The 72,089-nt window shown below is 44.7% G+C and overlaps 1 protein-coding gene across 3 annotated transcripts; it reads right to left on the minus strand.

Annotated features, from left to right (window-relative positions):
• Window positions 1–1,899: 1,899 nt before the first annotated feature.
• On the minus strand, window positions 1,900–29,875 carry ARGLU1 (arginine and glutamate rich 1). 3 transcript variants are annotated; one of them, XM_065902433.1, is made up of 4 exons: window positions 29,299–29,869; window positions 19,039–19,264; window positions 16,675–16,758; window positions 1,900–2,745 (listed from the first exon to the last, which is right to left on the minus strand). In XM_065902433.1, exons 1-4 carry the CDS (start codon window positions 29,643–29,645, stop codon window positions 2,581–2,583), a joined length of 822 nt encoding a protein of 273 aa, XP_065758505.1. In that variant the 5' UTR covers window positions 29,646–29,869; the 3' UTR covers window positions 1,900–2,580. The 3 variants fall into 3 exon arrangements, 1 of the variants encoding a protein (XP_065758505.1); XR_010658563.1 differs by having other exon boundaries at window positions 2,681–2,745; window positions 16,675–17,236; window positions 29,299–29,875; XR_010658562.1 differs by lacking the exon at window positions 1,900–2,745 and having other exon boundaries at window positions 17,179–19,264; window positions 29,299–29,872.
• Window positions 29,876–72,089: the final 42,214 nt, after the last annotated feature.

Raw genomic sequence — 72,089 nt, forward strand, 5'->3', positions numbered from 1 at the left:
AAATTTAAAAAAGTAGTACAAATTTTCTTTTGCAAAAAAAAATTTATTTTTTGTAAACTAAATTATTTGCAAATTCTTAAAAGTACTGGTGGCTACACAGAAAAGCGGTGGACAGTACTAGTATAACTAAGAAACTGACTGAGGACAGGGAGAGCCTAATTTGCTGTCTTCACAAGAGAAAGTGGAGCAGTTTATCTTTAACTACAAACCCCTTCCCCTCTTTGCAAGCATTAAAGAGTCCTCACACACAGCTAATTTAAAGGTTTAGTTTATACAACTGATTTCATTCTGCAAACTCCACAATATAAATGGCAATAACTACATATTTTAAATACTGTAATAAAAATAAACAAAGGCATTAGTTAATTCTGTAATGCAGTAAGAATTTATAACTTTAAAAAACAAATTATGAAGAAAAGCATACTTAATAAATTAAGGAACATCTGAACTGCTAATAGTTTGGGAAAGAATTTGAACTTTTATAATATGTATACAAAAGCAGTGGAAATGAAGAAAACAAATCTACACATTGCTGTCGCACAGAGAAGATTGGGTGTACTTTATTAACAATTCCATCCTCTTTCCTGCAGCCTGGAGCAGGAACAATTTCATTACTGGACGGGAGTCTCCAACAGCAAAGGGATACTGCAATACGTTACTAAGCAACTCACTGTGATTTCACACCATATGAGGCAGGAAGAAGTTTTTTAAAAATAAAAAAGGCACGCATAAGCTGATTTCATATATTCTAAAGTCCAGGCTACTCTCTTAGATACAATGTTTAGAACACTTGTATAGCAAAACAATTTTTAAATAAACATTTCCAAAAACTTGAATACACAACTTAGGAACAATGGATCTGCACCCCCCCCCCAAAAAGTTACATTTAAAAAAGTGTTAAGAATCATAAAATAATTAAAGCTAACCTAATTTAGAGATTTAAAAAAGGATTCATATGCAACCTAAATTCTTTAGGGTAAATAAAGTGAATGTTTTATTAAGAGCAGAAGGTACCATGTTTACTAAAAGTCAGTTCTCACTACAGTTCATGCCTATTTAAAATTCTATCTTTAAAGATATTTAAACCTAGTTTATTGTTCCTTAGCACAATTAGACTCATGAAGAGCTCAAACTAAAGCATGCACATACAAAATAATCTAGCATTTAGTCATATCATTAACTTATGTTTTCAAAGACTGGTCAAACTGTCTCAAAAATATTGGAAGGTTTCTCTACTTTGATGACATACCTATGTATCTCAGGCAGCTTTTTTATATCCATCTCCTTTTCTTGAATAAATGTTGTAATGCCAGTTGACTTAAACATATGTAAAGATAAATGAGGCAGATTCTAGTGTATAAAAGTCATTTATAAGATACCACATGCAAAAACAAAAGAAAAACTTTTAAGTTGAAATGTGTTTTCCCAAAAATAAATGTGCAGGTACCCTCCACTGAGGGCGATCTGACCACCTTAGCCTTTTGTAAAAGAACAGAGCTAAGTTCTTTCTGATGGCCCACTGTGAAAATAATTTAAGATACTGTAAATTTTAGAAGCATTTTTCTAGTCTTTATTAAGTATAATTTGTGGTGATAATACTTATTATCCTAAAATAGAGGTACAGGATTGAGAATTTAAATCTTTTTCTGGGTGCTTAATCTTTCTTAAAGGTAATACTGCTGCCATAATTTCTTGTGTCAGCATAAATTAGGTATTTGTAAAAATAGCCATTAAATACTAATTCTCAAGTATATTTAAAGTACATATAAATCCTATGTTAAAAGTATAAGCTAGAAGAAATATATAGCATAGTCCTAGGATTTCTAGATTGTTGACATCAAAAAGTAAACCACCCTCTTTAAGACTTAACAGAACTTTAAAAAAAATTACTTCAACATATGAATTTAAGACTTTTACTTTATTCAGCAAAATCATTTATTTACACAGTGGGGAATGCTGGTTTGATTCTGTCAATGAAATAAAAACAAGGTGAACAGAGACAATACTGAATTGTATATGTATTTTGTACCAGAGCTGACCAACTGTTTCCTTACCTGTGTCAGGAACACCAAGAGCAACGGTATCACGAGACACTGGTTAACAATACACCACAAAGGTCCAGTGACACCCTGGGGCTTCCAATGCAATCACCAACTTTTTCTTTTTTTATAAATATATAAAAAAACAAAAAGTCAGCAAAACCAGCATTATGATGTAGTAAACAGAGTATAACTCTAAAGTCAGTGGGTCAGTAAAAACCTTATCAGACCATCCATAGTTTACCAGTGATCTGTTCTTCCTCAGACCACTAACACAACAGTCCAACAGGTGAAAAATAGATCGCTTTTTAGAAGGTACCAATGATCTGATAAGGATCTGACTTAATGGGCATTAACGGGGGTTGGGGGGGGTGGGCGGGGGAAAAAAGGAACTGTAGAGCATAGCCCCTATTAAAACAAGCTAACTTTCCAGATTTTCCAAATTAAAAAAACAAAAACAAAACAAAAAAAACCACTTCAACATGAAGCTACCATACAAAGTTTTTCCATATTTCTTTGTAAAAAGTTCAGAGTTTGCAGTCTAATCCTGGGTTTTTAACGAGAAGGACAGTTTCGGCCTGGACTTCCCCTTGCCCAGGATAATTTTTTGTTCTTCTTTTTGTTGACGCTGTCGCTCTTGTTCTAGTTTCATCCTTTCCTCATGAATCTTTCTTTGTTCTTCAACAATTCTCAACTGTTCTTCAGCCTGTAAGTTCAAAGTAAAAAATTAGAATCTTATCTTTTATTTGTAATATTCTGACAAGTTAATCAAAAGGGGTATACAAAAGTATATGTTTAAAAAAATCTTGCCTAAGATGACATAGAAGGTATCAGGGAAAAATACTGACAAAGTAGAAAAGAACTCCTTATAAATTATTCCAACATTTTCCAATATTGTTTTTTATGAAAAATACATGAACAAATCATTAGGAAAGCACGTGAACATTTTGAAGATGAAAAGAAGTTTCTATACTCATGCCTTGAGCTCAGTATACATTTTGTCCTATTACCTATTTTTATTTACCGTTTTAGTAACTGGACTAACAAACTGTCAATTACAAATCCAGGCATGAATTCTAAAGAGTATGCTATCTACCAATTTAATTAAATTTTTAATTAGAAAGGCATAAAAAGATCCTCAATGGTGCTACATTTTACTGTCATATTGACAACCAAAAAATAATAAACTTTTTTCTGGAGAGAAAAATAACAAAACCTTTCTGACTTGGCTGACTATAAAATGTAAATTTCAATCAGTTCAGTTCAGTTCAGTCGCTCAGCTGTGTCTGACTTTGCGACCCCATGGACTGCAGCATGCAAGGCTTCCCTGTCCTTCACCAACTCCTGGAACTTGCTCAAACTCATGTCCATCGAGTCAGTGATGCCGTCCAACCATCTCATCCTCTGTTGTCCCTTTCTCCTGCCTTCAATCTTTACCAGCATCAGGGTCTTTTTCAATGAGTCAGTTCTTTGAATCAGGTGGCCCAAGTATTAGGAGTTTCAGCTTCAGCATCAGTCCTTCCAATGAATATTCAGGACTGATTTCCTTTAGGAAGGACTGGTTTGATCTCCTTGCAGTCCAATTTCAAGAAAATTAACCAGAAGGTTTATCTTTAACCTGAAGGTATATCTCCTGGGTCGGGAAGATTCCCTAGAGAAGGGATAGGCTACCCACGCCAGTATTCTTGGGATTCCTTGGCTATTTTCAATAGACACCAATAAAATTAATTTCTGCAATGCCTTCAATGCCTTCAGTCTCAAGCAACCCACTTCCTGTGTTCTCTACAGATTTCCTCTCTGCACCAAGAAAATGCAGGCCATTCTCACCAGCTCCTTCCTCCTCAAGCCGCTCTTCTCTCCAGAGATATCACATCCACTTCCTTAAACTCTCAACTAGGTGCAATTCCACTCCACTCTCCCCCAGGGGACATCAGGTAGTGTGTGGTGGTGACTTGAGTCATCCCGACTGAGGGACTGCTGCTGGCATCTCGTGGGTAGGAAACAGACTGTCAAACAGCCTACAAGGCACGGGGCAGCCCCCACAACAAGCGTCTAACTTCTAAGCTTAAGAGCGCCAAAGTCTGGAAAACCTGCTCTAACCCTTGACTTCTGAATCTCAGTTATCACTGAGTCGTCCTTTTTTCCCTATCTGACCTTGATCGTAAAATATTCACTACGTTATCTGAATGCCTTTATATTTCCAAAGTCAAAACTTCATTGCTTTCATCTCCATTCTTCTCCTGAAACTGCTTTCTAGATGGCCAGGGCATGGCACATGCAGCTGAATCAAGGTGTAGCCAAGACTCGCAGGGTGCATGCCTGTGCTTCGGAAACTTTCACCAATACAAACATCCCTAAGGTTCTAACTCAGCCTCGAGGAAAGCATATTAGAAAGAACCCTGGGGATTGAAGGATTTTATATCACAACCTCAACAACCCACTTGAGAAATTTATGAAAAGCACTTTGACACTATCTACCCCAAACTACATTTTCACAGCACTTTTATATCCAGCAATTTCATTTTCTACTAGTTTTATTCTATAAATATACTTGCATACATGCAAAATTGAACAAATTTATTGCAACATGGTTTGTAAAAGACTGGAAAAACCCTATAAAAGAAAATACTGTGTAGCTGTTAAATTCAGAATCATGTGATATTACCTAATCAAAGAAATTAAACAAGATTTAAAAAGCAACTTCCTTCACAGACAGAAAAAAGTATTCCAACTATACTGAAATTAACTTCAGATTTGAGTGAAGAAAAAGAAAAGGTTCGTTTTCACTAAGTCTACAGATACGGGCGAGGGCAGAGTCGGTGCAGCAGGGAGCATGACCGAGCTGGGGCGGCGCTCGGCACTGAGGCTCGGCGCCCTCACCAGCACCAGACAGGGCACGCTTCTCTCAGCCGTGAAGCACATCTTTCCTGTCCTCATGCACACACACTCCTAGTTTGTCATTACGGCTTTAAACCAAGCATATTTTTTGGCAAAAAAAGAAAAAAGATAGAATTTTCAATAAACGTTATTATGGTAATCATTTCATAAGCCAAATGTTTAGGCTATACACTAACCTATACAGTGCTGTATGTCAATTATATGTCAACAGAACTGCAAGAAGAAAATAAAGAGTAACAAAACAGACATTTTCAAATAAAACGGTGCGGAAATAAGTGTCTTTGTGTAAAGAACACGTATCCCAAAATGTGGCCTGTTAAGGCTTTTGTAAAACACGGAAGAATTTGACATGCATAAAAGTTGGTTTTTAAGATTCAGTACTTCAATAATCTTGGGGAAATTTTAATTTTTTTTGGCCCTTATATATAAATAATGATTCCAATAGCAATGACAATAACAATGAAATGATCACAGAGTAATTATAGCATAGGGTAATTACAAGATGAAATAAGATAACTATGAGAGCACACTATAAAGTACAATACTTTATAAATACTAGAAATTATCCTCTAAGCCAAACAAAAAATATCTGAGGCCTAAGTACAGTGACCAAAGAAGAAAAACCATTATTTTAGCTCTAAAATAAGAAAATTATGTTGAACTGATAAAATTACAAAGTCCTTTTCAACTGCAAGTTAACAAGTATGTTGGTAAATTGATAAACCCTGACAACAGAGTACATTTCACATTTAAAAAGGCCAGCTGAGAAACACCAGTGTTCGCTCATGCTAACGCAGTGGCGGGCAGGAGATGAAGCCTGCCTGTCCTGTGGGTGGCGGGCTCCGCGGCCGCCTGGCCAGGGCTCCCTCGGAGCCGTGCAGCCCTCTCAGGTAGCTGGCCTGCTGCTCCGTCTCTCATGGCCCCGTCTGCAGCCAAGTGCACACGACTCCTCTCCCTCTTCATTTCCAACGTGCACAGAAGAAACCACTATTCCAGAGGAGGGGGAGGGCACGCACAGGCGTGTTCACACCGGGGGACAGCACCAAGTCCTCTCACACCACGGCGCCTGGAGAGAAGGGTCCACACCGACGATGCCAGTCGTCACAGCGGGGCCAGCCTTCCGGGCCACGGCACCCAGGGCCCCGCTTGGTCTCAGAAAGGTTTTCAACCCTCACCCCATTCAAAAGAATTGAGATGAAATACACAAAAGCAGAGTATACTGCCATAATAGAAGGGTCTACCTAGCCCCTCTCCCAGGATGTTTTGTCTCCCTGTCCCTCTTTAACGAGAGGTTCTATTACCTTTTTAAAAATTAACTCCTTTCTAAGCATTCTCCTTACACTGTCTACAATTTGGATCAAGGTTCTTAGTTACAATTTGTTTACCAAGTGTGATACTGAAAACCATCACGTATGAATTTTTATGAAATATGTATCAGGAGTGATAACAGGAATAATGGGAAAAAATTTTTAAAAATTACAATTAGGAATCATGCCCCTAACTTGGAAATGTGAATTTCTGCATTTTAACCTTCCAAAGCATATGTTTCACTCTGCCAATTTGCAATTTTAACACACCCTCCCCTGTATTAACAAGTATAACATAAGTTCCATTTTAGATTAAAAAATGAGTAAAAAATATTAAAAAGAAAATCTGAAGTAATTAGTTTTGACCCTTAGCAAACTATTTTATGTTATTCATGCACAAGGCCAAAAAAAAAAAAAAGGTAAAAGTAATACCCTTTTTCCCCCCAGGGGCCCATGTTAATTTAGTTATTCTGACAGACACCTTCTGAGGATATATACCATCACTGTATCATTAGCTACTCATCTAAAGAGAAATAGTAACCACCCTCCTCCTAGTCCCTTCTGCTCAGTTTAATTCCCCTTTGCTACCTTTGTAACAAACATACTTTCCAAACTTCAATGTTAGATAACATCTCCTCTCTCATTTTACCTAAAGTACAAACAATTGCTTCAAGAACTGCCTGGTAATTGAGCATGGTATGAAACACTGGGTACAGAAATCATTGCCTTCCAGATCTCTGGAGAGGCTGCTTGTCGTTACTGCCAAAAGAGATAGCTGACGCTTTCAGGATTCCACCATTCGTGTCTTAAAATTTCACAAAAAAGAAACTGTACTCTTCTAGATGCACTTCTTTTAATTTTGTGCCCTAAATTCTCTGTTATTTTACTCAGTTCTTTTGCTTGTCTTGTTCAATACCCATCCCTTTTGTGAAAATTTCCCTTCAATGCCTGGTGACCCCTGGTCCTTAGCATGATCACACCCGGCCTTCCAGGTTCCTACTGCAGACTTCCTTCTCTTCCTTTTTCCTCTTCTTCCTCTCTCTGCACACCCTCACCACTCACCAAGTTCAGCTATTCTCTTTACTATTTCTATTTCCACCTTATCAAGTGCCCACCTTTTCACTGACCTCAGTGGCTTTCTTGTTTCTATAGCCTCTGTCCTTCACACCACATCGCACAGTGTCAATAGATTTAATGTTCACAGTTTTTAAAAAAACTGTTGCCGAAAATACAACATATTAAATCAGTTTTCTACTTTATCATCTGGGGACAAGCCTCTCAATGCCTGAAAACCCTAACTTGCCCACCGTTCCATCTCAAATTAAGATATTTAAATTGACCTTTAAATGTGATGCCATATCATGTTTTCCCATCTCTTAAAATGTATAAACATGTCGTTACTAGTCAACTGACATACACTCAGCTCTATTACAAATGTTCCGTTCTCTTTACAACCGTTAGTTTCAGGCAGGCACTATAACATACTACCACAAACTGGACAGCTTAAAATGACAGAAGTGAATCCAGCAGGCAGTTATCACTGCAGCAGAATCAAGGTGCTGACATTCCGGGGCCACATTCCTTCCGCCAGGATCCTTCCATCTCTGTTCTGACTTCACACCACCTTTGCATCTGCTATGGAGTCTGAAAGTCTTTTGCCACGGTGTCTTCTCTATCAGTCCGTGTTGGCAGTGCTTCTGCTGATCTCCTAGGCACATCTGGCCATGAGCCAACAGGCTCTTCCACGGGTCCTTCTTGCATAATCTCACCTACTCCTGGCTTCTGCTAAAATGGCTGAGGTAGCCTGTGAGTTACATGTATAACCTTTACAGCATTAGGAAGATGTCCAGTCACACCCTTGGCCTTCTTTCTAGAACAAACATCAAGTTCTCATCTATTTTACTTCCTGGTTCTTTGCTCAATTTCTCTCTTCTTTTACATAAATTATGAGCAGAAACAAGACTGCACTTTACTTACAAGTATCTTCAGTCATACATGAAGATCATCATTACGTAAGTTCTGCCTCTCACACAACTGTAGGATACAATCCAGCTGGGTTTTCTCCCACTATATAATAAGGAATTCCTTGCCTCTAGTTTCCATCAACATGTTATTTATTTTCTTCCCACCCCTAACCAGAAGTGCCCAGAGGCACTTTATAAAGTCCATATTCCTACCTAGAGTCTCTCAAAAGCAGTCCAGGCATTTTCTATCATAGGCCTCAAAATTCTTCCAGCCTCTATCCACTGTCCAATTCCAAAAATAAGCCCACATTTTAAGGTAACAAGTTAGCACAAACTAGGTAGGCTGAAATAAAAACAACACAAAGTTCACCTGAGGGTTGGAAATAGAAAATCAGCATCGCTAGGCCACACCAAGGTGTTAGCAGCTGTGCTCCCTCACGAAGGTCTAGGGGAGTCCACTGCAAGCTTCTTCCTGCTCCTGGGGGCTGCGAGGAGGACTTCTTGCATTCTGACCACATCACTCTTTGTCTTCAAGGCTAGTATCTTTCCATCTCCTGTGTGTTCTGTGGTAAAACCTCTTCTAGCTCCCTCTTGAAAGGATACATGTGAAGGCATTCAGTTCAGCTCAGTCGCTCAGTTGTGTCTGACTCTGCGTCCCCATGGACTGCAGCATGCCAGGCCTCCCTGTCCATCACCAACTCCCAGAGTTTACTCAAACTCAAGTCCATGGAGTCAGTGATGAGTCGGTGAATGCCTGAAGGCATTCAGGGCACAGTAATAAACCAGGATAGACTTTCCACCTCAAGACCCTGAACTTATATCTGTAAAACTCTTCCTCTGTCACATAAGATAACATTCCCAAGTTTTGGGGATTAGAACATGGATATCTTTTTTTAGGGGGTTGGAGGTATTTTTCAGTCTACTATACAAACATTAAAAAGTGCTTTTGGTTCAAGATGGCAGAGTAAAAGGACGTGCACTCATCTGCGAGAGCAACAAAACTTTAACTAGCTGTACAACAACCATCAACAGGACACCGGAGCCCACCAAAAAAAGACGCCCACGTCCAAAGACAGAGACGCCGCAGTGAGAGGGTGGGAGGGGCGCAATCACCACAAGATCAAACCCCATCCTTGCCAGGTGGGTGATCCACAGACTGGAGGGCAATAATACCCAAGACGATCTCCCACTGTTGTGAAGGTTCTGAACCCCACGTCAGGGTTCCCAGTTGGGATCCAACAAAGGGACTGGGAATCCCCAGGGAATCTGGCCTTGAGCGTCAACAGGATTTGATCATAGGCCTCCCAGGAGACTGTGGGAAACAGAGACTCCAGTCTTGGAGAGCACAAACAAAACTTTGCACATACCAAGACCTAGAGAAGAGGAACAGTGACCCTACACGAGACGGAACCAAAGCTGCCTGCCCCTGTTGGAGGGCCTCCCGTGGAGGCGCAGGTCGCCAGGGGCTCACCACAGGGACAGGGGCACTGGAGGGTCCCCTGCAGTGTAAGCCCCCTGGGAGTCTGCCATTAACCCTACCACAGAGCCCTGGAGACCCTAGGGTTGGGTCAGCTCAGGCCAAACAACCACCAGGGACAGAGTGTGACACCCCACCACCCAGCAGCAGATAATCAGATTAAAGCTTTACTGAGCAAGGCCCTGCCCACCAGAGCAAGACCCAGTTTTTCCCACCACCCATTCCTCCCATCAGGAAGCTTACACAAGCCCCTGAGCTTCCTCCATCAGAAGGCAGACAGAAGCAGCAAGAAGCACAGCCTCACAGCGGCTAAAACAAAAACCATATTACAGAAAGTTAATCATGATGACAGAGCAGAAAGTTATGTCCCAGATGAAGGGAAAAGATAAAATCCCAGAAAAACAACTAATGAAGTGGAGATAGGCAACCTTCTAGAAAAAGAATTCAGAATGATGATACTGAAGATGATCCAGGATCTCAGAAAAAGAATGGAGGCAAAGACTGAGAAGATGCAAGAAACGTTTACCAAAGACCTACAAGAACTAAAGAACAAATAGAGATGAATAATACACTAGAAAGAATTAACAGCAGAATAACTGAGGCAGAACGGATAAATGGAGGACAGAATGGTGGAAATCACTGTTGCAGAACAGAATATAGAAAAAAGAATGAAAGAAATGAAGATGGCCTAAGAGACCTCTGGGACAACCTGAGGATAATTAAACGCACCGACATTTGCATTACAAGGGTTCCAAGAAGGAGATGGGAGAGAGAAAGGACTTAAGAAAATATTTGAAGAGATAATGGCTAAAAATTTCCTGAACATGGGAAAGGAAATTCAACCAAGTCCAAGAAGCACAGAGTCCCAGGAAAGATAAACTCAAGGAGGTGTCTCACACTGAGACACACAGTAATCAAACTGACAAAAATTAAAAGACAGAGATAAAATATTAAAAGCAACAAGGGAAAAATGAGAAATAACATACAAGGGAACTCCCATCAGGCTATCAGCTGATTTCTCAACAGAAACTCTATGAGACAGAAGGGATGGCATGATGTATTTAAAGTGATGAAAGGGAAAAACCTACAACCAAGAATACTCAACCCTGCATGACTCTTGTTCAGATTTGATGGAGAAATTGAAAGCTTTCCAGACAAGCAAAAGTTGAGAGAATTCAGCATCACCAAACCAGCTTTACAACGAATGCTAAAGGAACTTCTCGAGGAAGGAAACACAAAGGAAAAGACACAAAGAAAATAAACCCAAAACAATTAAGAAAATGGTAACAGGATCACAAATATCAATAACTATGTTAAATGTAAACATATTAAATGCACCAACCAAAAGACACTGACTGACTGAGGGGATGAAGACATGTGCATGCACGCACTTCCACTTACCACATCACTCTGCCTAACACCTCAAATTGTATGTGATTATATTATATTGTTAAGTTAAACATGTTCCTATTGTGGCTTGTAATTGTAATTATCCTTATTTTGGGGGGGGGGGTCTGGTACTGATTGTGAAAACTGATAAAACATTTTTACTATTGTGATTATGTAACTATTACTCAATACCACTGTATCATGATTGGTCAACAGAAAAGTAACAGAACTCTGTATCATCAAAACTAGAATCTAATAGAAAAACCTGTAAACATTTTTTAAAATCCACATATATATCAGAATTATCTTGAAATTTTTTAGAAAAATACAAATGCTCAGGAATTGCCTTTTCTCCAGAGCTCCAGATATGTTTCTAATGAGCAGTCACGTTTAAACAACTAGATTATATGATGACCTTTTACTTTTATCTAGTTTGCTTCTATTTTTCTATTTCATATTCAGCACTCCCATTTCATTTAGTTTGTTCTCCAATTTCTCCATATCTCTTTTTGGTGTTCTTTTTCAAGCCTTTATCAAGTATAGTTAAAAAGTTTTTGTATACATACATAGTACACATAATATATATTTTAGAAAACTTTTTGACTTTTTGCCTAAAAAATTATGACACTGTGATTCCACTTGTCTTAGTATGAATGGAATGCTAGATTTCTAATTAAAAAATAGATATGCAACAAGCAACACAGGTTTATTACTGTATAGCATAGAGAAAGATAGTCAATATCTTATAACAACCTGTGATGGAAATAATTTCAAAACTAATATATGTGTACAGGTGTACCTGAAGCACCCTGCTGGGCACCTGAAACAATGAGAGTAACTATATTCAATACATACACACACATACTTTAAAAAAGCGCTTTCCTGAACCTTTCTAAAAACTGTTTTAGAGCCTCTCCTAACTGCAAAGTAAGATCCGGTTTACTTTAAGAATATGGATACATTTCATATATAGTAAACTGTGGTACTATTTTTTAAATCTCTCAAACTGGTGAGATACCAACTGTCATGTAGCACAATGAACATGGGAAATCTCCCCTTCTGATAAGGGGAAAAGGAGAAAACTATTTCAAAATTAAAGAGAGGAAATATACGATAGATCTACAATTTTAGGGAACCGTCTGAGGGTCATTTTTCCTACTGACATAACCTCCTAAAACATTTTATTCCATGCCAACACCTATCACCTTCATTTAGTTTGTTTCCCTTTCTGAATAAGTAAGATTCATATACATTTCAGAATAGTATATGGGCTCTTCCCAGACACATCACTAAAACAGTGCAAAGAAGACGATGTTCACACAGTTTTTAAGTATTATTTTAACACTGAAGAAAATTAAAATTCTCCATCTCATAGTGCTAACAGCCTTGCAAATATTTGATGATGGTTGTGCACTGCCAATACTAACCCAAGAACTGAACCCAATCTGCCAAAAAGCCAAGCCAAGTCAATTCACATTCTGGTTAATTTTCATTTGATTTTATAAATCAAGTGTGTATGTTGGTTAATATTTTGTCTCCTTATGAACAGATAAAATAAAGTATCTTGATAATGTGGAATCGAAATAAGCAAAAATTACTCTTGGTCTAGACCACTTAACATGATTATCACATGTGAGAGCCCAGCACTTAGCTAATGTGTTCCTTATTACAGACATTACTGGGATCTATCTCTGTAGTTTTGTCACGAGGACCTACTAAAAAGTTAGTCTAAGTGTGGCTTAAGTTTACTTTCTTTACTAGTTACTCTTACATGACCACAATAGTGACATGTATTTCTTGGACAAAATGTAGACACTGGAGAAAAGTATAAAATCACTTACAAGCCTACCAATTAGATCTTTTCTCAGCACTTTGGCACATTTTTCTATTAAATGTGCCAATGTACATTTCAAATTAGGAAAATCAAAGTATGTATGTAAGTTTTGTATTTAGCTACTTTCCCTGTATTATATAGGTTTGACCCCTGGGTTGGCAAGATCCCTGGGGAAGGCAATGACAACCCGCTCCAGTCCTCTTGCCTGGAGAAGCCCAGGGACAGAGGCGCCCGGTGGGACACAGTCCGTGAGGCTGCAAGGCGTCGGAAAGGACTGAGCAACTGATCTGAACTGAACGTGGTCATGCCCATTTCCATTCCCAGGACAGCGCTCTGCACAAAGGGTCCCTGGGACCACATCCCTGCCAGCAGCACTGGGCACTGCGAGGAGGAAAGGCCTTCAAATGCGGCACGTCGTGTCAGAGCAAGAGCAGAGAGAGGGTCGTTTGTTTCCTACTAAGCAGGGGTTTTATGGAACCCATCACACCCACTCTCCCATCACTTATCACACAGCTGGCTACTCACAAAGTGCTTTTACTACCACAACTACTACTGCTCTTCCCATTATTCCAAGAGATCCCCCAAAGAGATTTCTCCAATTCTACTTCCCTACAGGCCTTTGCTCTACACTCTTTCCTCACACTCTTGTCCTCATTCTTAACTGTCCATCAGGGTCCAGATCCGGGGGTCTCTCTTCCAGGAAGGTTCTCAGGGCAATTATGTCAGTCGTCTCACATAATTCATACTCCTTACCAGGCAGTTCCATATTATTAGTTGACTTTTCTCGGAACTGTCCTTGTCTCCACAATTAATACAATAAAGTTTTTAAGAGACTTGACTCTTTTTTTATCTCCATATTGCTCTTTATATATTATATCTATCATTTTAACAAGATTTTCAATATATTCCATGTAGAATTCCCTAGCAATGCCTGACTCGTGACCCCATGGACTGTAGCCTGCCAGCCTCCTCTAGCCCTGGGATTTCCCAGGCAAGAATACTGAGTGGGTTCCCATTTCCTTCTCCAGGGGATCTTCCTGACCCAAGGACTGAACCTGTGTCTCCTGCGTTAGCAGGCAAGTTCCTTACAACTGAGCCACCAAGTAAGCCTATTTCTTAGTAAATATGTATGAAAATTAAAGAACTGTACTCAAAATTCAGAGGAAGAGGAGAGAAAATAAAAATTAAAGAAACTCAATGTTTTATATATACATTCTGTCTCTTCCTACACAAAGGATACTCTACTTTCCCTGCAAGGAAATGTTCACCAAGAGAATAAACAAAAATTAATCTTTTCCAACATGAACAGTAACTTATACTTGCAACTTTACTGAACCTAAGAAGCAAATGAACTGATTATGTTCAAATTCTTACCAACTTTCCTGAAATTCAAGCTTCTTTCCCTTTCGATACCTTTCTTTTCACCCAAGTTTCACTGGCAATATGCAGTTAACAGTAGTGTCACTGCACAGTCTATTAATGCTGCCCTGGAGCAGCACGGGTCTAAGTATGGTCCAGGGACCCAGGACCGCGCAAACTGTCACTGACCCACAAGAGAGAAGCCAGTAAGCATTTCAGCAACTTCTACAGCACTCTGACCTCATTTTTTTAATAATGCATCTTAACTGTTGTTTTGCAAAAGTAGGGGTCTGAGGCAAACCAGGATTAGAAGATAAAAATAAAATCTGGCCAGTTTTACTACCACTTAAGAAGCGGCTCCAGAGTATGGTATGTTTGCTCATCCTTTCCCAGTAATGACAAACAGAAGACTGAATTTATGGCTCATGTGGGTAAACACTCCTAGAGGAACACCGAACCCTGAGCTGTCCCTAGGCACCCACACAGCTCGGGTCAGGAGGGATCAGGACTTCAGCAGCATATACCTACTTCAAGAGTCACCATCCAGCGTTTCAGGCCATCCACAACCCAAACCCCTTTACTATCCACCCCTTTACTATCCAATCTCTTACACCATGTTCTAAAAGGAATGCCACCTCACCTGCTGGGTAATTTTGCTTCAGTGTTTCAACCTAAACTACACTGCTCCTGTCTTCTGCAAATATTCATGCCTTACAAACCAGACTGCATGTACCATTCAAAGCTCAACTTGCAAAACTAAATTTAAGAGGCACACTTCCAACTTACACTCTCTATTTGTACTGAGATTTCCTTATGTGGAATTATTTAAAAAAAAATTATCACATACTTGTTCATCAGCATACAGTGATACACCTTACTATAACTTCTCATCCACTTCACATTCATGGTGTCTTTTCTACCTAAGCAGATTTTAATGTCTTTTCTTTGGTAAAGCAGAAGTGAGTCTTCCCCTTTCCCTGTGGCTTTCACTTTAACCAGGACAGTGATATTAAGTAAGAGTCCTTATGTCAAGCTCAGTAAGTTGTTCAGAGTATTTCGAGTTTGGCTCTTACGTGGGGTACGTTATCTTGTAAAAGATCATGCTCTAGGACCAACTGCTGGTGGTTTCACTGTCACATTCTTATGCATTATAAACAAGTAGTTGCGGTCTTCCCTCACCCCCCACCTGGCCGTAAGGATCCACCTCTAAGTGCTTGTCCCACTCTTCGACCCCGTGAACTGCAGCATGCCAGGCTTCCTTGTCCTTCACTATCTCTCGGAGTTTGCCCAAACTCAAATTGCTTAGACACTCCCAGATCTTTTTCTGTGCCTTTATAAACACAGTCACAGAATTTGTTTTTTTCTAAACCACTTAAATGGAACCTACATCTTGCTTCCCCCCCCCAGTCTACAGCATAACTTAGTAGCAAATGTTTTCCTGTGGCTATATTATTCACAACCATTTCTAACTAGGCAAATCCTGTCTACAATCAAAAGTCCCTCTTGGGCCATGTTTTCATTCCTGGGCAGGAACCACCACTAATGCTCATTCATCGTTATGTTCATGTCCTTCCATCCTTGATTTATATTCTTACTTTGAAGTAGAGTTCCCATGTGCCATCTGTATAAGAAAGTTTTCCCTTATAGTGTCTGACTATCCTTTTTTGTTTATTTATATCTATATTCCTTTAATTCTAGCTTTCTTTTTCATCATACTGAGTATGCTTCAAAATATATTCACACTTTTAAATGGGAAAATCCTACTACAACAAAAACTTGATCTACTTTTAAATGCTAGTATATGCTACAAACACAAAAAACTGGAGTACTAAAACACAGAATGGGAAAGAAAAACAGAAGTGATGTGTATCAGCTTTTCTATTAAAAAATCTACTTTGGTATTCTTATGTTGACTTGAATGAAATGTAAAAATTGTATGTCCTTTCATATGCCTATTTCATAATGCAATTATTTAAGTCTCTATTCCTTGTTAGATTATAAACTTGAAAAACACAGAACAGTTACTAACCGGGTACACTTTATCAAATACTGTATACTTATTCTGTCTAGTAATTGATAACAGCAACTTATGCCAAGTGAAATATTGCATATTAGTGCGTGTAAATACCTTCAGACTTTTGCTTTTGTGTGGTAGGTAGAGAAGAAATGTGAATGAAGTTAGGATAGAAAAAAATTAGGGACAGTTCAATTTCCCCTAGAGAATCTGTTCTAAACCACTGTGAATTCTGGAATTTTCTGCAGATTAACCAGAATTTCTGGCTTGCCCCAAAGAGATTCCTCTAAAAACAGTAGCTAAAATCTAGTGAACTATTCCTACTCCTGCCTCAAATTCCTTAAAACAGTCCTGAGAACTCTGGACTATGTGTCATGTATGCTTTATACATACCAGTTTGGCTTGTGCTTCTGCAATTTTTCGGTTATTCTCTTCTAGTATTCGCTCTAGCTCTTCACGTTTTGCACGTTCTTCCTCCTAAAGGGGAGGACATGTTAAGATGTTAGAAAGATAAAATGTTTCTTTTTAATTGATAAAATACTTGCTAATCTTCCTCTGAACTTTTGATCTGACTTAACAGGGCAGCTGAGCCGCTACCTGCTGTCTGACAAAGGCACACTGCGCAGCGCTAACCCTGCCTCTAGCGCTAGTTCAATCACCCCCCCCATTCCAAACAGCAACCGCCTACACCCTCCCTAATGACAGGCTCCTGGCAGTTACGACTAATACTTTAACTTCACACAAATCAACAAGGACAACTACAAACTGGATAGCATTTACCAAATTAAAAAACAACATACAAAAGATAAATAAGTGAATATTTGTCTCACCAATTCTGTATACCTACGCATTCTTTACCTATACTCCTTTAATCAGCATTAAAAGGTGCATATTTACTGTCTTGTCCAGTCTCCTGCAGAGTGTGCTCCTCGGCTGCCATACGCGCCAGCTTCCTCTTTAAAATGATTTGTACTGTTAGCGTGGCAAAACCTGCATCCGCAGCTCAACCATTTATAAGGAAACAACATACAAGGAAGGCTGAGCTGGGGAGTGCAGATGTTTATGGTAAGAAGGAACAAAAAATGTAATTCATCATTCCTAAGGCAAACAATTAATAAGAAAAATACATTTACTGTTAGTGAAAAATACAAATGGTAATCCATACTTCATGGAACTAAGGGCTTCTTCCATGGGGAAAATGGACTTAACATTCAGAATTGTTGACACTTTCTAAAGGCAGCTTATCTTGTCATCTACAATCTGAACTGAAAATCAGGAATCCAGGGGGTGCATGGTCAGGAAATAAAATTCTGTAATTTATTTTTTCTTGGAGAATTTAATGAGATTTTATAATGCAAACTATATGAAGACTGCTTGATGGTTTGGGCAGTGTTGAGATCACAGCATACATATTCAAATGATTTTAATATTTGGGAAGACTGTCAAGAGGGTTGTGTCCGTGTTAAAAAAAAAAAAAAAAAGTTTGTTAATATGAAACAAAAAGCAAACGAAGAGAAAAAAATCTTCCTATGATTAATAACTCGCTACAAGACAGCACCATTACTCCAAAAGTATCTTCGTCATGAAAAACACTAATCAAAATTTCATATACTCAATTGCAGAGGCTGTGACATGCACTAAATATAGACATGTATATCTAGTTAAAGACAGCACGAGGGAAAATGCATTTGAAAAACGAAGCTTACTGGAAAACAGAGATTAATGTAAGGTCAACTTGTCCACAATAATGCCAAGATTAAAAATGACAATGAATCACATTATTTTGAGTGAAACATTGAAGTTCAACAAAATAGAACTACGGGTTCTATTTTCTATCATTGGAATTCAGTTATTATGCAACTATGTTAAGGGACACTCAGTGCTGTAAAGTAATTTGCCTCAAGTGTTTCAGTGACTTTTCAGCAAGTTTTAGGATCCTGGAGTAATCAGTGCAAACAAGCCATAAAGCTTCAGTAGCAAATTACTGTCTCACAGAAAGACATTTTCAACTTCTGCTCCAGCTGCTGATAAAACAAATCGTGTGTTTAGCTTGACTCCAGACAAGGACAACCTGTTCCTTCATAACTCTCTAGAGGAAAAAAGGAGTTGTTAGTAGATACTAAAAAAGTGGATGAATAATCTGGACATTTTTCCTAAAAAGATCCTGAAACACATTAGGAAAATGGAGGGCCTTATGATCAGAATGCTAGAATTAGTCCATTGTGTTGAAGCAGGATTTGGGGTAGGGGGCAAGGAATAAAAGGAGGAAAAAAAGAAGAGCAAGAAAACCTATTTATCAAAAGCAGGTGCTGTCACTCAATGTTAGGCCCTGCTCTTTTTAATCTGACTGAAGGCAAAAAGCCTCTCACAGTCTAGGCAGTAAGAGTGATGAACAGAAAAGAACACATAACCACAGGTGGATTATTAACCTTCTCCTTTACCACTCCCTGTCTCCCCCCACCCTCCCAAAGAAGAATGTAAGTCCTGCAGCCATGGCAAAAGTTTCAAACACTTCTCAAATATGTAAGCCAGTTCCATTCAATCAAAAAGTATCCTTGGATAGTTTTATGGAAATAACTTTTAAGTATCAGTCAGCACATCTGAATAGGCTAAAAAATTAACTTCACAGCAATGTTACGTTTAGACGAGAAAGGAATGAGTCTGTATTCCATCTCTTTCTGAACTGAGCAGGAGGCACACCCGACACTGAAAGTTTTGCCATGGACTGTCTCTACTTTCCAAACGACCGAGCGTTACCTCTCTGGCTTTTTGTGCTGCAAGCTCAGCTTGTCTCTGTCGCTCGAGTTCTTCGAGCAACTGCTTTTCCATGATGCGTTTGGCTTCCTCCACCCTTCGGAGAACTTCTCGCTCAATCTCATCCTTCCGTTTCTCCAATTCTTCCTCGACCCGTTTGGCCACCAGCTCTTCCACTCTTCGTGCTGTTTCTTCCTCGATGAGTTTTTCTTCTATTTCCTGCTGCCGACTAGCAAACAAAGTGGGAAAGGTGATTTTGATAATATAGTAAACCAAGAATTGAAAGAAAACTAGTTCTAAGTCTGTAAAACAGAGTCCAATTATATATATCTATGATTTCACAATTCATTCTCACATAACATACATGGAAAAGATAGATATCAAGAGGTTAAGTGATACCAAAATTCAAATAAATATAAGATCATGGTTTTTTCTTCTGTCACTCTCTAAAGTAAATACAAAAAGACTAGTATATACAAAGAGCTTAATGCCTTAGCTTTAGGAACCGCAGAGTAAATCTGAAACAGGGAATCTATTTTCATTATCAGCTTTATAATGAAAGGACAAACTATTAAATATATGATTTGCTCATCTGCCAATCCATTTAATCTAAGCGATGAGTTACAGAGAAGTTAGGAGAAACTTATGTAGCAAGCAATTCAGACCAGCTAAATTGATTCCTTCTCCCCCACTTACAAGCAAGGTCAGAATAAATACAGATTCAAAGAGATTCAGAGTGTGAAAGCAATAGTACTACAGCTTTTAGAGAAAACAGAGACTTATCTAGCTTCGCAACTTCTACCCTTTAATGAACCTGTTCTTTCTTTTATTAATTGACTGTCAATTCAAAGCTCTACCAAATATGGGGAGTGCTAGTCACTCAGTTGTGTCCTACTCTTTGCGACCCCATGGACTGTAGCCCACCAGGCTCCGCTGTCCATGGAATTCTCCAGGCAAGAACACTGGAATGGGTTGCCATTTCCTTCTCCAGATACGGGGAAGTGGATGAAATGCATTTTTATCATCACTTCTTCTAAAAAGAACAATGAAGCATGATATTGCTTAATTATTCTAATCCCATTTAGATATTATATATGAACTTAATTACTCAAGGTGAAATTCGGTGCTGAAGATACTGACATTTATCAAGGCACCATGGTGGAAACGTCGCACATTTTATACCAGTGATCTCCAATATGACAGCCAATAGTCACATGCATCCAATTTGAACTGAAGATTAGTAAAAAGAAAAAAATAAAGATACAGCATATATTAAAATTAATTTCACTGGTTTCTTTTTAATCTGGCTCACATTATATTTCTATTGAACAGCATTATTTGAGACAATCTGTGCTGAAATGAATGCAAAGAACTTTGAAAGTATACCTAAATCCTAAGAGGTCAATCCATTAATGCTTCAGTTTCTCACAACCACAAAATTAAACAAAATCTGTAACCTTTCTATCTTTTGATGACTCCTATGTATGTATGAAGTCATTCAATTTATCTGTTTAGTTAAGACTTCATAGTTTCTAAGTGACCTTTAAATATCCTAATCCACTACAGTCAACTATTTTGGGGGGTGATTCAACTCCCACTAAGGTGCATTCATTCTTAACTCCTGTTATTTATTCAGTGATACCATACTAACACCAGCATATCTAACATTCCGATTCATATATGTTTCTGCATTTATAATCTCTACGTATTTCTACCAGGGAGATAGTAGCTTCTTGAAAAAGCATAATTTCTATTAGGTTCCAGATATCTGCAATAACCATTCTGAAGATTCTGTTGCTTATTTCTTAACTATCTCTTCCCAATATTACATTATTGGTGATTATAATTGGGGGAAAAAACATGAAAGTCTAACATGTACTCTATGCTCCTTTTCCTTTTTTTAGTTTCAACAAAATATAGTATTAAGGCAGTTCCAATAAGCCTTCATCTACAACAGCTCAGTAAAAGAGAACAGACATCTACTCCAGCACTAAAAATGAGTGACCAGAATATCTAAAGGAAATCAGGCAGTGACTTCAATACAAATTAAAACTGTATTTCAAATATAAACATGCTCTTTCTCTACTTCATCCCAAGAGAAAGAAAATATGTAAGAAACAAGCAAGGCTAACAATTGCTGAACCTGTATGATGTATGAGGATTACAGTACTCCATTTTGGTAAACTGGAAAGCTTTCATAACACCAAGTTTAAAAGTATACACATACCCTGCACACCTTTTGTTAGCTGGTTCTTATAAAATTAATAAATGTGTAAGTCTAGAAGAAATTTCATTTTAAAATTTCAAAAATGGTACAACTCAACTCTTAAAAGAAGGACACTATAAACCAAGTTCCAATTAAAACTTTCCATACAAAGTAGTAAAGAGGGAAAAGAATGGGATAAGGTTTTGAGTTAGGTTATCAGTATAAAAGCTGACTAATTAACTAAGGAGTTTGGTAAAGGTGGAAGAGATTTGACATATATTTAGTGTTTCTGACAAGCAAACAGTCCCTAAATGACAGCAATACAGCACAATGGCTGATGGGGCCACATTTCCACAGATTTGGTCAGTAAGCAAAAAATGAGCCTAAATAAATTCAGTGTTATTACTTACAGCAAAAGCCACACCAGCATGGTATGAGCTCCCTGGGTCTCTGCTCCCACTGACGGACACCAAACCAGAGGGGCCAGGTGACAGGCCACACACTGTGACAAGCAGTGTAGGCAGAGATGGCTGCTGCTAAGGAGTCAGCTCTAACTACAGCTCAGCAGTTTCACAGCCTCGAGGGGCGGGCGAGCGGAAACTGCCAAGCTTAACTGGAACCAGGAGATGGGAAACGGCCCAGTGGACTTTCTCACAAGGCTGCTTATCTCTCTCTGCTCCTGGAGGAACAGGCGCCCCCACCCCAGACTGTAAACAGGCCTTGCTGCGTGCCCTGCCAGGAGACAGGCAGGGTCAGGGCACCAGGGCAAAGCTGCCCCCACAAGGGTTATCAGCAATATAACGGCCGCTATTCTTGGTAAGGCTAAAACGGCTACTTCAGCAGTCAGAAAGCGCTAATCAGTTTCTAGATCCAGCTCTGAAAAAGTTAAAGGCCCAATACTGTTTTAATCCCCTCCCTCCACACACGTGAATCCAGAACCCCAGTGACACAAGCACAGGGGAATCAAGCACCTGAGAGCCAGGACGGGCCCCTGGGGAACCACCCGCTGGGCAGCGGGTGCTGCGCTAGAAACCACAGCCTGGGCTCCTGACTGTGACTCTGCAGCCCTTTACTGCGCCCTTCTTCTGTCCGGATCCCTTTCTTTGTCTGTCTTCCCACAAAGGCAAAGATATATGGTATAAAATTGAATAAAAGCTAGTACAACATAGCTTTCCCGTACCACTCGGCTGAAGGAAGGTGGGATGGGTGGATAGCTCTTAAAAAAAAAAATTGAGTTCATTTTTACTGATGACAAACAAATTTATTATCGTAATCGCTGATAAGGCAGCTATTAGGCTGACTTTCCAAAGAAGCACTGAAACTTTCTCAAGAAAAGAAAAGGAAAAAAAACAACAACCCAACTTCATCATTAGTATCTTATGAGACCTATCACTACAATCATTGCATACCCCTTTGTTAAGCTTTGGTCATAGGAGTATCATCCTTGATTCTTTTCTCTAATTTTTTCCCTCAAAGTCCTTTGCTAAATTCATCCCCTTGTTAAGAACCTGTCACACATGAAAGGGGTGAATCAAAGCCAAGTTTTCTCCATTGTCTCAGGTCTTTTAAAAACACTGATCACAATCAACCTTAAAATGCCAACCACTAGAACAAAGGCCCAGCAACACAGCACCATTAATTCAAGTGGGACTTTGCACAGAGTATCAAGAAATATTATTTTTAAGTCTTTAAAATGTACAAACTTAGTGCTAGGAGCTTAACTCTAGGAACTGCTTCATAACATTAGCAAACAGTATTTACTCAGCACTGACTACTCTGCCCAAAGCTCTATACACCACAGCATCATGTACATCTCTGATGGCCTCTGAGGCAAAGCAGGTGACTGAGGAGTGACCCTCAACCTAGCTACTCCACAGGTAATGACCTACTTACTACTCTGCACTGTTTCTACACACAAATGTGGAAGGCACAGGTATGCACAAAAATTTAGCTACAAAATAATTACTTTAAAAATTGATACAATTCTTTTCAACATCAGCCTGACCTTTCTCCCTAAAGTTCATCTCAAAGCCCTACCCGCCCTGATATGCAGTTTCAACACACTGAATTTGCTCTCACAATAAGCTCCTAAGTATTCTCAGAATCACTAGACAGACCCCAGTTCACTTCAGATACTCTCATTTAGAAAGCGCTCAAGATGTCATGCAGTTGAACACTAAAGTTACTATGTCACTATTATCCTGATTTGTTGCAAGTCATTTTCAGTCACTCTTTCTCTTTCCCCAACAGATATTACATCAGGCATAAAGCATCTCAAAATAAAACATGAAAAATGGTAAGGGTGCAGAAGCAGAGAGCGAGCACAACACTGAATGACTGGGACATGAGGAGGAGGAGATCTTTCGAACTGAATTATCAATCTCATAATTTCAAGAATTTTTTAATTTTAAGGTCTGCCTTTTACTGTATTAAGATTATGACTTGTAAGATCACTTCTTAAATTCACCAGGTTCAATCTGGTTGCGCGTATGTAAGTTACAAACAACATTATTGAGTCTCACTGCATACATGACAAATATCACCTAGGTACCCCAAATGCACTATTTCTAACCTTCACAATAAACAAGATAGGTATCTCCATTTTTACAGATAAGAAATCAAGCTCAAAGGTAGGTAGTTTATTCAAGGTCTCAAGAGTGTAAATGGCAAAAAAGCCTAGTTTCCAATCTTACTGAGACTTTCTAATTGCTAAAGCCCAATCAATTTTAACTTTGCTGTCTCTCCACCTCACACTGGATCTCTCACAAGAAGGTACACTCGACAGTATGTCTTCTTCTGCTCCTTCTTCACTCACTGCCCAACCACACACTTTCCTTCTGTCCAATGGTAAACACACACATCCCTGTGACCCCCGCTCTTCCCCACACTCTCCCTGGGTCATTCTATCTACCCTCAAGGGTTCTCAGGTTTCAGGCCCCCACTATCAAGCTTGGATAAACTCACTATATCCAAAATCTAATGCCTACATTGGAAGTGCCAAGTGGAAACTCCCTTTAATTTTCCCCCTCCACCATCCACCAGGCTTCTGACATTTTATCTGAGTCTGACCCATAGTGTCATGACTTAAACATCTGGTAGCTGAGGTGCAACGGCCACAATATAAACTTAAGAGCCAAGAATAATGCTTTCTTCCCTTATGTTTCACATCGAATTTTATTTGCTCTAAATGTTTCCTAAATCTGCCCCTTTTGTCCATTTCAACAACTGCTCCTTCACTACTCCTTACGTGTATTTACTGCAATTTATCCTACACAGCAGTCGATCCGTTTAAAAACAAACAAACTAACAACCCCACACCATTTGTCCGCTTTAAACCCTTCTGGTTTCTATGATATCCAAGGTCCATAATTCAGCCTATAAGACCCTTCCCATGATTCCCAGCCTCTATCTACCTTTCCAGTACTCCATGACTTTAGTGCCTAAGGAATTTCATGTTTAAGTCCATATTCATCTCTTTACTCCACATTAAGATCATCTGCACCTCTCCCTTTATTCTGGCAGGGGTGGGGCACTTCCTCCCTGGGTCCGCATGTATCCTCCTATGGAGAGCCTGACAGTCTCCTATCTTTATCTGCCGCTCATTCGTCAAGAGAACTAAGGTGTTGAGCTGTCCAGGATGCGTCCTTTTCAGTCCCATCACTATCACGGAATTTGCCACACTGTAATACTATCTACCTACCCATCTACCCATCTTCAGGCCAGACTGAGACCCTGGAGGGTCAATCACCTCTCAAAGTAACAGCTCTTGGCATAGTGCTCGGCACTTCTCAAATGCTCCCTCAGCATTAGCTGAATGAGCTAACCAACACAATTTGTAGATAGACAACTACTTCTGCCCATTCCCACGGCTGTGAAACCTAGACCTTTCACTTGTCTCTTCTGCATGATTAGACCATATTAAGCAGTACCTACTGCAAGAGACACAGGTTCGATCCCTGGGTCAGGAAGATCCCCTGGAAAATGGAATGGCTACCCATCCAATGCAAAGAAATAGAGGAAAACAACAGAATGGGAAACACTGGAGATCTCTTCAAGAAAATTACAGATACCAAGGGAACATTTCAGGCAAAGACAGGTTCGATAAAGGACAGAAATGGTATGGACCTAACAAAAGCAGAAGATATTAAGAAGAGGTGGCAAGAATACACAGAAAAACTGTACCAAAAATATCTTCACGACCCAGATAATCACGATGGTGTGAATACTCACCTAGAGTCAGACATCCTGGAATGTGAAGTCAAGTGGGCCTTAGAAAGCCTCACTACTAACAAAGCTAGTGGAGGTGATGGAATTCCAGTTAAGCTATTTCAAATCCTCAAAGATGATGCTGTGAAAGTGCTGCACTCAATAGGCCAGCAAATTTAGAAAACTCAGCAGTGGCCACAGGACTGGAAAACGTCAGTTTTCATTCCAATGCCAAAGAATGCTCAAACTGCCGCACAATTGCGCTCACCTCACACACTAGTAAAGTATTGCTTAAAATTCTCCAAGCCAGGCTTCAGCAATACGTGAACCATGAACTTCCAGATGTTCAAGCAGGTTTTAGAAAAGGCCGAGGATCCAGAGATCAAATTGCCAACATCTGCTGGATCATCGAAAAAGCAAGAGAGTTATAGAAAAACATCTATTTCCGCTTTATTGACTATGCCAAAGCCTTGAACAGTGTGGATCACAATAAACTGTGGAAAATTCTGAAAGAGATAGGAATACCAAACCACCTGACTTGCCTCTTGAGAAACCTATATGCAGGTCAGGAAGCAACAGTTAAGAACTGGACATGGAACAGACTGGTTCCAAACAGGAAAAGGAGTACGTCAAGGCTGTATACTGTCACCCTGCTTATTTAACTTATATGCAGAGTATATCATGAGAAATGCTGGGCTGGAAGAAGCACAAGCTGGAATCAAGATTGCCAGGAGAAATATCAATAACGTCAGATGTGCAGATGACACCACCCTTATGGAAGAAAGTGAAGAGGAACTAAAAAGCCTGTTGATGAAAGTGAAAGAGGAGAGTGAAAAAGTTGGCTTAAAGCTCAACATTCAGAAAACTAAGATCATGGTATCCAGCACCATCACTTCATGGCAAATAGATGGGGAAACAGTGGCTGACTATTGTTTTGGGCTCCCAAATCACTGCAGATGGTGATTGCAGCCATGAAATTAAAAGACGCTTACTCCTTGGAAGGAAAGTTATGACCAACCAGATAGCATATTAAAAAGCAGAGACATTACTTTGCCAACAAAGGTCCATCTGGTCAAGGCTATGGTTTTTCCAGTGGTCATGTACGGATGTGAGAGTTGGACTGTGAAGAAAGCTGAGCACCAAAGAATTGATGCTTTTGAACTGTGGTGTTGGAGAAGGCTCTTGAGAGTCCCTTGGACTGCAAGGAGATCCAACCAGTCCATCCTAAAGGAGATCAGTCCTGGGTGTTCATTCGAAGGACTGATGCTGAAACTGAAACTCCAGTACTTTGGCCACCTCATGTGAAGAGTTGACTCATTGGAAAAGACCCTGATGCTGGGAAAGGTTGAAGGCAGGAGGAGAAGAAGGGGACAACAGAGGATGAGATGGTTGGATAAAACCACCAACTCAATGGACATGCGTTTGGGTAAACTGGGAGTTGGTGATGGACAGGGAGGCCTGGCATGCTGCGATTCATGGGGTTGCAAAGAGTCGGACAGGACTGAGCGACTGAACTGAACTGAAACCCATCTAGTATTATTGCCTGGAGAACTTCATGGACAAAGCAGCGGGTGAGCTACCGTCCATGGGGCCACAAAGAGTCGGAGATGACTGAGTGACTATCGGCAGGACACACAGGAATTCAGTGTAAGGTGGATGCTAGTTCTACCCCCTCCTCCCTTCATGCATGCTAATGGAAGTGTGCCTCCTCTATCAACTTGGAACTATATAACTGCTCTAAATTCTCATTTCATCTCTGGATTTCTTCTCTGCTATTCGTGTGAAGTTTGCTAAATCCTTCTAACTGTTTCTCCCATACATACTGTTCCTATAAGTCTTAAGCTTTCTAGTGAGTGGCCAACCATTACTCTTTGGAGGTATCCTTTGGTTTCTCATGTAAATATTATCTCAGAGATGTTTTAGTTTTTTTAAACGCTCTTTTGTTGATAGTTATTTGAGAACTAAATCTTTACAACTAAGGATCTTGTTCCAGACCAAAAAACTGGATTCTATGTAATTGAAATTTCCTCCAACACAATTATGTGTACTTGGTGTTCATACAATCACTGATACTGCAAAGGAAAAATCAAAGCATTGCGCATGTTTTAAAGGAATGCAGTGAAGGGACTCTTTGGGTAATGCTTCCACGGCAATATTAGTTTTCTATTCCCTGACCTCTTAATGATTTGCTTTTAGAAACAAGCCACACTGCAGAGAAAGTTAAAACCTCTGCACAATCAGTATACAAGATAAACTTGTCTTGGGAAAATTCAACATTCAGTAATTGTCCTGCCTCTTGGGCACTTTCAGAACATGCACTCAAGAGCCAAGGAAGACAGCTGGTTAAACAGGTAGAGTCAGCAAGGCAACTCTGGATGAGAAAGAACACCCAGAGCATCAGAGTACCATAGTCTTGAACTGGAACAAAACCCTACACTTTAAAACCAAAATTTCATGATTAGACCATATTATCCCAAGCCATTTCATTGGCTTGGGACTAAGTGCGCCTAGTCTTAGATCAAAAGATAACTCGAGAGGTGTCTCTTCTACATTGGATCAATGTAAAAGTAAAAGCAATTACTGTCCTCTCAACAGCAAGTACACCACAAGGGGAAACAACAGACTTGCACCAAAGTGTGCTACACAACATTAGTACAGTTCCCTGGTGGCTCTGACAGTAGAGAATTAGCCTGCAATGTGGGAGACCTGGGTTCGATCCCTGGGTCGGGAAGATCCCCTGGAGGAGGGCATGAAAGTCCACTCCAGTATTCCTGCCTGGAGAATTCCCATGGACAGAGGAGCCAAGCGGGCTGCAGCCCACGGGGTCTCGGAGTCGGACACGACTGAGCGACTTGGCACAGCAAAAGGAAGGAGTCGGCTTTGCTCGGGATGGTGGTTACACGAGTGAACGCACGCTTCAAGACCCATCTTACTGTACACTTAAGCTACGTTCGTTTTGCTTTTTACACCTCAAAAAAAAAAAAAAAAAAAAGAGGCTCAAGAAGGGAAAAGCGACCACGACATCACTCAACAGGAGGAACACACGGAAGTTCAGCGCCTAGTTTTTGAGTGTGTTTTTTTATCCCCGAGAATTCGGGTCCTACGTCTCCGACGCGACAGAGGTCCGCATCCCTCGTCAGCCTCGGGGGCCGACGCGGCTCCCCGCCCGCTCGGAACTGCACCCCCAACTTCCGGGACTCCCTGCCGCCGCCTCTCGCGCCAAAACGCGCTCTCCTCCAAGTCCTCCCAGGCCTGGTCCCCGCTGTCTTCCTTCCCAACCAACTAGCGGGTAGGTCCTGACCCCCCGCCTTTCCAGACGCCGAGGCTGCAGGCCCACAGGGCCCGGTTCCAGAGACCCTTCTAACCTCCTTCACCTCCCCCCACCCCGACCCAGCCGTCGCCCGTCTCCTCGCCGCCCCTCACTCTCGCGCCTCACCGGCACCCCCAGTGTCCCCGCCACCCGCCGCTATCTCTCACTGACCCCCCTTCACCCCCACTGACCCGGTCACCCCCTTCTTCCCCTGCCACCCCGACTCCCCCGTCAGCCCCTCTCCCCTCACCACCCCCCATTGACCCCGTCACCCTCTCCCTCACCACCCCCACTCCCCTCACCACTCCCCTCACCAATGCCCCCCCGTCACCGTCTCCCCCACCACCCCCTTCTCCCCTCACCACTCCTCCCGTCACCCCCACTCCCCTCACCAGCCCCCTCACCAATGCCCCCCCCGTCACCGACTCCCCTCATCACTCCCCCCGTCACCCCTCACCGCCCCCCTCACCAGTGCCCCCGTCACCATCTCCCCTCACCACTCCCCCGCCTCACTCCCACCCCTCCCCGCGCGGAAGCTCACATTTTCCGCTGCCGCTCGAACTCTGCCTTCTTCTCCTCCTCCTCTCGCTTCTGCTTCTCGTCCAGGCTGCTGCGCTTGCTCACCGTGCGCCCGAAGATGTCGATGCGGTCGGGCGGGGACGAGGCGCGCTCCCGGTCCCGCTCGCGCCGGGACACGGCCGTGTTGGTGGAGCGCGAGCGGGACCGCGACTCCCGCCGCCGGTTCCGTTTACTTTCCCGGGACTTGGAGCGCTTCCGCACGCGCTCCTTGTCCCGAGAGCGCGAGCGGGACCGGCTCCGCTTCTTGTTGTGCTTGCTGCTCTTGGTGTGCTTGGAGCGGGACGAGCTCCGGCTCCGAGACCGGCCCATCCTTCCGGGCGACGCTGTGACTAACCGCTGGCTTCGGGCCCTGCACGTGCCGGGCTACCCGCGCCTCCGCTTCCGGACGCGGGCCGGCAGGCCTGTCGAGGCCGAGGGAAGGAAAGCTGGTCAGCGAGCTGACTCTCTCGTCTCTCCGTGAGGTCGAGGGCCGCCGCGAAGGCCACCTCCAACAACAAGGCCGCAACGCCAGGACTTGCTAAGATGGCAGCCGTGGCCGCACCGGCCGCCCCTCCCACAATGCCCCGCGCGCAACGCGCCGTCGCGCGAGCCCCGCCCCCTGACGCTCCCTGCGGAAGGCGTGGCCGCATCTTCCGAGGGCGCTCGGCTCTTTCCGCCGGCCCGCCGCGCGGGAGGCCGGCCTCCTGGCCTCTGCTCCGGCGCACTTTTGCTTCCTGGTAAGATGCAACTGTCGTGATCTTGGGCTCGTCAGTTTTTGGCTCAGGTGAAAGGTGCCTCAGTACGAACTGACTGACGGCGTTATTTCTTAAAAGCTAGTTTCGTCAAGCAGGCCAAAATGGTGTCAGTGACCCTGAGTATAGACCACTTTCCTCTGAGCTGAGCTCGCTGATGCTGCGCCTGGAGACACCCCACTTTATGACGCGGTTGTGGATGGAGCTCACTGCCTGGCAAGGAGGCTGGGATACAGGAAAGCCAGGGGTTAATGCAGCGGTTCAGAGGCCAAGTGCAAAAACTCAGATGTCTCCATCAAAACTGAGTTTAGTAAGAGGCTTGAAACTCTCGAGAGATAAGCAGAGGGAAAATTAGCAGTTTTCCTTTTGAACAAGTAATAACCTATTAAAAAGGAAATTATTTTATCTGCAATGACATCAAAAACTGTAAAGTAGTTAGGAATAAAGTTTAAGGAGTTAGAAGATCCTGGTGATGAAATAAATCCATCACTCTTTGTGAAAACAAGACTTGAGTAAATGAAAAAAACGTGCCAGATCTTTGGATGAGAAGTCAGTACCAAAAATAGGCCAATTCTTCCCAAGTCAAATTTGAAAATTAGCACAGTTGACAACAGAATCCCAAATTCTCTCTAGGGTGACTTAAAAGTAACTAATTTTAAATTTTGTGTAGAGGATCACACAGTTGTGAATGATCAAGAAAACCCTTAAAAAAAGGAGTAATAATAAAAAAAATTAAACACCAACCTGTTAGCACAGAAATAGGGAAAACCATCAGCAGACTAATAGTACAAATCCACTTTTTTTCTTTCTTTCTTTTTTTAAATTAATTAATTTACTTATTTTACTTTACAACTTTGTATTGGTTTTGCCATACATTGACTTGAATCCACCATGGGTGTACATGTGTTCCCCATCTTGAACCCCCTGCTCACCTCCCTCCCCTTTCTTTTTTTTTAAGATAGATTTAAGTAAAATAACATTTAATAATATAGAGTGTACAGAATTACCTTGTACTGGAAATATTTCTCTCAGTCTATTACATGTATAATATGTGTATACATATTATGGGCTTGCCTGATGGCTCAGACAGTAAAGAATCTGCCTGCAGTGTAGGAGACCCGGGTTCAATCCCCAGGTTAGGAAGATCCCCTTGAGTAGGAAATGGCAACCCACTCCAGTATTCTTGCCTGGAAAATCCCATGGACAGAGGAGCCTAGCAGGCTACAGTCCATAGGGTCACAAAGAGTTGGACATGACTGAGTGACTAACACTTTCACACTACACTTCATGCTTACATATAATTCTCCAAGCAAGACTTCAACAGTACTTGAACCGAGAACTTCCAGATGTTCAAGCTGGGTTTAGAAAAGGCAGAGGAACCAGAGATCAAATTGCCAATATCTGTTGGATCATAGAAAAAGCAAGAGAGTTCCAAAAAAACATTTACTTCTGCTTTATGGACTATGCCAAAGCCTTTGACTTAGGCAAAGCTTATTACATGTTGTGAATCACAACAAACTGGAAAATTCTTAAACAGATGGGAATACCAAACCACTTTACCTGCCTCCTGAGAAATCTATACAGACATCAAGAAGCAACAATTAGAACTGGACATGGAACAATGGACTGGATCAAAATTGGGAAAGGAGTACGCCAAGGCTGTATATTGTCAGCCTGCTTGTTTAACTTATATGCAGAGTACATCATGCTAAATGCCACATTACTTTGCTGACAAAGGTTCGTCTAGTCAAAGCTATGGTTTTTCCAGTAGTCATCTATGGATGTGATATTTGGACCATAAAGAGAAGCTGATTGCCAGAGAATTGATGCTTTGAACTCTGGTGTTGGAGAAGATTCTTAAGAGGCCCCTGGACTGCAAGGAAATCAAACCAGTCAATCCTAAAGGAAAATCAGCTCTGAATATTCGTTGGAAGAACTGATGTTGAAGCTCCAATACTTTGGCCATCGGATTCGAAGTACTGACTTGGAAAAGACCCTGATGCTGGAATTGATTGAAGGCAGGAGGCGAAGGAGACAACACAGAATGATGGTTGGATGGCATCACCAACTCGATGGACATGAGTTTGAGTAAGCTCCAGGAGTTGGTGAAGGACAGGGAAGCCTGGTGTGCTGCAGCCCATGGGATCACAAAGAGTCATCTGCTACTGAGCAACTGAACTGAACATATCTGGAATGAGGGCCATTTGATGTTAAAGTTAGTTATCTCTTGGTAGTTGATACATTGGTTTCCTAGAGTACCACAGTCAGACTGGTTGCACAAAGCAACAGAAACTTAATCACTGGCAACTCTGGGGTCCAGCTGTCCAAACTCAAGATGTCGGCAAGATTGGTTCTCTGGGAGGCTCAGAGGGAGACCATATTCCATGCCTCTGTCTTAGTTTCTGGTAGTTGCATTCTATCTTTCTTTGGCTTTTCAATCTCAGTCTCTGTCTTCACATGGCATTCACTGTGCATCTGTTCTTTTCTTATTCATGTGTGCTCAGTCATGTCTGACTCTTCACGACTCCATGGCCTGTAGCCCACCAGGCTCCTCTGTCCATGGGATTTCCTAGGCAAGAATACTGGAGTGGGTTGCCATTTCCTTCTCCAGGGGATCTTTCTGACCCAGAAATTGAACCTGTGTCTCTTGTGTCTCCTGCATTGGCAGGCCGATTCTTTACCACTGTACCACCTGGGAAGCCCAGGTTCCCTTCTTATGTAGATACTAATTCTTTTCATTAGGACCCACCCTAATCCTGTATGGTCTGATCTTAATGTAAGTTAATCTGCAAAGATCCCATTTCCAAATAAGTTCACAAATCCAGGTTGACATGAATTTTGGAGGCATAATATTCAATCTAAGACAGCTGGGTTTTTAAAACTTAACCTTATTTTTCTGCATGTCACGAATTCTTTATGATTAGTGCATGATATTTTACAAAAAGAATAAAGGAATGTGTCTTTTTTAAAAACTGAAAAACTCCACCATCTTTCATAAGGGTGATGCTTTAATTTAGTGGGAAAAGATGGGTTATTAATAAATGCTGCTGGCATAATTAAAGTAAAAACCTTAAAACTACAGTTAATTTAATTTAGAGTTTTGCATCATGTGCTGTGCTTAGTCACTCGGTCATTTCTTACTGTTTGTGACCCCATGGACTATAGCCTGCCAGGCTCCTCTGTCAATGGGGATTCTCCAGGCAAGAATACTGGAGTGGGTTGCCATGCCCTCCTCCAGGAGATCTTCCCAACCCAGGATCGAACCTAGGTCTCCCACATGGCAGGTGAATTCTTTACCATCTGAACCACTAAGGAATCCCTTTGCATCATAACAGAAAGAAAATTAAGATGGATTGAAATCTAAATATATACAAAAGCATAAAATATCACTGTTAAATAATTATATGAGACATAAAATACGTAACTATGAAGCAATGGTTTTACCACCTAGAGATTTGTTTTTAATACAAAATCCTGTGTCCTTTCCCCAGAGATTCTCATAGAGTGCTTGGACCCAAGAGTCTGCATTTTTAGTGAGCACCCCATGTGCTTCTCTTGGAGGCACTCCATCAGCAACAGTTTGTAGAAAAGAAAAGTGGATCAAAGCCACTCAAATTACTGGGAACTGTCTTTGAGGATGCACTGAAGCAACGAGGGACACACACACGTCAGTTGTCCACTTATCAAAGTTTCAGCATTGCACACTCCATGAACTTAGACGGAGAGAAACAAAGGTCAGCATCATATCAGACTTCTTACCGGAAACCATGCATAGTAGAAGACAGTGGGGTGACATAGTCAGAGTTTTGAAAGGAAAAAAAAAAACAAAACGGTGACCTAGAATTTTGTATCCAGCGCAATTATCCTTCAGAAGTAAAAGAAATACAGATCTTCTCAGAGAAGCAAAAGTAGACCTGCCTGCAAGAGACAGTTTTAAAAATTCATCAGAGAGAAGGGAAAGGATAAGGGTCATAGACTCAGATCTACATAAAGAAGAGTCAGAGAAGAAATAGTGAAGAATCTTAGATTGTCCTTGGAAGCCCTTAATGTTCATGGTGCTGACTGTTATCTGAATCCCATACTCCTGGAAAACAGTGACAATTAAGAGATTTCTCATACTTTGTGTTTGGAGAAAAAGCTCACTGCAAGGAACCCGTCTCCCCCGTAAGACTAAATGAGACTTATAGGAGTACCTTGATTACTTATGAAAAGGCCAGACCAGACACAGACCCTCCAAATTTCCATGCTTCATCTCTTAAATGAGCTGAACTATTTTGTCCCTGCTGATCAATGGGAGCAAATATGTGTTAGTCAAACCTTGGTTAAACTTCTGTCATGACATATTTTGAAATGGCTACTACCTCACCCACCAGCCAAACAAGGGGATTTTTCTCCCATCTTCACCATGAGAACCTGATGGGGGTGCTGGAGATAAAATCCGTGAAAATGTGGGGGATCCTTGCTTAATCTGTTAGCCCTTCATGAGTGTCTAGCAGTGTGCTATGGGAACCACAAAAGCCTTGCTCCTGGTCCCAGAGCTTCTGCTGTGCAGTCCTGTTTTCTCGGTCCTCACCTGTCTGTAATTTTCAGGGTGTTGGTTTATCCCGGGACCTCAGTTCTCTGATGGAGCTAAGAAAATTCATTGCCTTTCAGTTTGTGCAGGTCTTTGCTGGTAGCTTAGATGATAAAGAATCTGCTTACAGTGCAGGAAACCTGGGTTTGATTCCTGAGTCGGGAAGATCCCCTGGAGAAGGAAACGGCAACCCACTCCAGTCCTCTTGCCTGGACAATCCCATGGACAGAGGAGCCTAGTGGGCTACAGTCTATGGGGTTGCACAGAGTCGAACCTGACTGAGTGACTAACACTTTCACGCTTTCAGTTTATGCAGCTCTTTTCTCATTCTAAGGGATGGAGACATGAGTTCCAAGCTTTTTGTTTTGTTTTTACACTTAATTGTTTTAACTCCCACAAGAATCATATACCAATAACCTAGGAATTCACCTGTTTCTTTCAGATAATACAGCCTTAAAAAATGTGAGTGAGCTGTGACTAATATCTAGATCTCTTTTCCCCATGTAGTGTGAGCAATCTTTTCTTTAAAAAAAAAAAAAAAAAGTTGACATATACCAAAGAGTTCCAGAAATTAGTGTTTCGGTACCAGCCTGTTCCTAGTTAGCCATTTTTTTTTTTTTTTTTTTTTTGAATGAGACATTTTAAGAATGGCCTTCCCTCCTCCTTTCTTTCCTTTTAGTCTTCAGTTATTAAATTAAATGTAAACTCAGCCATTTTATGTAAGTGCCTTTGTGGGGTTTATAGGCAGGGGGAATTAGTGTTTATTGGCAAATCATCATGCCTCAGGAACGGTGCTAAGTGCTCCTCAAGCGTTCAGGCGCCCTGGAAGCAGCTGGGGCTGCAGCTCAAATGCACATTCTGGCTCAGTTGGTCCCGGGTGGGGCCTGAGGGTCAGCATTCCTCACTGGGTGATGCCTGGTTGCTGGTCTGTGACTGCATTTGCTTTGGCTAATCCCTGCTCACGGGTAAGTACTGGGAGACCGGAGAGGTGAAAGGGCTTTTGCACAGCTTCACAGCTGGTCACTATTTAAATCCAGGTTCTTGACTCCAAGGGGAGGAGGCAATGGCAACCCAGTCCAGTATTCTTGCCTGGAAAATCCCATGGACAGAGGAGCCTGGCGGGCTGCAGTCCATGGGGTCGCAAAGAGTTGGACACGACTAAGCAACTGAGCACTTGACTTCTTAAAAAGAAGTGACCCAGGGATCCCTGCAGTTAATCATCCCATCTCCCCCACAATCACAGCCCTTTATTTAGATTTCTGTTTAGGACACTGTTATCAGTTGAATTGCGTCCCCCACAAACATATATTCAAGCTCTAACCCCAACCCGCTGTGGGTGAATGTGATGTTATTTGAAAATAGCATCTTTACAGATATAATCAAGTTAAGATGAGATCAAACTGGAGTAGGGGGCCCTGAATCCAACATGATGGGCGCCCTTATAAGAAGAGGATGGTGACAGACACAGAGAGGACAAGGTCACGTGAGGACTGAGGCAGAGACTGCAGTGATGAAGCCTCAAACTAAGCAACCCTGAGGATCACCACCAGGAGTGGGAAGAAGTGTTGCCAATCAGGGTTCTTGGCCTCTTTAATCAATGGAAACTGATCAGAGGACAGACAAGAAATTCTGACAAGGCTTTATTGGGGCACTTGCTGCAGCAGTGGGAATGAGAACAAGTAACAGGCTCCCCTTCTGGCTCCCTCCCCTCCGGTCGTGTTGTGTGCACAGGGCATGCGTGGTATCCTGCTTCTTCCCCCCACCTCCTGCGTTAGCTTCCTGGTGGCTCACTGGTAAATAATCCACCTGCAATGCAGGAGACCTGGGCTCCATCCCTGGGTGGGGAAGATTCCCCTGGAGAAGGGATAGGTTACCCACTCCTGTATTCTTGCCTGGAGAATTCCATGGACAGAGGAGCCTCCTGGCTCTCAGGGTCACAAAGAGTCAGACACAACTGATAGACTGACACACACCGAGTTTTGCTCCAGGCTCTGCAGAAGTAACAGTTGGGCTTTTTAGACTCTGTATCTTTTTGTCCAGAATTTGGCAGGACTGCTGCATGCCTGTGGTTATTTTTAGTCCCTGACAGCTTCTTTGTACCTTGTAGCTCCAGGAGAGGTGTGTCCAGGTGCCGGCACTGCAGCTCTGAAGCAGAGGGTCCTCATCCCAGCCTGTCTCCAAGGCAGGGAAAGAGTCTCCCCTGGAGGCCTTGGAGAGGATGTGGCTATTCCAACCCCTTAATTTAGGACTTCTAACCTCCATAACAGTGGGTTTCATGGATGGCTCGAAGGTAAAGAATCCGCCTGCCAATGCAGGAGACCTGGGTTCACTCCCTGGGTGGGGAAGATCCCCTGAAGGAGGAAACCAAGCAACCCACTCCAGGATTACCTGAAAATTGCATGCACAGAGGAGTCTGGTGGGCTATGTTGGGGTTCCAAAGAGTTGAACATGACTGAGCACAGCAGTAAAGGTAACAATCTCCATAACTGCAACAATACTATGCTGGGTTTATTTCTGGGTTTTTTTGTATTTTTTTTTTTTTTGGCTGTGCTGAGCCCTAATTGCAGCCTGGGCTCTTCTCTAATTGCAGCGAGTGGGGGCATCTCCCTGCGGGGGTTTCTCTTGTTGCAGAACTCAGGGTCTAGGGCACACAGGCTTCAGGAGTTGTGGCTCCCAGGCTCTAGAGGACAGGCTCCGTAGTTGTGTTGCATAATTGTAGCGACTCCATCGCATGTGGGATCTGCCCACCTCAGGGATCGAACTCGTGTCTCCTGCATTGGCAGGCGGATTCTTTTTCGCTGAGCTGCCAGGGAAGTCCAGTTCTGTTGTTTTCACCTGCAGATTTTGAGGTAATTGGTTACAGCAGCCATAGGGAACTGACAGAAACACTTCATACAGTATCTTGGTTTCGCAGGTCTCTGCCAGGCTGGATCGTCATCAGGCATTTCAGGGGCTGCCGAGAACCCTTGACACCAACACCAGCCCTCATCCTGCTTTGTTTACTTGCTTAATTAGAAAAAAAAAAAAAAAGATGTTTACATTATGAAAGTAAATCAGTCGTATTGTACTTAAGAGCAGAGAAGCCTCTGGTTTGCTTTTGCTTTCAAATACTTTTAAAGTACAGCTCTATTCTTCAACAACAACAAAATTTTCTCCCCAGGGGGGGAAAAAATCTTGTATACATGTGATTAATTGCCAAGGTGTTTGCTTGAGTCCTGTGCTGCTAAGCAAGTGTTTATCATCTGAAAATCTTGTGACATTTAGAAAAGAAAAACTTCTTGGACTAGCCTTATAATTTGTTCCTCTGTGCTGCAGAAAGTTAAAATTCAGAACCAAGTTTTATTTCATTTCTCTTCTCGAATCAAGTACAGCCTTTTGGCTTTAGTTGGACTCGAAGATAAAATAGACTAGGAATAAATTTTTCCTCTTTGCTCTCCATTTAAAAACCCATAGTAGTGGAGGAAACGTAGTATTCATTTTCATGCCGCTGCAACAAGCCACCCCAAAACTTTGGCCTAAAAGAACCATTTTATTATGCACAGAGATTCTGTGTACAGTGGGAGATGCCATCCAACCCATCTCAGAGGATGAGATGGGTTGGATGGCATCACTGACTCAAGGGACCTTGAGTCTGAGCACACTCCAGGAGGTGGCGAAGGACAGGGAAGCGTGGTGTGCTGCAGCCCATGGGTTGGTTAAGAGTCAGACACGACTGAGTGAATCACAGCAGTGGGAGTGGCTTGTCTCTGCTCCAGGTTGTCTGGGGGCTCGGTTGGGAAGGTTCAGTGGCAGAAAGCAGAAGTGGGACCACGCCTCGATGGCCAGGGGCATCATCTGGAAACTCAGCTACATCACCTACCTGTGGCCTGGGCACAGCGCGGGGCCTCGAGCCAGCTCGGTGCCCCCAATGTCCATGACCCAAGAGAACAAGTGAGGCAGAGACTACCCAAGCCTTTTCTCAACGTGACTTCCAAAGCCATACCATCACTTCTGCTGTATTCTGTTTGTAACCATTGAGTCACCAGGGTTGGTGCAGATTTCAGGGGAAGAGGCCTCTTCCTGAGGGCTCACAGAATGTGCAGCTGTGTTTAAAAATCATCACAATACCCTTCACGAATAAATGTTTCAAAGAACATGTGATGAAAGTAGTGCTGCATTCTAGGTGGGAGATACTCTTAGGCTTCTGTTTGACTTTGAGTAAGATTTTGCAGCTCTCCAGCCCTCACTGTCCTCAACTGCGGGATGAAGGGCTGAACTAAGTAGGTCCCCAGCTCCTCTGCAGAGCTGTGGTTTTATAGTTCTTCCTGTAATTGTACCAACTAAAATGTTACAGGTTCCAGTTTGCATCATACAGCTGATGTTTGTCTGTCACATTATTTTCTGTTGTCTCCAGTTTTAGAATAATTTTTAAAAGTCTTTCACTTATAGTATCTGCTTTCTTTGCTTTTTGTAGTCTTTGTTTATTTGCATCCTTCTTTTGGGGTTTCCCTGGTGGCTCAGCGGTAAAGAAACCCCCAGCAATGCAGGACACAAGGGATCAAGCCATAGGTTGGGGAAGAGGCCCAGGAGAAGGAAATGGCAACCCACTCTGGTATTCTTGCCTGAGAAATCCCTTGGACAGAGGAACCTGGTGGGCTACTGTCCATGGGGTTGCAAAGAATCAGACATGACTTAGCAACTAAGCGTCAAAAGTAAGTGTAATATTTATAAAAGTAGCCAATAAAACAAGGACTGTTGTTGTTTGTCACTAAGCCATGTCCGACTCTTTGCAACCCTGTGCACTGTAACCCCTCAGGCTCCTCTGTCCGTGGAATTTCCCAGGCAAGAATGCTGGAGTGGGTAGTCAGTCCCTTCTCCAGGAGATCTTCCTGACCCAGGGATCGAACTCAGGTCTCCCGTATTGCAAGCAGATTCTTTACTGTCTGAGCCAGCAGGAAAAGCCCCCTATTTCGTCTTGTTCCTGCCTTTATCCCCCTCACTTGCATGGTTAATTTCTTCTTTCTCCTGGGTTACTTCGTCAGCGTGCAAGAATACTGAATTAACTTCCATGGGGGGAAAAAAAATGCGAGTGCCTGCTTATGCACACTTCTCGAACAGCCTCTGTTTCTTATAGCTTCACCCTTATTCCTTCTGCCCCGAGCTCTCTTCAGCTGGAAGTCCTGCTCCTCTACGGCAAGAGCTTTGTCCATGTCACTAATGGCCGTGAGCTCAGGGAACCCAACCGTCACTTGCAGTCCTGACCTTGAGTCACCACTCACATCCTGCCGTCCTCCTGAAAACACCGTCCTGGCTCCGTCTCAGGACACCGCACCCTCTCCCCCACTGGCCATTCCTTTGCATTCTCCGTGTCTTCCCCCAGACCCTCTGATTATCTTGTCTGCCCTGGAGATCCCACAGGCCCTGCATACCACACCACCTGCATGCTCCTGACCCTCCCAAACTTGTATTTCCAGCCTGACCTTTTCCCCCACGGTTCAGACTTGTATATCAAGCCACCTGCTTAATATTTCCACTTGGAGAGGTCCTGAGAATTTCAACTGGAACCTGTTCAGAACCAAACTCCTGATTCCTGATGTTCCTTACAGAACCTTCATGCGTCTCCAGTTCGTCCCACCTCAGTTGTTCCAGCCATACCTCTTCCTCTCCTGCCTGTCCAGTCAATCACCAAGTCCTGTGAGCGCCAGCTCAGCTTCGCAGCTTGAATCTAGTCCTGTCACTGGCTCACGTGATCAGTTTTCCACACAGCTACAAAGGCGCTTGTTTACGTGATTGAGTCAGTGCACACTTCCTACATACAGAACTTTCATCCACAGCCACTTCCCTAGTAGCTCAGTTGGTAAAGAACCTGCCTGCAGTGCAGGAGACCCCAGTTCGACTCCTGGGTCAGGAAGATCCGCTGAAGAAGGGATAGGCTACCCACCCAAGTATTCTTGGGCTTCCCTTGTGACTCAGCTGGTAAAGAATCTGCCCGCAATGCGGGAGAGCTGGGTTCCATCTCTGGGTTGGGAAGATTCCCCTGGAGGAGGGAAAGACTACCCACTCCAGTATTCTGGCCTGGAGAATTCCATGGACTGCATAGTCCATGGGGTCGCAAAGGGTCGGACAGGACTGAGTGACTTTCACTTTCACTTTCACCCACAGCTGCAAAGGGCCCCCAGCACTCTAAATCTCTGCGCGTGTGCTGGTTTACCTCGGTCCAGCTGCCTTGGCCTCCCCTCCCCACCGCGTCCTGCCCCGGGGCCTTTGCACTGGCTGCTTCTCCACCCCCAGACGGTCACAGGTTTATTTCCTCACTACATTTGGGGCTCTGCGCGTCATTCCTCTTCCCTCTGCTGCTTTCCGGTGTGCTGAGACCCGGTCCTCCCGGACGCGTCTGATCGTGCTTGGTGAGAGTTCTCTGCCGCCCCTCTTGCCACGCCGCGCTCTGACTCCCGCCGTATGTTCCTCCTGCTGGTCACCGTTCCTTCGCTGCTGCGCCTGTGACTTCAGCAGAAGCTCCCAAAGGCAAGGCTCCTGTGCATCTCACCTATGCCGTGTTCTTCGTGCCTAAGAGGTGCCCAGAACGTACTATTTGCTCAGTCAAGATTGCCTGAATGAATAAACGAATGAACGAATAAAAATGCAGAAACAAGCCCATGTTTATTTATAATTGTAGTCTATTGATATAATGAAGGTGGTATTATGCAACAGCCAATAAATGATATTTGTTTATTGGTACTGGGATGATTAGCTAACTAACCACTTGGGAAAAAATAAATTTCATGTCCTACCTGTTTGCATATAAATAAATCAATAAATATAAGGTGAATTAAAGTCTTAATGTTTTTATGTTTTATGCACCTAGACACACATTTTCTTTTTTATTCATATTTTACATATTTTAAAGGTAAAAAATGAAACCGTACTCGTGCTTGAAGGATTTTTATTTTCTTACATGTATATTTTGGGAAACTGTCAAAATGTGACTGAGGAAAAAGTGGTAAGAGAAAATATTTCTAAATTTCAATAAATACGAATTTAAAGAGTCTTATGATGAAAGTTTTAAGACAATGTTTAAAATTAAATGACCTGGTAAAAAAGATTTCAACACATGTTGTAAAGACCAAATAGCCTTAAAATATAAAAAGAGCTTATAAGTCAATAGCAAAAGTGAATATCCCACTTTTGGGAAAGGGCGTGAATTTCACTAAAGAATGAAAGATAGATATTAACATTGTCACTAATAACTATAAAGACTCATACATTTAAACAGTAAATGATTCTATTTTTTTACCACATAATGAAGGTTTTTTTAAATGCTGATATCAACAATTATTTTACTGGTAGGGGAAAATGTATTCCTGCTCACTGCAAGTTTAAAATAGTGAAACCTTTCTGGACAATAATTTGCACTACTAAATTTTTTTTAAAAAATGCAAGCCAATCAAGCTCAAATGTATACTTCTTGGAATTGTTTGTAATAGTTAAAAACAGGAATACAGTATATACATATTCAAAAAGAAGGGGGTTATAAGATGATGATGTATCCATACAATATATATCCAAGGAAATAGAATGAAATCACCATGAATACTGATAGATGTATAATATTCATATGGAAATATATATAGTAAAGAAATGGTTGAAACACTTTGATAGTATTGTTCAGTTTTTGTTAATTTTTATTAAGTGTGTTTGTTTACATGTGTATTATATGAAATCATAGCAAAATAAATATGCTAGTACAATAAAAATAGTATTCTTAGTAGGAAAAATATGAATTACTAAAGATTAATTTACAATTTTTAAATTAAAAATGAAATTAGGACATTTAAAAGATAAGTAAAATATGAAAATTTATCATAAGTGCACAAGAGAAAAATATCAGTTGGTAATTGGCACATTTGCTTTATCTTTTTTCTACACACCTAATATAAAAGTATACTGTTCATACTGTTCATGGGGTTCTCAAGGCAAGAATACTGAAGTGGTTTGCCATTCCCTTCTCCAGTGGACCACATTCTATCAGACCTCTCCACCATGACCCGACCATCTTGGGTGGCCCCACACGGCATGACTTAGTTTCATTGAGTTAGACACACTGTGGTCCTGTGATCAGATGGCTAGTTTTCTGTGATTATGGTTTCAGCGTGTCTGCCCTCTGATGCCCTCTCGCAACACCTACCGTCTTACTTGGGTTTCTCTTACCTTGGATGTGGTGTATCTCTTCACGGCTGCTCCAACAAAGTTTTTTGGGCTCCAAAATCACTGCAGAGTTGATTGCAGCCATGAAATTAAAAGACACTTACTCCTTGGAAGCAACGTTATGACCAACCTAGATAGCATATTAAAAAGCAGAGACATTACTTTGCCAACAAAGGTCCATCTAGTCAAGGCTATGGTTTTTCCAGCGGTCATATATGGATGTGAGTGTTGTTGGACTGTGAAGAAAGCTGAGCGCCGAAAAATTGATGCTTTTGAACTGTGGTGTTGGAGAAGACTCTTGAGAGTCCCTTGGACTGCAAGGAGATCCAACAAGGCCATCCTAAAGGAGATCAGTCCTGGGTGTTCATTGGAAGGACTGATGCTGAAGCTGAAACTCCAATACTTTGGCCACCTCATGTGAAGAGCTGACTCATTGGAAAAGACACTGATGCTGGGAGGGATTGGGGGCAGGAGGAGAAGGGGACGACAGAGGATGAGATGGCTGGATGGCATCACCGACTTGATGGGCATGAGTTTGAGTAAATTCCGGGAGTTTGTGATGGACAGGGAGGCCTGGCGTGCTGCAGTTCATGGGGTCACAAAGAATCGGACACGACTGAACGATTGAACTGACTGACTGACTGAATATAAAAATAAGCTCTTGTTGAAAATTTTCAAATGGTAAAGCACTCGCCGGCCACTGCAAGAGATGTAAGAGACGCAGGTTCGACCCCTGGGTTGAGAAGATCCCCTGGAGGAGGGCATGGCAACCCACTCCAGTGTTTTTGCCTCCCCTGGACGGAGGAGCCTGGGAAGCCCCAGTCCATAGGGTTGCAAAGAGTCGGACGTGACTGAAGCGACTTAGCACACAGCACGCATGGATGACTGTCTCCCTCAGTATTTTTTTCCACAGAGATAACATCTATTATATTTATTCCTTCTACCTCTAGATGTTTTCCTGTATTTATCAAATATATTATTTGTTTACTTTTTAAAATGACTTAACCACATGTCTTAGGAGTTTTAGCCTGTCAATAAAATAGAGATTGAACGTGTTTTTTAAACACTACATAATATTCCAGAGCACATGAACAGGATCGTTATTGAACTATTTTCCTTTAATAATTCTGTTTATTTACCCAGGCTTCCCTCATAGCTCAGCTGGTAAAGAATCTGTCTGCAATCCAGGAGATCCCAGTTCAATTCCTGGGTTGGGAGGATCCCCTGGAGAAGGGACAGGCTACCCACCCCAGTATTCTTGAGCTTCCCTTGTGGCTCAGCTGGTACAGAATCCCAACAAAAAATGTATGTGTCAACACTGCAGCAGATCCTGTAGACCAATGACAGAAGGATGAAACAGTCTTAGTAGCCATTCTACTTGGTCACTTCCACTTTGGGGTTAAACTTGGAGGATCCAAGTTCTTCTTCAAGTTCATTGTCTTTTACCAAAAAAAATTAAGGATTATTTTTTCTCCAACGTCCTGGGAATTACCTCTGCAAGACACCTTCTCATACTAACCCTGCCTTGTTGAAACAGTCTTCACCTCTCTGATCAGCAGCACCGCCCAAACAAATGCTATTGGCTCATCAACAGTTTCTGGTTTTGCTGAATGGGGTGTGTGTTTGCTGAGGGATACAGGGAGAAAGGCAGGAAGGATCTGAATAAGACTGGCAGCTTCAGTGGCCTTTGAAAGCCTGGCGTTTGGCAGACAATACCGCTTTAAAGATTCACCTGCATGATATCTGAAGGTCAGAACAAAGAGAGGCCATTCAGAACTTTAAGTCTATGATTCTCTTATTTGCTTGGATGAGTATGGACTCCAGCTCATTTTTAAATAGCTGACATTTCTTGCTATGGCTTAAGTTGGCTTCCTCAAGGTTGGTTCCACTGGATAGTGGTAGGATTAAAATGCAAAGTCATGCATGGGTAGAGTCCATTTATATCTTCCGGGAAAGTCATTATTATTTTTGCTTAAACAAGCTGTATATCACGCTGGGCACCACCACTGAATCCACAGTCATTTTATTTTAAACGTGGACCTCCGTGGTTGGTCACCGAAGTTCTGCAGGCATGGGGGAGGGTGTGTGGGTGGATTGCCCATGTGTGCCTTCATGAGCATTTATTTAGAAAACTTAGAGGTTGGAATAAAAGCAAAACTTTATCCCAACTGAGAGGGAATAAGGTTTCTTCATTACTACTACCCAATCTCCCTTCTCATTTCCAGTTAGAACTTACTGTAGGACTTTTCCTTTAAGCACAGTTGTTTAGTTGCTAAGTCGTGTTTGGCTCTTTGCGACCCCAGTGAACACGTGAATAACGATCTCCATACCCTTCCCAAGGGAGTACCCTGGTGACTTGGTGGTAAAGAACCTGCCTACCAATACAGGAGCCCTGGGTTCAATCCCTGGGCTGGGAAGATCCCCTGGAGAAGGAAATGGCAACCCTCTCCAGTATTCTTGCTGGGAAATCCCATGGACAGAGGAGCCTGGAGGGCTACAGTCCATGCGGTCACAAAGAGTTGGACAGGACTGAAGCGACTTGGCACAGCACACCCTTCCCAAACCCCAACAGAAGGATAGAAAACTCATTTGAGACTTCTCTGGTGGCCCAGCAGTTGACTTCACCTTCCAGTGGAAGGGGTGCCAGCTCAATCCCTGGCTGGTATGGGCTGAGATCCCACACGCCTTGTGGCCAAAAAGCCAAAACATACAACAGAAACAATATGTAACAAATTCAGTGAAGACTTTAAAAATGGTCCACATTAAAAAAAAAACTTAATATACATATATATATATTTTTTTTTAAAAGGAATGAAACAGAAATAAAGGACATGCTGCGATATGGAAAGAACAGAAGTCATGATTTCAGGCAATCTGAAGTCATCAACCAAAAATGAATCAGTCAAGTTGCTTGAAAGCAAAGTGAAAGTGAAAGCCACTCAGTCGTGTCCGGGTCTTTGCAGTCCATGGAATGCTCCAGGCCAGAACGCTGGAGTGGGTAGCCTTTCTCTTCTCCAGGACATCTTCCCGACCCAGGGATCAAGCCCAGGTCTCCTGCATTGCAGGCGGATTCTTTACCAGCTGAGCCACCAGGGAAGCCCCTCCTCATCCCGTGCACTTTCTTGCACACCTCAAACCTCCACCCCCTTTCCTGTCCTCAGTCTCCTCTCCTCCTTTAGTTCAGGGGAAACGGAAAGCAATCAGAGGAGAACCTCCGGAGGCTCCCATCGGCGCCCCTGCCCTCCTGTTCAGGTGAATATACCCCCTTGTATTTAGTCTGTCTTTTCCTCTGTTCGCAGAGGTGAACTGGGGCTTCCGTGGTGGCTCAGTGGCAAAGGACCCACCTGCCAGTGTCCTCCAAAGGATCCTTCCTCTTGGCATCATCATGTTTCTTCTCTATTAGATCATCCCCATTAGCAAAAAAAAAAAACCAAAAAACATTTTTTCCATTTAAAAAAGACCTCCTTGGGACTTCTCTGGGCATCCAGTGACTGTGACTTTGTGCTCCCAATTCAGCGGCCCAGAGCTTGGTTCCTGGTCAGGGAACTAGAGCCCACAGGCCACAACTAAGAGTTTGCATGCTACAACTGAAAAAAAAAAAAAGAAAAGATTCTGGAAAAATCAAAGATACCCAGTGCTGCAGCAAACACCTGGGGCAGCCAAATAAATAATGTTTTTTTAAAGAAAAGTCCCCTTGATCCTGTGTTCTTGTCTGGCTGCAAGTCCATTTCCTGCCCCATTTGCAGCAGTGCTTCCCGGAGGAGCTGTCTACACCCGCTGGGTGCGGTTCCTCCCTTCCCATTCGTTCTCTCTTGAATACACTCAGCAGGTCTGTGCTCCTGCCTCACTACCCAGCCTGCCATCATTGTTGTTCAGTGGGTCAGTCAAGGCAGACTCTTTGAGACCCCGTGGACTGCAGCACGCCAGGCTTCCCTGTCCTTCACCATCTCCCAGAGTTTGTTCAAATCCATGTGCATTGAGCCAGTGATGCCATCCCACCATCTCATCCTCTGCTTCCCTCTTCTCCTTTTGCTCCAATCTTTCCCAGCATCAGGGTCTCTTCTAGTGAGGTGGCTCTTCGCATCAGGTGGCCAAAGTGTTGGAGTTTTGGCTTCAGCATCAGTCCTTCCAATAAACATTCAGGGCTGATTTCCTTTAGGACTGACTGGTTGATGCTATCATTAAGGTCTGAGTGCTATTCGTGTTGCTAAACCCACATGGACCATGGCTCCTGACCTAGTGACATGGGCATAGATAACCTCAAGGTAGGACAAGACTGTGTCTATCTCCACCCCGGGCCTCACTGGGGGCTCATCTCAGGGGAGTCATACATTCTTGCTTAGCTCTTCCTCCTGCTCTGTCCCACTTCCGGTACTAACCCTGACCCTTCTCCCAAGCTCACTCTGAATACGCCTCCTGAGCGGATAACCTCTCGCAGGCTCAGCTCCTAGAACCCAACCCAAGACAGCTCCTCTGTGCTCATTACTGGGTGTTGAGAGGAAAAGTGTCCACATCTGTGTCAAATAGGAGACTTTGCTGTCATTGTTAACCTTTGCCAAGATTCCAGTCTGTCATGTGTCTGATACTTTCGGAGCTAAATGTTCTACTTAATTCCTCTGTGTCCCTGACCTAGTTTCACTCACATAATAGCTTGCTATGAAAATTGTAATAGCCTCTAGCACAGTGTCCAATAATTAACACAGATCTGGCAACAGGAGACATCCAATGCATATTTTTGAATGAAGCAGTAATTTGGCCCTCTGATGGGACGTTGTCCGTTTGCCTCATATGGTCATGATTTTAGTAGGTATCTTCTGCCCTGTAAGATCTGGATCTTTGAGAGAATGCTGACTTCTGCTTCCACAGAAAGTGTGAAAGTGAAAGTGTTAATCACTCTGTCGTGTCCGAATCTGTTCGCGACCCCATGAACTGTAGCCCACCAGGCTCTTCTGTGCATGGAATTCTCCAGGCAGGAATACTGGAGTGGGCTGCCATTCCCTTCTCCGGGGGATCTTCCTGACCCAGGGATCGAACCCAGGTTTCCTGCATTGGAAGCAGATTCTTTACTGTCTGAGCTCCCAGGGAAGCCCACAGAAGCAGGGCATAAACTGAAAAGACAAAGTTCTCTTCTTCTAAAGGATAAGCTCCTTGAGAATGCAAAAAGAATCTAGCACAGATGTCTTCACAAAAGCAGTCTCTTAGCAAATGACACTTCAGAATGTCCAAGAACCTTGTGGTTGAAGCTGTTTATTTATTTTATATTTATTTATCTGACTGTCTCGAGTCTTAGTTGGGTGCTCAGGACTTCTCTAGTTGTTGCTCTGGGCAATGTGGACTCTTAGTTCCCAGACCAGGGACCAAACTCGCGCCCCCTCCATTGGATGCTCAGCGTCTTAAGCAGTGGACAGCCAGGCAAGTCCCCCAGTAGATATCTCGACTGCAGGCTTATCAGAGACCTTGAGGCAGAAGAACCAGCTGAGCTCTACCTAGACTCCTGACCCAGAAAAAAGTGAGATAATAAATGTTCTAAGCCACCACATTTCAGGGTAATGAGTTACTTATCAGTAGAAGCTAACACTTCATGATGAAGTTGTCAGATGCTTGCATCTGTTTCTAGGGATTCATTTGGACGTAAGGGAAATATGATCAGAAGTAATTCTGAGCAGAAAATTATGGGAAAGAGCAGAGATGTGAGTGGACTTTGATTAAAAACCAGTGTCAGCTTATAAACTGTGAGTGTGTGTGTGTGCTAAGTCGTGTCTGACTTTGGGACCCCATGGACTGCAGCCCGCCAGACTCCTCTGTCCATGGGATTCTCCAGGCAAGAATACTGGAGTGGGTTGCCATTTCCTTCTCCACGGGCCTTCCCCACCCAGGGATCGAACCTGCATCTCCTGCATTGCAGGCGGATTCTTTACCACTGAGCCACCGGGAAAGGTTACAAACGAGTTTTAGGAAAACTAGAAGTACTCCAGTGTTGACAAAAATTATCCCTTTTTAGTAGCCAAGTGATCATACCATGTACTCTAAGTTTAAAAACTTAATGAACCAGAGATCCTTGAGGTTTTACTTTCCTGGACAAGCACAGTGGTTTGTTCATAAAACCTAATAGTTTTCCTTGCCAAATGCTGTAATCTTTTTTAAGCTGCATGTTATCAATATTTTTTTAATAGTTTTTCTTCCCTTTAAATATGTCCTAACCTTTGACTGTAGCTGGACTTTTTCCTTCTCTGCTGGTAGCCAGGATGTCCTGGCTTCCATATTTGATTGTCTGTGGCCCCTTCTTCCCTGCGAACCAGAGGGAGAAACTCAGAGGGGCTTCATAGTCTTTTTCTTACAGGGCTACAAAATAAGAGGATGAGGGGAATATCCTTAATTGAACTGAGCTGATAACATGTCAAGACAAGTTACAGACTGAGACTGTGAAAGTGAAAAAAATGAGCAAGTATGATAATCTTATCAATGAGCTCAGCTTTGTTTATTATTTGTAAGTGTAGGGGCAAAATAATTTTCTTTGCTGTGATGTGGATCATCTTATGGAAAACAAATCTCCTCTTTACAACACAGTTTGCTATAGAGTACATAGTCAGGCATGCTTTTCCTTTCATTGTCAAAATTTTTATTTCAATTTTTTAAATTTTAATTTAAATTAAAAAAAAATTTTTTAATTGAATTTTTTTTTTTTTTTTTTTGCTTTTGACTGCACTGGGTCTTCATTGCCATGTGAGGGCTTTCCTAGTTTCGAGAAATGGGGGCTTCTCTCCGTTGTGGTGCTCAGGCTTCTCACGGCGGAGACTTCTCTTGCGGAGTACAGGCTCTAGGTGTGCAGGCTTCAGTGCTGGGGCATCGTAGTTGTGGTGTTCGGTCTCTAGAACTCAGGCTTAGTCGTTGCGGCACATGGACTTGGTTGCTCCGGTGGGGCATGTGGGATCTTCCCGGACCAGGGACTGGACACATGTCCCCTGCATCAGCAGGCGGATTCTTACCTACTATGCAAGCAGGGCAGCCCCAGGCATGGTTTTTAATGAGATTCGTGGAAATTATGCAGGATTGAGAGTTAGCTTCTTATGCAAACCACCCTGTGCAGGGCAGGAGGTCTGATGTGCCAGCAGCTCCCCTTTCATAGCTGTGACAATTGGAAGTACTCCCACAAATCTTTAAAACTCCCTTCTGAGTGGTGGCATCCTTACTGAAAAATCACTGCTCCATTGTTTAAAACTCCTCATCAAGTCCTGTCAGCTCAGCTGTCAATACAAACCCCGCTGTGTGTAGCGTGATTAGCCCTTGAGCAGGACTCCACCCTCAGCTGGGGAAGGGAGCAGAGGACTTAGACCGTGTTCATCTGACGACAACTGTTGGTTCAGGATAGACGGCCCAATCAAAGCTGATGACACAGATGGAGCTTTTGCTTAATATCTGCAGAAAGAGGCTGCAGTCTTCCCAGCCTACTTGAATGACAGGGGTTGTGGCTGTGGAACGCCTGTAGTCACTTTTGAATCTTGTAGACTCAACCCAGCGGAATGCTTATTTGGCTCTGGTTCCCAGTAGATGCTTGTTCTTAGAAGGAAAGCTATGACAAACCTAGACAGCGTATTAAAAAACAGAGACATCACTTTGCTGACAAAGGTCCACATAGTCAAAAATATGTTTTTTTTCAATAGTCATGTATGGATGTGAGAGTTGGACCATGAAGAAGGCTGAGTGCTAAAGAATTAATGCATTCGAGCTATGGTGCTGGAGAAGATTCTTAAAAGTCTTTTGGACTCCAAGGAGATCAAACCAGTCAATCCTAAAGGAAATCAACTCTGAATATTCACTAGAAGGATCGATGCTGAAGCTGAAGCTGCAATACTTTGGCCACCTGATGAAAAGAGCCGAATCACTGGAAAAGATCCTGATGCTGAGGATGATTGACGGCAAATGAGAAGGGGGCGGCAGAGGATGAGATGGTTAGATAGCATCACCCACTCAATGGAAATGAATTAAAGCAAATTCCGGGAGATGGTGGAGGACAGAGGAGCCTGGCGTGCTGCTGTGACTGAACACCAACAAACTACTACTAGATTTGAGGAGAAGGGAACTATATTTCTGCTTTATGGGCTTATGTTTATGTACATAACAGTTTGGCCAAGGAAGAACTCGTATGTGTAATCTGTGATCCTAGTACTTTGACAGAATATTTTCATTGTACTGCCTTGACCCCTGAACCAGTTATGTTGTTTTCAAAGCTATAACCTGAGCACTTAGGGGAGGGGAGAAAAAGCAGGGTCAACACAAAGGTGCTCAGAAACAGTTTTCCTGTCCTGATTATTTTGTTTATTGTCTATTTCCCCCACTAGAATCTACTCTTCATAAGGGCAAGAATTTTCACCTGTTTTGTTTATCACTGTATTTTCAATGCCTCGGATCGTGCTGCTGAGAGATGAGGAAAAGATTAGTCTTGCTTTTCTGGTTTTCTGTATTTGCTGCCTAAATGGTTTTCATTGATATTTACTTTCTTTCTGTTTGCTTTTTTTTTTTAAGACCTTTTATTACGGGAAAAATTTAAATACATACAAAGTAGAGAATACATAGATGCATCTCCTTGTAGCCATTATCCAACTTCGCCATTGTTATGGCCAATTCAGTTTCAAGGGTACCTACCTCCCAGTTCATCACTAACGTCTCTGTTTTAATAACGATGCATCTCCAGCAGAACCAAGGTCTCCCCGGCCCCCAGGGACGGGGCTTTGTTTCTAGCTGGATGGCAGCTGGATGATCCACTCTCCAACTCCGTTTCCTCGGGTAGGTTCTCTGGGAAAGAGATGTGGAGAGGAAGATTTGTGTGAGACAAGTTTCCTGAGGCGTGACCTTGGGGTCTTGGCCTCTGGAGAGATAGCAGAAGTGATCCCGAGCAGCGGATGCTAAACTGTCTCGGTGATTGTGGCAGACCTCTGTCAGCCCCACTGGATCCTGAGCCGAGATGGCGTTTGGAGCCAAGCCGCCAGGCCAGGGTCCACGCCTCTGTCTTGTCGCCTCCTGCCATGGACCAGTCACCGGAGACTGTGAACTGGGGCAGGGTGGCTTTCATCACCGGGGCCGGTTCCCAGGGAGGGACTCAGCAGAGAGCTGGAGCCACTAACACTTCCAGAAGCTGGGGGACTGTGGGGGTACCTGCCACCACTGTCCCCTGTTACCGCCTCGCGGCCCACCCGTCCCTCACTGAGCACTGCTGCTCCCCAGACCCCATTCTCAGGCTTTATCTTCTTGGCCACACATGTCTTTAGTGGCTCAGACAGTAAAGAATCTGCCTGCAGTGTGGGAGACCCAGGTTCGATCCCTGGGTGGGCAAAGATTCCCCTGGAGGAGGAAATGGCAACCCACTCCAGTATCCTTGCCTGGGAAATCCCGTGGACAGAGGAGCCTGGCGGGCTACAGTCCATGGGGTCGCAGAGAGTTGGACATGGTTGAACGACTAACACTCACTTTTCTTGGGGGGAGGGTGGGGGGCACACAACATCCGCTGCCCTGGCCTGAACTTGCCCCTTGCCTGGTCCCCAGGCTTCCAGGCCACTGGTTTGCACTTCTGTTTGCTCCTGGCCCCTCTGGACTGGCCACCTTTTGCATCACGTGAGTCTCCCCCTGCCCACTGCCCCTACCCTGGCCTTAACCACCACCCTGCCTTGCCGCTGCAGACCCGGGCCCCGCCTCGCAGCATGGATGGCACAGCCCTCATGGGAGCGGGCCCGGGGACGCGCCCTGCGCGCGTTTCTCCCTCCCTGTCTCAGTCTCCAACTCTGCTCCCTCCTTCCTTCCCCCAGACCACGCTCCACGCTGCTGCTGGGGCACGCATCCTCAGAGACACGATCGGATTCAGGCAGGAGTAGTTACTGAACACGGGCCAGGTCCCCCGTGCAGGTGCTCTGGGCCTGCCGTGGCCCGCAGTGCAGACCAAGTCTGCTCTCCTGGAGCTGACATTTCATGGGGAGATGCAGGCACTGATGGGAAAGAGCCAAGTGAACGGGTGAGTCAGTACTGGACAGTGGTCAACGCTATGCCAAGAACTGGAGTAAAGCGAGAGGGTGACGGCCGGGCTGGCAAAGGTCTGTTGTCTAATGGGTTCCGTGTTGACTTTGCATGTGTGTGTGTGTGTGTGTAAATCGATCAGTCGTGTCCGACCCTTTGCAACCCCATGGACTGTAGCCCGCCAGGCTCTCTGTCCATGGGATTCTCCAGGCAAGAACACCGGAGTGGGCTGCCAGTTCCCTCTCCAGTGTTGACTTGAACGTGGAACGGAAGGCTCCGTGGAGACAAGTTCTGCACGCCCCCTGCCCCGCACCGACAGGGACAGCTAAGGATGTTCTTCCTGCTGTGGACTCGGTCATCCAGGTCAGCTTTGCCTGGACGGCCAGCGGTGGCCTGGGGTCCTCCTTCCCCGTCTCCCCTTGTCCCCCCCGGACCCCCCTGTGCTGGAACAATGTCCCCTATGAGCCCCAGTGACAAAAGCTGCACTGGCTTCAGCAGGTTTATTCTTATCAGTGGCAGAACCCAGACCATGAACAACCTCCTTCAATGACAGCTCTTGCCGGGAGATTTGGGAAATGCTGACTAGGACAGAACTGTGGCTTTTTTTAACCGCAGGTGCAGTGCTCATTCCCGCTGAGCCGGCCCTGGGCCTGTGTGCAGGGACCCGGGGGGGGGGGGGTCCCCTCCAAGCCCAGCACCCCCCCAGTTCCCCCTCACCGAGGTTATGGAGGAAGCCTGTATTAAATAGGAAAACTAAACAACAGCCAAAGGAAATCAAGCGTGATAGGAGCCGGTCCCACGTGGCTGATAATTCCCGAGAAGTCCCGGTTCTCATCTGGAGCCCAGGGCTTCATCTCCCTGCACCCCTCGCCGGGAGGCCCGGGAAAAGAGGAACAGAGATCCCCCCTCGACCGAGAAACGGGAGCCCCCCCAACCTTACTTTGCAGGCCCCCACCTTTGCTTGTTTATCGGGGCGCCTGATCATTAACCCGCATACATGGATGACAGAGTCCCTAAAAGCCCCTGATGTCCCCGCCAGGGCTCCTCCGCACCCCGGCGCCACCCCTCCTTCCCGGACTTGGGCTCAGGCGCCCTCACCGCCCCTCCCCCCTCCCCCCTGCACCCCTCCCCCACTCCTCCCCCCTTCCCCTGCTCACCAGGTCTCCCCTTCTCACCCCCTCCCCCCGCTCGCCCACTCCTCACCCCTCCTCCACTCCTCCCCACCCACTCCTCCCCCCTTCCCCTGCTCACCTCCTCCCCCCTGCTCACCCCCTCCCCACCCCCATCCCTCTCCCTGCTCACCCCTCCCCCCGGCTCAGCCCCCTCTCCCCTGCTCACACCCCTCCCCCACCCCTCCCCTCCCCCTCCTCACTCCCTCCCCCCTGCTCACCATCCTCCCCCCTGCTCACCCCCTCCTCCACTCCTGCCCCCCTTCCCCCTGCCCACCCAGCTCCTCTGCAGGCCTGGTCACTGCCTTCCCTTCTGCTCCCCCTAGCGGCAGGCTCGGTAAATCCCCCGAGGGAGCCTGGGTGACGGCAGCTCAGGCTGCCAGGCTGGTATGCAAAGAGAAAAGACGCTGAACAGAAAGTCCAGCTTTACCACTCAGAGGAGGCCCAGCTTCTGATTTAAGCACAACAGACAGTCCATTCGGAAATCGTGAGGTATTTGCTCTTTATTGTTCGATTACAGACACAAGAAATTAAACACCAAAAATTAACTTCTATGTAAATCAGACTTGGTCATATAATCAAGACTTTTAGGTGTTTTTTCTATTATCATACATGACAGTACAATTGATGGAAAATAAACTTAAGCTGATCATCTTTATCTAAATTGCAATCTGAATGAAGTTGGTTCTGTAAAGCTGACACTGGTCACATTGCCCTTTTGAATGGAATCAATTAGTTTACTGAAAGAGAACCCTAGGGTTAGAATGCTAGGTTGTGCCTGTATTTCCAAGGCTGACCATAGTCCTAAGAAGTGGGATCAGCAATAGACACACAGATTTACCAACCAAACATATGGTCACCCGAGGGGAATTGAAGAGGGGCGTGAGATAAACTGCAATTGACACATACACACTATTATATATAAAATAGATGTGACTCATAGACTGTAGCCTGCCAGGATCCTCTGTCCAGAGAAGGAATCCTCCTGCCATGTGGGAGACCTGGGTTCGATCCCTGGGTCAGGAAGATGCCCTGGAGAAAGGACTGGAAACCCACTCTAGCATTCTGGCCTGGAGAATTCCATGGACTGCATGGTCCATGGGGTCGACAAGAGTCAGCCACGACTGCGCGACTTCCACTTTCGCTTTCATATATATATATAAAATAAATAACCAGTAAGAACCTACCGTATTGCATAGGTAACTCTCCTCAGTACACTGTGCTGACCTATATGGGAAAAGAACCTAAGAAAGTGTGGATTCATGTATGTGTATAACTGATTCACTTTGCCGTGCAGCAGAAACGCACAAGCTCTGTAATCAACTGGAGTCCTAAAATATAACTAAAAAAAGAGGGGAGGTGAGCTGGATGATATGAAGAAGACTAGGAAGAGCCTTCTGCAGTTAAAAATTGTTACCCAGTGGCACGTGGTCTGAAATGATGAGCTTAACCTTGAGCTAAAGGCAAAGGCTCCTATCAAGAGGCAGATGTCATTAGGATCAATTAGTCTTCGGCTCTTTTTCCCTTCCATTGTTAAATCTCTGAAAGCCTCCCTCTGAGCCACTGGGAAGAGGTGGGGACGGGCTCTGTAAGGAGCAGGGTCTATTTTCTTGCCGCCGGGAAACTAAAGAACAGGATGAAACTTGGGGCACAGGGCGGGGGAGCAGCCTCGGAGGGGCGCGGGGAAGCTTGTAGCTTCCCCTCCAGCTGTCCTCAGGCACCACTTTCAAAGGTTTCTATTTCCTGAGTCTTTATAAAAAATTTCTCCTCCGTGTGTCAGCAGTGTAGGTCAAGGGCTGAGAGAAAGACCTTTTTTCTTTCATTTACCTGAGTGTTAATGCAGCTTCCCTGGTGGCTCAGATGGGAAAGAGTCTGCCCTGCAATTCGAGAGACCCAGGTTCAATCCCTGGGTCAGGAAGACTTCCTGGAGAAAGGAATGGCTACCCACTCTAGTGTTCTTGCCTGGAGCATTCTTGATCCTGGCAGGCTGCGGTCCGTGGGGTGGCGTAGAGTAGGACACAGATGAAGCAACCTAGCACCCATGCATTTATGCACTAAGTCTTCCCAATAGCATGCCAAGGAACTCACTGCAGAGATGCACTGAGGCAGAGGACTGTGAAGCCACTTGCCTAGAGGAAGCGATAGGGTGGATTCCAGCCCGGCTGGCACCTTAGCACTTGTGCCGGAGTTGGCCCTCCAGCGGAGAAGGGCAGCAGAGCTGAGCTTTTGAAGCATCAGCTGATCTGATCTTTGCAGTAGATCTCCATGACCTTTTAGGGATTGTTGATTGATTATCAGTCCATCCTGATGCTGGGAAAGATTGAAGGTAGGAGGAGAAGGGGGCGACAGAGGATGAGATGGTTGGATGGCATCACCGACCCGATGGACATGAGTTTGAGCAAGCTCGGGGAGATGGTGATGGATAGAGAAGCCAGGCGTGCTGCAGTCCATGGGGTCACAGAGAGTCACACACGACTGAGCGACTGAACATCAGTTCTTCCTAAAAGGATAGTGCTTCACTGCGGCTTGATTGAGCACATAGAATTCTATCTTGTTCTTCAGGATTCTAGGCTGAGTTCGTTGGAATTGGGTAGCCTCAGTTTCTACCAGATTGCATGATAGAAATGAGATTGCTCCTTACTCCCCCTTGGGCACCGGTTTCATCAATTACTACTTGTAGAGCACAGACAAGATTTCTTTAAGAAAGTTTTTCTTGGTGGTTGAAGTGTTTTAGAAACGACCACTCTGAAATTTTCACAGCAGCATCAGTCAGCCTACTCGTGCTTTGCGACCTTGACCGTGCTTCCCACCGCCCAGAGTACTGTTCTGGTGGGGCGGAAGAAAGACGGAGGAAAAACCCACTCCGTGGCTGAAACCCACACTCAGGTTGGACTGGGCTGGCCAAAAAGTTTGTTCAGCTTTTTCCAGAAGATGACATGGGAAAACACAGACAAGCTTTTCAGCCAACCCAATCCATGCAGACAATCCATTCCATTAAAAGAGCAGTTAAAGAGAGATTACACTCTTGTTGTAGTGGCTTTTAATGCCTTTTTTTTTTTCCCAACTGTGATTTTATCTAGCATGTGAGCATAAACCTATGTGGTTAGAACTGTGACTGAAGGGGTTCGAACTGCAGATCAACCAGTAAAAGCTGTAGTTTTAACCGCCAACATCTGCAACAGCTAAATAAGACCCCTGCCGCCTCCACTATGCAGTGTTTTCTCCTGAAAATGTGCTCAGTTGTCACATAGGAAAAAGTAAATATTGGGCCAGTTCCCAGGGATGGTGGTCCTCTTTAAAAAAAGTGATTCCAATCTCTGTGTCCTTTAAAAACAACTTAAGTAAACATATGAAATTAGACTCCATTCCTTTCACCTCTGATGACTGGTCCATCTCAAATTCCAGCCATTGGGAATGGACGAGGAGATGGACAATATCCTTGGAAAGATTATATGTCTAGTCCAAGGGACACATCAGTTTTATACTTTCACATAGGAGAAAAAAAAAAAGCCTTTTGCTCAGATAGCCAGATGGTAGACAGAATTGCTCTACTTATTTCTGAAAGCTGTTCATGAAAGAGAGTGCACTGGATACACTGACAGAGATGAATGCTTTGGGAAAGATTGCCCCCCAAACCAGAAACTTGATTTGCAATCGAGGAGGGTTTGTCTGTTTCCTAAGCGACCGATCTTCCAAAATGACTTTCAAAAAGGTGCGAATTGAAAATTAAATCTGAAATCATGAGATAACTAACATCTTCCTGTTACAGTTACACGTTTGGGCGTATGATTAATTCCTGGTCATTTGGCAGGACTGTTACAACAAATCACAATCTGAAATAAACTTCTTATATTCAATTTGTATGCTAAAATGTATTGGCTTGGCACACAAGGATTTGATTTGTGCCAGAGTTTTGTAACAGGGAATAAGGATCTGTGTTGCCAAGAGAAAATTGAGGGACCAAGGATAGCATTCTTCTGAACAATCCAGAATACTATTGTGCTTAAAAATTAAGCAATGTAGGATTTACACTTTAATATTTTAGTATTATGTGTTCACACACAGAAGTTCATGTATATAACGCTTCTCTTTCCAGAAGTAATTAGGGGATTCAGTTAAAACCAATTATTTGTGATGTAAAAGAGGTCCCTGTGCCGAACCCCACAGCAGGAGAAGGTAAATCAATGGTTCCTTCCAGGGTACGTTATGTTTGATTATGCTTATATTTCATAATATTTTCCCCTTTTCATTTTGTGCTCATACTTGCAGTGGTTTATGAAGTAACAGTCTCTAGATTTCATTCCAAGTGGAAAATTGGCATGAAAACCCTCAATCCAATTATTTCTGTACACATTTTGAAACAAATCATTTTGGCCCTTTTGAAAATTTTACAGGAGGTGATAAAAAATAGGAAATTTCAGGTTTCAGATGTTTTATTGCATTCTCCTAGCATAATAACAGGTTCATTAAAGAGGTTCACAATACAATATGAACTTTGTGAGATGTCTAGAACACACTTGCTGGCTCTCTTTTGAAAGTTTTGTGTGCAAGAGAGTTGTTCTGTTTCGCATGTTATATTTCATTTCGTTTTGCTGGGGGTTTTGTGAGATATTGAATTACTTCGCCCAAATGCATGATCCTAAGAGTCTGGAAGTTGGGAGCAGTGCTCTCGAGGGTAAGGGCTCAGGACTCTTCCCAGCTAAGATCACCCACAGGACAGTGGGATGCGTTTCAGGGCTTGTTGAAAACCTGTGAACTGAGAGCACTTCAGTTTACGGCGTGGGCTGGACGCAGATGTCGGGGAGCTCTTCTCTGGAGCCGCGGCATGTCAGAGGTGCTGCTCAGTCACCATGCAGGAACATGGCGGGGAAAGCAGGAACATGCTCTCTCTCCTCTGAACTGGGGAGTCGGTCGTTTCACAGGCTGGACACATTACCGAAGTGCTATGACCAACCTAGACGCATATTAAAAAGCAGAGACATCGCTTTGCCAACAAAGGTCCATCTAGTCAAAGCTATGGTTTTTCCAGTGGTCATGTATGGACGTGAGAGTTGGACTATAAAGAAAGCTGAACACCAAAGAATTGATGCCTTTGAACTGTGATGTCGGAGAAGACTCTTGAGAGTCCCTGGACTGCAAGGAGATCCAACCAGTCCATCCTAAAGGAGACCAGTCCTGGGTGTTCATTGGAAGGACTGATGCTGAAGCTGAAGTTCCTATACTTTGGCCACCTGATTTGAAGAACTGACACATTGGAAAAGACCACAGGGGACCTATAAAAGTCATCTAATGCACGGGGACTTCGTGGTGGTCCAGCTATAAGGGCTCCAGGCTGCCAATGCAGGGGTTTGAGTCCCAGGCAGGAGACTAAGATCCCTCGTGCCATGTGGTGCGACCAAAAGGAAAAAAAAAAAACAGAAAGTCATCTAGCACAGAGGTGCTTTTGTGGCTCCATCGCCCTACCCAGAACCCCCTCCCCCTGCTTCCACACAATGCTTAGGTTTCTCCAGTCATGGGAAACTGTGTGTCTCCAAAGGCAGCACCTTCCGTCTGTGAGCAACCCCAGGGTTCCAGAGTTCTTCCTGCTATCAGACTGAGATCTGTCTTCCTGTAATTTCCACCCATTGTTCCCAGGTACACGCCTCCGACCCGAAAAGAAACCGGCCCTGTTTTCCACTGTGACGGCACTCCGCTCTCAGGGGGGAGGCGGCGAGGAGAGCGAGGAGGGTTTGCGGGCAGTCAGGGTCCTGTCCTCTCTGACCCTCCGTCTCTTCTTCTGTGCAGTGCTGATTATCAGACCTGACCGACAGAGCGGTGGGGAAGATTTGAGGAAAATGTGTAGAAGACATCCAGTGGGGGCTCAGTAACAGATTATCCTTGTTGTTACTGCTGAAGGTGCCTGAGGAACTTCCCTGGGGGTCTGGTGGTTGAGACTTCACCTTCCAGTGCCAGGGATGTGAGTTTGATCCTTGGTGGGGAAGCGAAGATCCCACTCGCCTCACTGTCAAAAAAATCCTCACAAAAAGGTAAAACAGAAGCAATATTGTAACAAATTCATTAAAGGCTTTAATAGTTATCCACATAAAAAATGATCTTAAAAAATAAAGAGAGAGAGAAAGGAGGTGCCTAGTCATCTCCGCTAGAGTTTCTTTTTCTTTAGGCTAACAGGCCTCTGTGTTTCACGGTTTTACAGATTCTGTGGTTCTGGACCTCTCCATGTCCCCATTCTTCCCATCTCGCCCAGCGCATTTCCATCCTGTTTTAGACTCCTGCTTGCGGGAGAGCAGTTGGGGAACGCTTCCTTGGAGCTGCGTCACTGGCCCCTGAAACTGTTTCGGTATCCACAGAGGATGCTCTGTTCCACCCCTTTCCTCCAGAGACCAGACGTCCAGCAGACTCCCGCTGAGGAAATGACAGGCATTCCAAGGAATAAGAACAGAAAGAATCACGAGACGAGAATCCACTCTCCCTAATATCGTGCTGATCACGGTGTGCCCCTTGCCTGACAGTCCTGGTGCCGGACGCCTGCACCTGTCTTCTCTCCGTCACTCTTCGCATCAGCCCAGTGATGTCACTGTCTCGGTTTCCCTACCGAGGACATAGAAGTTTGGGAGGCTTAAGTGAGGGCAGCGTTCTAGAGTTGAACGTAGGTCCTCTTACTTCGAACGAGGCCGTTTCTCCAGGTCCGTCTGGCGGGATGGGCATCTTGGATCTCTTTCCATCCTCCTGTCCTCGTATTTCTACCCAGCTCTTGCCGCCTCCCGTACCTTCTCTGACGGGTTGGGAAGGGACCCTGGCCACAGTGGGATGAATGATGCTTCTTCTGCTCCATGCAGGGCCGGGTGGGATCGGGAGGCTTGAGGGTCCCTATCAATGAAGGAGGTGAAGCCAGTCTCCCAAAAACTAAGGAGGCAAGGACTATGTAAGTGACACGCATGTCTGCTATGTGTTCGCTAAGTCACTTCAATTGTATCCGACTCTTTGTGACCCCATGGACTGCAGCCCGCCAGGCTCCTCTGTCCATGGAATTCTCCTGGCAAGAATACTGGAGTGGGTGGCCATGCCCTCCTCTAGGGGATTCTCCCAACCCAGGGATCGAACTCACATCTCTTACATCTCCTGCATTGGCAGCCAGTTTCTTTACCATAATTAGCACCACCTGGGAAGCAATTTCCGAGGTCAAATTAATGATCCAAACCAATCAATCAGCACAAAAAACAGTGGGGGTAGGGACTTCCTTGGTGGTCCAGTGGGGAAGACTGCGCTCCCAAGGCCAGGGGCCGGGGTTCGATCCCTGGTCCGTGAACTGGATCCCACATGTTGCAACTAAGACCCGGTGCAACCAGATGAATAAATAAATTAACTAAAAATAAAAAACCCCACAGTGGCGTAGATGAGGATTCCGGGCATGGGGAAACCAATGCACTGGGCACTCTGGACACTCACCTGCATAAGCCTTCCTGGGAGAACAGAAAACCCCCTGCAGGGAGACAGAAGGCTCCTTCCTCCCTGCAGTCTCCACCGCCAGCTTGTCCTTCCCACCCAGAGACAGAGGGGGAGAGGCACAGCGGCAGGCCACATGCCGTCGATGGCACGGTGATCCCACCTGCCTGACCCCCAGTTTGCTTCTAGATTGCCAGATCCATGGGTAGCCTAGAGCACCCCCCACCCACCCCAAACTTCTGCTCCACATCACCCCACTGTTCCCATCTGATCCCCTGGACTGTCTCCTCAGCAGAGCAGGCAGCTCCTCGACCCCAAAAGGGTATTTCTTGAGACTGACAATTCCCATTCCTTGGCTAAGAGCATACCATCATGACAATATGTGAGGGCCCTTTTAACACAGCTCCATAGGGACGTTTCCAAATCATTTGAGAAATATTAAAATTTAAAAATGCAATGGAACCTCTGTCTAGGGGCACGTATTTAATAATATCTAAAAAGTAAGTGGTTAGAAAAGGCAAGAAATATGCCTGCAAGCCAATGTTCCCTATAAATCAGGGAAGCCTAAAGCAAGCCCTGAACCGCAGCCTAGGAAGGCTGGGATGGAGGTTGTCCAGCTCATAAGCACATTCCTCTCCTTCTCCTGCTGTTTCTTTTCCAGGTCGGAGGAAAACAAGCATAATAATATATCTTGCCTGTAGGTGCCAAGACTCGTGCTGGTCCCTTCCAGACTCTTTTCTTTATTGTGTTCGGGAACAAAAGCCCAGCTGCAATAGGAGGAAGAGAGCATTGGGTGGAGACAGAAGAGAATAGGGATTTAGGATCACTGCCCTGCGGGCAGCTTTCAGGCTCCCAGCAGCCTCGTCTTTTGCTCAGATACATCCAGCTCTTTCATGTCGGCTCTATTCCGGGAAAACTCTTGTGTCGGTCGGCACATCCCCGGGAGATGGAGGGTGAAGGAGGGTGGAATGAAGGGACCTTTCACAAAGGTTAGACGCGATGTTTGGGAGCCCCAAAGACAGTGCAGTAACCCGTGCTGACCAGAGCTGCCCATCACTCAGACCCAGGGGGACAAGGGTGAGGGTAGTTAGGGACCTGGGGGCATCACAGGGCTTCCCCGGTGGCTCAGACGGTGAAGAATTCACCAGTAATGCGGGTGACCTGCGTTCGATCCTTGGGTTGGCACGATGCCCTGGAGGAGGGCACGGCAACCCACTCCAGTATTCTTGCAACAGAAAATTTCATGGACAGAGGAGCCTGGCGGGCTACAGTCCATGGGGTCGCAAAGAGTCGGACACGACTGAGCATCACGCTGAGAGGATGACTTCTGGAGGATAAAGGGGCACAGCCAGTTAGGGGAACACACAGGGAGGGAGCGGAGGGGATGAAGACCCTGCCTTTCTTCCCAGGCTCCCTCTGGACTCCTCATTGGCCAAGCCCAAGTGGAGCTACGTGACCTGTATATACCAAACAGGTCAGGGGGTTGGAGAACACGGAGGGTGGGGAGCAGAGTGGGTGTGGAAGGGCAGGTGGGCCGTTTCTGGACAGCCCTGCATGCCCAGCATCACGTGAGGGTCCATGTGTCGTGCCGGGGGGATCACTGTTCGCCCAGGCATGAAAACTGTGGACTTCACCAAGGCTGCGTTGTTGCAGAACGGTGTACCGTGTTCTTCCTCCCCTTTGAATCGTGGCTTAAATGCTTTGTGTCTGCAGATCCTTGCTAGTTCCTGGGTGTGTGTGTGTGTGTGTGTGTGTGTGTGTGTGTGTGTGTGTGTGTGAGTGAGTTCCTCTCTAAGCACTTAGATGGTAAGTAGGAATCCTGGACCCTGGTGTGAGCCCAGCAGGCCTGATGTTTTTTGCCTGTGTGTGGGACGCAGACAATGGAATTGGACTCAGCAGTTTCTGGGATCTGGCTGGTGGGTCCCACACATGGTGTTACTTAGCACTGAATCCGTCAGACTTCGGGTATTGCTCTGTGAATTACTGTCATTGTTTGGTCCAGGCCTGCTGAATTTGATGCTAGAGGGTGGGCCTCAGGGTCCACCCTGGAGGAAATAGCTGTGGCTGCTCTCGCCGGAATGAGCGTGGGACAAGTTTGGGAAGCTCTCTCTGGGACCCGTAGAGATATCCGCTGATGGAGACAGAGGTGGCTACCCCCAGCTGGGTGTCCTGGGCTGAGCAGGGATGCTGAGATCTGGTGGGGCCTGGGAGTCTGAGTGCCCAGTTCCAGGACTGACTGTGACCCAGGGGGCCATCTCTCTGCTGACCTTGAACCTCCCCTACATTCTTGTGAAAGTCCACGTTTGCTGTCATCTGTGCTGGGGAGATGAAAGAGATAGAATTCCTTCTATAAGAAAAAGTGGGCTAACTTACACAGGGCTTTGCCTTTGGGAGATGCCATGTCCTGAAGAGCAGAGACAACGGCGTGGATGCTCGAAGTCGGGATGGACGTGGGCAGGAAGGCCCCGGGGTCTTTACCACAAGTGCCCAGGCCTTAAAAAGAAGCGTGACCTCACTTCACAGGCACAGCCGAGTGAAGCCAGTACATATGGAAAATCGACCCCAGCAAAGAATAGCTGCTTCTGCTTCAGCCCGAGGACCTGTCACTCCTGTCAGTTACCTGCTCTGCTTATAGAACACTTTGCAGGTGGGTGACTCAGCCCAGCACAGAAAATCCATAAGTAGATGGACTCTTTTAACTGGGGAGGCGGGGGGTGGGTGGTAGGATGTGCCGGGCCGCTGTTCTCCAAGCCTAGAAGTCGGGGAGGATGTATGGAGCTGGGTGTCCATATGGCATGGAGGCGTAGAGTGTGGGTTGGCCATGTGAACTGGGCCTGTTACCTGGGAGAGCACCGACGTCGGGTCTGGCCAGAGAGGGGATCAGCCTCACTCTTATAAGCGACCCCAGGACTTCCCTGCAGGTCCAGTGGTTGAGAATCAGCGTGCCAATGCAGGGGACTTAGGTTCAATCCCTGGTCTGGGAAGATCCCACATGCCGTGGGGCAGCTAAAGTCCATGCCCACAACTACCGAGCCCCAGTACCCTAGAGCCCCTGCTCCCCAACAAGAGTACCCCACCTGCTGCAACTAGAGAAAGTCCCAGTGCAGCAGCAGAGACCCAGCAGGGCCCAACCAGTAAACGTGCTTTAAAAAGTGACCGTCAAGCTCCATGGGCCTGCACAAGGTAGGCCCTTTTCCCTGTAGCTTCTTCATCCCAGAGCAGACGCACTAGTGGCCACCTCATAAAGTGGCCGTCAGGATGAAAGGAGTTGCTCCATGTCAAGTATTTAGAGAAGTGTCTGGAACTTATACTAAGCTTTCAATTCATTTACCCATCTACTCGTTCATCATTCAAGAAGTATTTACTGAGTTATGTGCCAGGAGCTGTTTTAGGCTATGGATAACCCGGGAAAATATTTGCCAGCATGGAGCTTATTATTAGGGGCACGGAGCCATAAAGATCTTTACGGTTTCATCCTTTTCTTCACATCACACAACCCTCATATGTTGAAAAGATGTGCAGGTTACGGCCACACAGGCCTTGCTAGCTTTGCTGACGTTAGGTGTTTCTGATTCCTAGTGGAGGCTGGAGGAAGAAATGCGTTCCTATTGAAATGGTTCATTCTTTCTGAATTGCTAATGCTTCCTTGTGGGTTTATGGGTTCCATAATGTTGAACCGAGGATGGGGGGTTTAAGACAATGGTTAATCTATGTAGCCACCATTATAGATAGAAAAGCCCAGCTTAGGACAGAATTGAATTTGGGGAGTTAAACTCAAGAGACTGCCAACTTTTGAACTTTGCGGTAGGAAGGGGTGAAAGTTGAGAGTTGGTTCAAACATGGAAGTTTTCTAGTGATTTAAAAACATTTTTTATTTGTGGTAGGGAGGGACCTCCAACCCTCAATTCAATTAAAACCCACAGAGAAACTCCCTGCAGCGCACGCCAACCTTGGCTCTTTGGGACGGTGGCCTGGGTTAAATGTTTACAAATACTGCGCGCTGTTTAGGGCTGGGTCTCAGAGTTCGGCTCTTAAACTTATTCATGGTATTAACTGATTCCAGGAAGAGAAACTGGGGGAAAAAAAGTCTGCAAAGGCACAGAAAGGAACCCAGCCACATTTTCTCATCTTTCAATCACAGAACTTGGCACGAGGGAACCTCAGCCTTTTCATGATTATTGTACAAGTTTTTCTTTGTTCATTTATTCAGCAGATGCTGTTTGAGTGTCTAGTTGGGTCAGGTATGGCCCTTCATGCTGGAGACAACATGGCTAGCCCAGTGGCCACTGCAGGACCAAGGAGGCCTGGCTCTGGCCCTCAGGGAGCTTAGGATACAGTGGGAGAGGCAGAAGCTAGTAGAATTGATTATAGCAATAAACATCCCAGTAACCACTGGGGTGCTTCTAAGAAGAGGTAGGTGGCTCCCTAACAATGAAGAATGAGAGAATGTGCTTCATTAGTGAAGTCAGGGTAAACTTTCTCGTGCTGTGCTGAGTCGCTCAGTCGTGTCCAACTCTTTGCGACCCCATGGACTGCAGCCCGCCAGGCTCCTCTGTCCATGGGGATTCTCCAGGCAGGAATACTGGGATGGGTTGCCATGCCCTCCTCCAGGGGATCTTCCTGACCCAGGAAGATCAAACTGGGTTCTCCTGCATTACAGGCAGATTCTTTACAGACTGAGCCCCCAGAGGAGCCCAAAGTGAAAGTGTTAGTTGCTCCGTCATGTCCAACTCTTTGTGAGTCCGAGGACTGTAGCCCACCAGGCTCCCCCGTCTGTGGAATTCTCCAGGCAAGAAACCTTTCTTAAGGTGGGGTCAGGTCGGGATGATGATGAAAGTCCTCACTGTGTGTGATGAAGCTCGGCGGGGTCTGCTCACCTGCCCCCCAGCCTCACCCCTCTCTCCCCACCTCTGTCTCTCCATGTTGCTGTGCACGCCACCCCGTGCTGGCATCCGTGGCTCCCTCTCCTGGAATCCTCTGTTTCTCATCACCTCCTCTTCGTCCAGTTGACCTTCAGACCTCGGTTCACATTACCCCCAAGGGAATAAGAGGCTGACCTCTGGCCTCTAGCCTCTAGGATGGTGAGGAATCAGTCTCTGTTGTTTAGGCCGCCCAGCCTGCGTTGTTCCAACAGCGGCCAGCGGCAAGGCTGGGTTTTGGTCTATGTCCTCACAAGGCCTTCCATGGTGCGAGCATCTGGAGAATGAGAGGGATCTCCTGTCCCTCCCTCTTTTCATAAGGGCACTAATCCCACTGTGGGGGGGCCCATCCACACGACCTCATCTGAACCTCATCACCTTCAAATACGATCATGCCACGGGGCCAGGGCTTCGCTCTGTGAATTTTTGTGCACTCACTGCATCCCCCTCACCAGGTAGCAAGAGCTCTGTTCCTGCTGTGAAAATGGGTGAATAAAATGGTCATGGTCCTTATTTTCATACTTCCCAGGTGACTCAGTGGTAAAGAATCCACCTGCCAATGTAGGAGACGTGGGTTCCATCCCTGGGTCAGGAAGCTCCCCTGGAGGAGGAAATGGCAACTTACTCCATCCAGTGTTTTTGCCTGGAGAACCCAACGGACAAAGGAGCCCTGTGGGCTACAGTCCATGGGGTCACAGAGAGTCGGACGCCACTGAACACAGCACAGCCCTGTTTTCCTGGAGTTTACAATCAGAGGGAAGAATGCACGGAACATGTATCAGTACATACGGAATCTTGGAGTGAAGATTTCTCGCTGGTGCGGGAGTCTGGTACTCCTAGGGCGCTTGCCTGCTGGCTGGGGGCTAACGCTCAAAGCAGGGGCATAGTCAAAGCTGCAGCAGTTCCTGCAGGTCTGCGGGCCGCTGTCCGCGTTCCCCAGAGCCCACCCAGGAAGTCCTTCCTGGAGGAACACTGAGCCGCCGGCCACCAGGCCACCCAGGAGACAGGAGCGCCTCCAGGATCAACTGAACGAAGCCCTGAACCAGACGGCAGAAACTTTCTTAAACATCCCAGTGTGGGTCCCTGGAGCGTGGGAAATGCTTTGAGAAGACGCAGCACACACAAACCTTTCTCTCAAAGATCTGCTCAGTTACCAGCTGATGTAGTAGAGCCTTTTAGGAATAGAAACCGTGTATTCATGTGAGTGATGGAGATCAGGTTGGAACTGATAGTTGCCAGAGTTAGCGTGAGGATAACTGAATGTTTTTCACTTATGTGTGTTTCGTGTTTTAGTTGTTTTTCTAACAAATGAAATCATTTGTATAGTTTTAATAATAGTCCAGAGAAAGGAGACTTAAAACCTTGGTAGAGAGAGGTGAGAAACAGTGCTTGTGGCATTTCCCCTTACTGTAAAATTTAATGCAACAATTGATGGAGAATAGTCTTATTAATAAAACAGTAAAATACCAATTAAACATTTCCTACTGTGGTGCTTAAAGAAGATGACCTAGATTATTCCCTAAGATAAAAGCCTTCATGCATAAAACAGACCAGACCGTATTTCAAAGTCACTGGTAAATAGTATTTTCTGAAGGCAGCTAGCAAATTAATGCAACATTTAGAGTCTCTGATTTTGCACTTTTCTGGCCCTTTTAAAAAAATACTTATTTTTAATTGGTTGATGATTGCTTTACAATATTGGTTTGATTTCTGTCACACATCAGCATGAATTAACCATAGGTGTACATATGTCCCCTCTCTCTTGAGTCTCCCTCCCACCTCCTGTCCTTTCCCACCCCTCTAGGTTTTCACAGAGCCCAGCTTGAGTTCCCTGGGTCAAGTAGCAAGTTCCCACTGGCTGCGTCTTTACAGATGTTAGCATGTATGGTACTGATGAACCTGTTCTCAGGGCAGCGATGGAGACGCAGACATGGAGGACAGACTTACAGACTAGGGTTGGGGAGAGGGTGAGATGAATAGACAGAGTAGCGTGGACTGTTTATGAATAGTTGGTATTTAAAAACATATGCTAAGAAGTATTGATAATCTTTTTTTTTCTGAGCCATAGAGCAAATTCCCGTTGGCTATCTATTTACATACAGTGATGTAAGTTTCCATGTTACTCCCTCCATACATCTCACCCTCTCCTCCCCTCTCCCCATGTCCATAAGTCTATTCTCTATGTCTGCGTCTCCACTGTTGCCCTGTAAATAAATTCTTCAGTACCACTTTTCTAGATTCCATATATATGTGTTAGAATATGGTATTTGTCTTTCTCTTTCTGACTTACTTCACTCTGTATGATAGGTGCTAGGTCCATCCACCTCATTAGAGCTGACTCAAATGCATTCCTTTTTATGGCTGAGTAATATTCCACGACAATCTATCATTTTGTTCTGTGGTCTAACCGTCCCCCACCTCTGCAGTAACAGCTCGGGTTCTGCCACCTCGGCCCCTGAGTTAGCAGAAGGGAACGTTTCTCAGGGTGCGTGGCTCTTTCTTTTGCCCTTTGCAGAGGTGGACCACACTATTCTCTTCGCTTCCTTCCTCCACTTTCTGCTTGGCAATCCTTCCATTCCTCACATTTCTACCAGATTGCCAGTTTCTCCTGAGCCCCTGGATTGGGTTGGTCACTCCCGCTCCAGGACTCCTGCTTCCCTTTGCAAATTCCGAGGTCTGCTCCCTCTTCCCAGGAGCAGGGAGAGACGCATCTCAGTGGCTGCTACTCTCGGCTCTCACTTTCCGCTCGGGGTCTAAGATGACTTGGTTCTCAGTGAGTGTTTGCCAAACCGACTGAACCGGGTTGAGGGTGCCTCTGGTTCCTGGTCCCCTGGCGTTTGTCCTGTTGTTGACTTTGCCCACAGCCTTTGGCCTCGCCTTGGACAAATCACTTACAGGTCTCTCACTAAGTTGAAAATCACAGTGTCTGGTTTGTGAATGTCACAGGATTCTTAAGTATCAAGTGAGGAGCCCAGAAAGTACCGCTGGATCAGATCCCCGTTGGATGGAGACCTTGGCACGAGGCGAGCCTGAGTTTCCTCTGCTCTTCTGGACCTGGTAGCTTGACAACTGGCTCTTGGTTGCTCAGCTCTGGCCATGTCCAGACCGGCTGTGACTCTGATCCACCCAGATCGGTTCCTGGGAAAAGTCCTAAATTCCCACTGATGTAAAAAGGGAGGAGAAGGATGAGGAAGAGATGCTGTGAGCAATCAAGGCTGGAGACCCTCATCCCATGGTGAGTGCTAGAGTCACCCAGGCAAGACACCAGCCAAGGACCACAACAGAGGACACCTTGGAAGTAAGAAGGGGGTGGCAGTGATGCTGAGGACAGGACCAGCGCTCTGCTTCCTGGGGATGGCTCATTTCATCCTCTCGATGCCCTGTGAGGGAGGGTTTCCATTTTTTTTTCCTCATCAGCAGAGGAAACAGAGGCTCACTCAGAAACCAAGAACTTCCCCTGAATTCCTGCGATAAAGAAAAGTTAGAGGCAGGATTTAATTCCAGTGGTCTGGTGGCTCAGATAGGAAAGAATCTGCCTGCAGTGCAGGAGACCCGGGTTTGGTCCCTGGGTTGGGAAGATCCCCTGGAGGAGGAAATGGCAGCCCACTCCAGTATTCCTGCCTGGAGAATTCCACGGACAGATGAGCCTGGTGGGCTGCAGTCCATGGGGTCGCAAAGAGTCGGAAGCAGCTGAGCGACTGACACGTTGCTATTTAGGTCACCGCAGAGCCCTGAGCGGAGTTCCCTGCGCTGGACAGGAGGCTCTCATTCTAATTTATCTTTTATGACAGCTCTGTAATGTCTTCATTTTGCAGATAAGGGTGCCTAGACAAAGAGTTGGCTTCCTTACCTCGGCGAGTGACAACTCGAGGAATCAAACTTTGGTCTTTATGCGCTTCCCTTGCCCCGTGCTCTGAGTGAAGTGAAGGTTTCAGACCCTCTAGAAAACGAGCATCCTGCTTCAGGCCACGGGCGCCCCAACACAAGGGTCGCATATGAGAACGAGGGAAGGCCGAGGTCCGTGCTTCTCTCAGAAGGTACCAGCTGCACAAGAAATACGGTCTTCTTTGAAACTGACAGTTTTATGTTCTTGCTTTATGTTTGTATTCACAATGAGAACATTCACTTCTAATATTTAACTTACAGCTGGTAGGAAATATCTTTGAACTATTCTCAAGGTTTGTGCCAAATATTTTTAAGATTCAAAGGCAGGCAAAAACCTTGTCATTTTCCCCAGCAGATTTTTTTGCCTCTTGTGTTATTGCCTGGTTTAGGCACGCTTGCCTTACAACAATGATATTTGAGCAAAAACTGCGTTTTCTGTGTTTTCCTGGAAGCTCTCATTTCTCATCATCTGTATTTAAGAAAAACAAAACCAGTGTATACAGTCTTCAGTTTGGTTCCTCTGAGTTTGCATCTCATGCACGGATGTGTTTTCAGCAGACTGCCAAATTCCACTCTTCTTGCCTTGCCTGGGTAATTCTGAAACAAACTCAAAACTAAGAACAAAAAACAAAGGAAAACATGAGATTTGCAGTCAGGAGATTGGAACTTCCATTCATTAACTCTGTGACTAGGACGCATCAGGCCAGCCCCATCTCTGTTTTCTCATCTGTAAAGCCAAGTTGACACTGTTTATCTCCTGAAAATGAAATATGTGACCCCATTTGGAGCATCCTGGGTATTGTTGGGCATGAGAGTGCCAAGTCACTTCAGTTGTGTCCAACTCTTTGCGACCCCATGGACTGTAGCCCACCAGGTTACTCTGTCCAAGGGATTCTCCAGGCAAGAACACTGGAGTGGGTGGCCACACCCTGCTCCAGAGGATCTTCCCGGCCCAGGGATCGAACCCACGTCTCTGAAGTCTTCCGCATTGGCAGCCAGGTTCTGTACCACTAGCACCACCTGGGAAGCGCATACTTAAATCCATACATGCTTTCTCTCTCCCGTTCGACAATCTTTTCTTCATTTGGTGAGAATTTTCCTCTGTCCCATCTCTTTACTGCTTTCCATTGTTGGCGAAGACTCTCTCTCCCAAGCTGTTTTGAATTCTAGAACAATCCTTGTTATTTGGTCTCAGTTTCTGTATTTTTTAGAAAAGTCAGCCTTTTTTTTTTTTTTTTTTTTTGACTCTCTGCCTTCTAAATTTCTGTCCTGGCATCCTCATAGTTTGGCTAACTCCAAAATGTGTTTCTGGGATAAAGTTTATGTGTAAACAGCAGGCAGCTGAAATCACCAAGCCTCTGCTTCACTGGGGCGGGGTGGGAGGGGTGGTAGCAATGGAGGAGGGTGGACTTTCTAGTCTCTTTTCAGATGTTGGAGTCACACATTTCTCTGTCTGCTTTCAAATTTCTCTGTCTGCTCTTAGGAATTCTCCAAGCCTGGGCTTGGCCCTGGGTTGCCCTTTTGCAGAAGTTTCTCTGACCTTTAGCCCACTCTGGATGGGAAGAGCTAGGGAACAAAAGCCTGTCCCCTGCCCCGGAGCCATAGAGGGGGAGCATTAAACTCTGGCCCCTTTCAAGGCGAGGTGATTCCAGGTTGGATTTACCTGGAAGTAGAGAAACCCCTCCATCCTTGCCGAGGCTCTGTAAATTCTCCCTGAGAACTCAGCCAGGCACTCAGCGGGCTGTCCCTTGGTGCCACCATCCCTCTGGACGTGGTGTTCATGTCTCAGGGCTGCTGTGAAAACTGTCACCAGCGGGACGGCTGCAGACAGCAGGGGAGCTGTC

The sequence above is a fragment of the Muntiacus reevesi genome, chromosome 11 (assembly GCF_963930625.1).
Source record: "Muntiacus reevesi chromosome 11, mMunRee1.1, whole genome shotgun sequence".
Taxonomy (NCBI): Eukaryota; Metazoa; Chordata; class Mammalia; order Artiodactyla; family Cervidae; genus Muntiacus; species Muntiacus reevesi.

Coding starts and splice junctions, on each gene's coding strand:
- ARGLU1 (XM_065902433.1), bottom strand. CDS start 29,645: ATGGGCCGGTCTCGGAGCCGGAGCTCGTCCCGCTCCAAGCACACCAAG. Junction 19,265..29,298: donor TTCGAGCGGCAGCGGAAAAT/GTGAGCTTCCGC, acceptor TTTGTTTGCTAG/TCGGCAGCAGGAAATAGAAG. Junction 2,746..16,674: donor CAGAAGCACAAGCCAAACTG/GTATGTATAAAG, acceptor TTGAACTTACAG/GCTGAAGAACAGTTGAGAAT.